Source organism: Gracilinanus agilis, chromosome 3 (genome assembly GCF_016433145.1).
Source record: "Gracilinanus agilis isolate LMUSP501 chromosome 3, AgileGrace, whole genome shotgun sequence".
Lineage (NCBI taxonomy): Eukaryota > Metazoa > Chordata > Mammalia > Didelphimorphia > Didelphidae > Gracilinanus > Gracilinanus agilis.
This window is the reverse complement of record NC_058132.1, coordinates 342,502,349-342,574,437: the sequence shown is the minus strand read 5'-3', so window position 1 is coordinate 342,574,437 and position 72,089 is coordinate 342,502,349. Positions and strand designations below refer to the sequence as shown.

Below are 72,089 nucleotides of genomic sequence, written 5' to 3'. Positions count from 1 at the left end.
GCTGTATTTGCCTGTTAGATTAATTCTCCCTCTCCCTGAAAATCTTATTCCTTCTGTGTTAAACTCCTGACTTCGGCCCTATTATATCCTGAATCTCCTTATTCCAGCCTACCTGTAGCCTAGATTTACTATCTTAATAAATCCCTGATAACCTCCTTTCAAAATTCCCTTGTACCACACACTTTTCCTCAAATTACCCCCATTACAAGTTTCATACTTAAAAAGGAATAGTCCCAGGGGAAAAAAACTAACTCCTATCTTGGGTTTTCAGTGGGAAATTTGGTTATAAAAAGTCCTGCAAGTTTCAGTCTCTCATTGCAATCCCTGACCACGTTAGGATTATAGAAAGTCATAATGAAGTTATGGGATGCTCCTCTGTAAAATTTGTATTAAAGAAAATAAGAGTTAGATTCTACACTCCTGGAAGGATTGATTGCCTCATCCTTTTAGTGCAATGAAGGAAAGTTAGTTTGGAAGTAATCCCAGAATGAAGAAAAAAATAAAAGCAATTTGAAGTTTAAATTTATCTGATAGTTAACCCTTCTTTGACTATGAAAAGAGAAAGCATTGTTACCTTAAAAATTGTATAAGGTGATTTAAAGATGTAACTTCGATACAGTAATATGAGCAGACTATTGCTGTATTTGCTATAATACCAAGAGATGGTTAGTTTTCATTTATAAGCATAAAACTGAAATCTGGCTTGCTCTCCCTATCCCACTGTAGTCCATCCAACATATACTCCTATTCCACCTTTTTCTGGTATTAAAAGGAGGAAATGCCCCGGAAGCCTTGGCATCCTGATTCTTGGCATGGAAGAATGGAGACAATTTCCACCTATTAAGATACTATAGCTATAATCTGACTGTGAGAGGGCTACCAGGCCACATTCTCCACACTGAGGAGATCTTTCTTAATTCACATCAAAAACAGCAAAATGAACCATAGATAAAGCCATGCAGATGAAAGTGGACTATGGGGAAAATGTCATCAGTTCCTTGGAAACAGAGAGCAACAATTGCCCAAATAAATGAGCCCTTCCTTAGTAAGTAATCAAGATAAAATGCATTCCTAAAAACCTTCCATGGATCTTTCCAGGGTCATGGCCTTTCCATAGCCACACTTTTCCATCACTAAGCCATTCCATCACTATGGCCACTCCATTACCAGTGTCATTCCACTGCCTTCCTCCCTCTCTCAATAAAGCTTGATCCCTCACCATGGAAATTGCCCAAGTCTTTGGACAAGACCCCAATTTAGCCTCCTCCTCCATCACTTGTATCACAATTCTGTGGATTTGCTGAACAAAGGACACCCCTTTCCTAACTTCTCTCTTGCACCACTGATCCTGCCAGTCTCTGACCTCATGAAAGCTTGCAAACTATCTCTTGGTTGTTCCATGAACAAGACACTCCATCTCTAAGTTCTGGGCATTTTCTCTGGCTGTCCACCATGCCTGGAACACTCTTCCTTCTTGGTTCTGATTACTGACCTCCCAGACTTCCTTTCAATCCCAACTAAAATCTCATCTTCTATACAGGAAGTCTTCATCAACCTCTCTTAATTCCAGTGTTTTACCTCTTTTAATTACTTCCAACATATTTCTGTACCTAGTTTGCTTTGTGTATATGTATTTGTCTGTTGTTTCCACCATTCATTATAAATTCCCTGAGAGTAGGACTGTCTATGCCTCTTCTGTAGTCCTACAACTTAGAACAATACCTAGGATATAGTACACAATAAATGTTTATTGAATGAATGAATGAATACTCCATAACTCTCATTTCATCTCCCAACAAGTCTATACAATGCCCCCCAGATAATATCATGAAGACCCCAAAGTCTTTTGTCTTTTTCCCATCAGACACACAGCTTGATATGACTCCCACCCAAATGATCTCTCTAACAATCTTAAAGCTGAAGAAATTATCCCAATTTTGCATGCCCCTGGAGGTTACTGAAACTATTAAAGTTGACCACTACCATGTGCTGGAGAATGGGAAAAGGTTGGAAGTAGGGGGGGGAAAGTCTTTTTCTATTACGTTTACAAAATTGTGGCCTACACTTTGATTTTTCAGACACATCTACAGTATTAGCTAGGACTAATACATGTCTCTTTCTTTTCCTTTGTAAAAAACCTTAAATTTTACTTTTTTCAAACAACAAAAGCCTTCCTTCTCCCTCTCACACCTTCAGATATTCCTCACTTTTCTTATCTTTGCAATTCCTTTGAAATCCATCCTGATATGAATCATAAGATCATAGATAAGGAGTAGGAAGGGACTTGTCACCTAGTACAAGCTTTTCATTTTCTACATGAAGCCCAGAGAAATAATGACTTGTCTGAGGCAATACAGGCAATACCAGAGACAGGATCAGAGCTCCTCTCACTCCAAACCCAGGACCTTTAAAAAAAAATTTAAACTCTTTTCTTCTTAGTGAATTCTAAGACAGAAGAGTGGCAAGGGCTAGGCAAATAGGGTTAAATGACACTTATAGGAACATGCAGCTAGGAAATGTCTGAGCCACTAGGAAACCCTACTCTAGACATGGTGCTCTACCCATTGTTCTGTCTAGCTGCCTCTAACTGAACTTTTGCTTCACTTTCATTTATTGTTTTTACTAGCTATGATGGAAGGGATTAAAATCTATCCATGACACTGAGCAGGCCAATTGTGCTCAGGGACTTTCTCTAACTTAACAATGGGCCCTGAGCTGCTTGGGAGGCTACCATACAGTACTGTTGCCTTTCCTTCTTCCCAGGGACTCTGTGAGAAAAGTTTTTTGTAAATCACAGTGAGGCATAAATGTGAGTGAGTGCTGGCTTTAAAGCCAAAAAAGGGAGAAAATATTCAGGGGGAAAGATTCTGTTCTGTGACTAGAAGAACAAAAGGCAATAGGATGTATTTCATGAAGTAGATAGACATTATCCAACTCCCATTTCTTCATGTGCCTCATCATCTAGTCTTGTTTTCTCTTTTCTCTTAAATCAGCAACTTTGGGAGAGTCACTTAATCATTTCCTCAGTAGTTTTTCAGTCAGATCTGACTCTTCATGACTCCATTTGGAGTTTTCTTGGCAAAGATACTGAAGTATTTTGACATTTCCTTCTCTTTTCATTTTACCAATGAGGAAACTGAAGCAAAAAAGTTTAAGTGAACTGCCCAGAATTGCCCACAACTAAGTATGTGAGACCAGATTTGAACTCTGGAAAAAGAGTCTTCATGAAGTTGGGGCTGTGATTCTATCTACTGAGACATTTAGCTGCCCTCCATAATCATTAGGCATTTGTGTTCATTCATTAGGAATAAATGGTGTATTTCTACAACAGTAATTCCATCTTTTAAGACTAGCATTTCAATATTTACCACAAGCTTTCCTTAAACATGCCAATCACAAATTAAGACACACCACTTATTCTATGGGCATTCACACAATTCCAAAAATCTAGAAGGCCCACCATCTTGGGTAGATTTCAAATAAGGATTTCTGGGAGGAAACAGACAAGAATCTTGTATTAGAAAGTCCAGATGGGTTGAGATCTATATCCCTGAGAAGAATGCTCACTTCTTCAAAATATTGAAAATATTTCTCACAAAAATTCAGAGATATATATAGAGTGAGGGATAAAGAGGGGGCTCAGAAAAGAAGTCCAGACTTTTAATTCATTAATAAGAGACAGTGTGGCATGATGAAGCTGTCCTCCAAATTGGGGACACCCTGGTTCAGATGCTACTTCTGACACACACACTGATTGTGGGACTCACAGAAAGTCATACATTACAGTATCCTTGGCTTTAAGACTATAAGTTGAAGGATCCATCTGCATAGGTATAGGGAATTTTCTTATTTGGGAATATGTCAAGCCCTACTTGGCAAATTATTCGTGGGTTAATGACCCAGGATGAGCGAAATGATTCTGGGGTTACAGGAGGATAGAACTTACAGACTAGCAGAATCTCAGAATCTTCTTGCTGACCAGTGACAAAGTTTAATGGTTTGGGGTACATACGTTATAGGGAAAATGACATAGGCTAAGGGATTAGGTAAGCCTTTTGCAGGGACAATGGCTAGCAATGATTTACAAGATGGAGACAATTTAGATTACCTCAGTGGTTCTAAACAGAGTTTTCTATAGGTGATAATTCATTATGTCAATGTGTAACTACCTGGCTAAAATTCTCATAGAATTCCTGAACCAGTGAATTCTTGGCAGGACATTTAGTTTTGGGGGAGGAATTGGATTACGTTCTCATGTTGGGGGCAATTGGAGCTATGTGTCTGACTACCTCTAAACAATGGCTATGATTTTACTGGGGCCTATTCTCACTACTGGGGACTATAGGAATACTCTACAGTAGTGTCAAACTGAAATAGAAGCTGATCCTTATGAGTATACTTGATTTAGAAATCCACAAATTAACATTATCTCTGTTTTATTGTATTTTTATTTATGTTGATAAATATTTCCCAAATATAATTTATTCTGGTTCAAGTTTCAGTCAAGACTGAAACTATCATGGGTGACATGTGGCCAGGGGACATATTTACATGTTTGATACTCTCTGCTACATCATGAATCTATTTCCTACCTTATAAAGATTTCCCCTGAGTAACAGCATCCTCTCCACCAGAGCAGACTGGCAACTTTTCTGCTACTAAGCTAAGAGGTAACCTCCTACATAAAGACTTTCTGATGACCTTTAGTTCAGCAATTTTCAGAATGTGGTCTCTGACATCCAAACAGTTTTCATAATACTAAGATGATTTAATTTCTCATAATATAAAATGTCATAAATTTAACCAACTCAAATCAAAATTTTTGGTGGGGGTAGATCTTCAATAACTTTTAAGATTATAAAAGAGTTCTGAAACCAAAAAGTTTGACAATCACTGCCAAATTGTCTTATACCTATTTACATAAGTAAATGTTGTCTGCTCTGAAAGAATGGGAGCCCCCCAAAATGAGGAATATTCCATTTTTGTCTCAGTTCCCCAAAAGCTTAGCACATGGTAAGTAGAACCTTAATAAATGTATATGGTCTGGAGCATACAGAGGCTGTGTCTTGTGTGAGATTCATATTGCAGAGTGGAATTCTAGCTGCAGAGAGGGGTTCAAGCTACAGCTCAGAATTTCAGAGGGCCCCCTGAGAACTCTGAGAGAGGGGGCAGTTAAAGCAGTTAAGGGAGTTGGGTCCTGGATTTTGAGTAAGCAGGAAAGTCTGCTTGCTGGGTCTTGGGTCCTGGGTGGCTCTTGGGGGCTTGAGGCTTGAATCTGAGCAAAGCCATTTTAGTTCCTAGCTGCCAACCTGCTTTACCTTGATTTCACATTCAACTACATCACAGTTACCTCAGTTTAGTTATTTAGATATAGGAGAAGATTATTCTATCTTATATATTGTATATAAGCATATAGGCTTGGAGAGCAGATCTTTCCCCTTTGGGGGGAGGGGCTGCTTGGACATAACAGTTTGAAGGCTTCCTAGACCTTTTCAATCCTTATTTAATCTTCCTTCCTTCCCTTCCCCACATATCATTAAACCTTTAATCAATTGGGAGTAGTGTTTGGTTATATTTAGGGAAATACTCACAACTTCCTCAAGCTGAGTTCCTCCTGCTTTGTAGGCCAGAGGTAAATCCTATCCTCTGGGCTGGTGAGCTTCAAAGACATCAAGCTTCTCCTATTCCCTCCTATTCAATCTTGTGGGGAAATAGTTTAGAGAAAGTTATCTTTAGGAATTCAGCCTTTCCTTACTTACTGTCCTAGCCCTGTAGTTAACAAGTCTGTCCACCATTATCATATAGTAAATGACTTTCCAACTGCCTAGTGGGAGGGAGGAAGTGAAGGAGCACTCAGCAAGATCCTGCTCCTCTCTTTAGTCAAGCCTGTTTGTGGGTGTGTGGGTGTGTCCTCTTCACAGACAAAAGGATCAGAGAGATTTGATCCTACAGACCTCTGACATCTTACTGCTTCCTTAATACAACACTTGCAAAAAGTCATACAGCCAAAAAGTGTCAGAAGCTAAACTTGATCCCATGTGGCTTTGGCTCTGAAGCCAGAACTCTATGTACATGCTGCCATGTATCTCTGGGAGAGATGGATAGTGCAAGTATCATCATCTGCATTTTACAATGAGCACACTAAGCCTCAGACAGGTTAGAGGTGTCAAAAGAAATTCATAAAGTGCTGGAGCCACAATGTGAGTTTAAGATTCCTGCTTCCAAGTTCAGCACTTCCCCACTATGGACGGTTTCATTTTTAACTATGTGGCCTTCCACAGACATTATGGGGCAGCTGGATGGCTCAGTGGATAGACAGGCAATTCTAGAGATGGTCCTGGGTTCAAATCTGGCCTCAGACATTTCTTAGCTGTGTGATCCTGGGCAAGTCACTTAAGCCTACCTTTTATAGCTCTTCTGCCTTGGAACCAATACATAGTATTGATTCGAAGACAGAAGATAAGGGTTTTACTTTGGAATTAATATGTAGTATTGATTCCAAGATGGAAGGTAAGGGTTTTAAAAAAAAGTCAGCTTTGGCTTTCCCTCCTTCCTGGAATATACTCCTTCCTCATATTTTCCCTTAGAGGAGCCCTCTATTCCTTCAAAATTTAGCTCAAGGACCACCTTTCACATGAAGTCTTTCCAAATCCCCCAACTTCTAATGACCTCTGCTGTTATAAGAAAAGTAAAGTTTGCAAAGGGCAGATGCATAGGCCAGCAGAGTGCAGGATTCTGGAATTCTGTGGAGGAAAGTTGAGTGGTTGCTAAGAGACAGTTGGGTCTTGGGTTGTGGTTTTTCTCTCTGGGGTTTGACCTAAGGAGACTGGCTATTTCCGTGTGGCTTTTTTCCTGCCTTATCTTCCCATCCTACCTGCAGCTCTGTTATCCTGATTTCCTGTGGCTGTTTGACATCTGCTGAGTTCCTGTGCTGATCCTGAGACATCTGGCAGCTAATTGTTAGACCTGGCCTAAATACTTTTGGATCTTGGTCCATCTTTGGACCCTGTCAGACTTACACAGACCCTTTCCTTAAAATCATCAAAGGATGGAAGGGAGGGTTAATGTTAGTTTAGCCTAGTACAGAAATTTGGGTTTAGACAGTAAGGTGAGAATTAGAGTAGGAAAATCCCTCTGAAGAAATATCTACACTCTCTGTAGAGATATTTAGATCTGAGAGGGTTTAGGTAGTTGGCATTAGAGATTAAGTTTATTCAATTCACTTCTAATCTTTCCCTTGTTAATTAAACCAGTTTTTTATTTAACATCTTATTGGTTTGTGTAAGTCATCTCAGTGTCTGGTTCTGCCTGCACTGGGCTTGGTTGGCCTTCCCAAAACAGGTTAATCTTCTGTTACTGGCCCAGAGTAATCATCACAACCCATCCCCTGAACCCACCAAAATTACCCTGGCCAAACTACCTTGTTTTTAACTACTTTGGCTTTATTTAAATGTATTCTCTTTATATTTACTCTAAGTAAAATAGTAGATGCACTTGTCTCCCCTATTTGAACAGAAACTTTTGAAAGAAGGAACTAATTCATCTTTGTCCTTATATATTCCTAGTCCCTAGCACAATGTTCTAGTACATAGTAGGTGCTTAATAAATGTATATTAATTGACTGGTTAATTCAAATGATTGAATGATGGATTCAAAGTCCATCAAGTTACTGATATATGCTAGGAACTATGTTATATACTAAGTCTGAGCCACAGTCCCTGCCCTGGAGGGATTTCCATATAGCTTTACATATGTTGAAATACCAGCTGTGTTTGATTTAAAGAATTTAAATACTAGGCAATAAAAACCATCAAAAATACTGTAGAATAGGGGCAGCTGGGTAGCTCAGTGGAGTGAGAGTCAGGCCTAGAGACAGGAGGTCCTAGGTTCAAACCTGGCCTCAGCCACTTCCTAGCTGTGTGACCTTGGGCAAGTCACTTGACCCCCATTGCCCACCCTTACCAATCTTCCACCTATGAGACAATACACCGAAGTACAAGGGTTTAAAAAAACAAAATTAAAAAAAAATACTGTAGAATAAAGGCCTTGCCTGCATAAACTCATTGAAGATCAACATTTTAGGGGCACATTCAAGGGGATTACGGAGAAGAACACTTAACAGTATTTAAAGTGAACAAGCATAATTGAAAAAAAGTATTTGGAAATTTGAAGATATTATCTTTCAACATGAAGTAGACACTCCCTTTCTGTGTCTCATTGCTGACTTAGAGAAATACTCCCTGGACTAGACCATTCACTCTAAGAATATAGGGTTGTTTCTCTTTGTCCACTTTAAAAACAGGTAGTTTGGAGATATCAAATTACTTTATTAAATGACAATACTTAACATTTAAATTACTGAATTAATACAGGGTAATAGGTGACCATTAAGTCACTGTTACATCCCAGAAAGAGAAGCTTTATTATGGTTTGTCCTTGCACTCCTTAGATGGTAGGAGAGTCTGCCACTCCTTAAAAGCAGGCTCAGGATGAGGACCTTATCATTTCAGTTCCAGCATCTCTTTCTGCAAAGCAACTACCACCAACTACCTCCAAGATGATGGCTGGAGGTCTAAGCGAATCTCGACCTGCAACTGAAGAAATCCAAAATATGGTTGATGCGGTAAGGTGGTACATCTTGGAAAGGAAGGATCTAATTGAAAACAATGGGTTCTGGTCATTTGATGACCTCTCTCTCTCTCTTTCTCTCTCTCTCTCTCTCTCTCTCTCTCTCTCTCTCTCTCATTAGAGTTTTCAAAGATTGTTTTTTTCTAAAAGTTTTTCATTCCCTAGTTTATCCATTATACCTTTCTTTGTAAGCAAAGAACTGGGGAAAAAAATGTTCAGTGACATGAGCACTCAATTAGAAGTCAGACTAACGTAGGTTCAAATCCCACCCTCTTAATCTTACTATCAGCATGACTTTTGTTCATTCCCATAATTCCCTTGAACCTCGGTTTCCTCAAAAGCAAAATGAGAGGACTGGTGTAAATGGTCCCTGATATCCTGTTATCTTTTACATTTCTATATTCATGTACTTTCTTCTCCTCTTTGCAGAAGTGATGGACTATGGGTATGGAATAGTCCCTAGACTGACAGTCATGGTTGGTTGTTTTTTGTTGAACTGCTTTCTCTCTCTCTCTCTTTTTTTTATTTTTAAATCCATATTATGGGGAATGGCTCAATGGGAAGAAAGAGAGGAGAAATAAAATCTGGAAATGAAGATCATTTAAAACAAAAGTCACCAATTTAAAAAGTAAAAAGATATGCTTCTCTGTATACTGAAGGTAACCTATTCAGGATGGCTTTATTTGGCAAGCAGAAGTTTTAAAAAATAGGGCAAGTAGAAAATGAATTTACATAATGTTTCATATACCTTATGAAATTCACTGAAACAGATAATTTTGACTTAGTTCATGGACAAGTTAACTGACAAGATGAGATCTTGTTCATTTCTAACTCATTATCAATCCATTTTGCTCAGTCCTTATCACTCTTCTACCTGGGAACCAATACTCAGTATTGATTCCAAGACAGAAGGTAAGGGTTTGTTTTAAAAAAAAATTTGATTGGCAATGATATATGTAAAACCCAGTGGGATTGTGAGTCAGCTAAGTGGGGGTAGGAGGGCTTGGGAGAGTGGGAAAGAAACATGTAACTATGGGAAAATATTCAAAATAAAAATCTAAATAAATAATAAAAAATTTGATGGGAAAAACGATAGAAGGCAATCTTGAGCTGCACTCAGGAAAAAAGCAGTCTCCTGTTCTTAGGGTTTCCACATTTGTTCTCTAAGTTCAATGATGATTTACCATTTCTCCCACTTTCACTGTCCTGACTGAATTCAAATGCATATGGAAACATTATTATGAGAATTATTGAGTCTTCTTTTTAAAGAAAGCACAGAAGAAAAGAGAAAGAAGGTCAAGAAGCATAGACAATCAGTATAGGTGTGAAAATTGTATGTTAGATTTCTTACATGTTTTGACAAGAAGTCAAGCTGCACATAGTAGAGACCCCCAGTTTCATATACAAACTTCATTTTCTGTTCTACTACATATATGAAAATGCCCACCTTAAGTAGCACTTGTTAAGTTCAGAATTAAAACAATTTTTTTAAATAGACTTTATTACAGCATCAGACAATTTAGCATACAAACTCTAGCTAGATATGGATTGTCATCTGTCCAGGAGCAGTAAAGCTGATGTAGTACTATGTAATAAGGAGGATATCAGATAGATGGGGTGTGCACTGGGAACCCCCCTTAGGCTGAATGGATGTGGACCAAAACTACTCACACCACCCCTCCTTACTGGAAGGACTCTTGGGGGTGTAACTCTCGAGGTGGTTCCCCAAAATGAGTGTGCTGGGGGAGAGAGGATAGAAGGAGATGTTGGGAATTGGATGAGACCCAAATGGCCCCTCTCAATTACCCGGAGCTGCGTTACTTGGGGGCAAGCCTTCCCCCTACCCCAAACTGTCTGCCCACCACTATGGAGTTTGTGTTCCTTTCACACGAGATCCACACGATGCTGCCTCCCACCTTGAAAATACTCTTCCAACTCTGTCTTAAAATAACTCAACAGGTTTATTCAGGGACAAGGTATCCAGGGATAAAAGGAAGGGATTTCAGGGAAGAGGGTGAGGGTAAACTAATATGGTCTATTTCTCAGTCTTTCCCAGGGCTGAGCAGTAACTGGATTTCTCCTGTAGCTTTTTAGTCACAGTTAACTGTCTCAAGCCGCAGTAAAATTCCTCTCCTAAAAGATCACAAATGGCTAGAGAAGGAATATAATATCCAGATCAAGCAAGGCTATTTAGCCCTCTTGGGCTGGCTCCCTCCCACTAGAGTCTCAGGCTCCTCCGTCAACTCAGGTATTTACAATACTGTCTTCTCAGGTGTTCACAGAAGATGTAGATTCAGTTAGATAGGCTATGGCAGCAGATGGTCTGGTAAAATCTCAGATTTTGCCCTTTGAAATGTTCAATGTCCCACAGAGACACAGCCTCCCCCCTCCCAGCCTTTCCCAAAGGTCCAGAGGGCTGAGAGTGACTCTTGCTTTCCTCATCCCAGAATTCTTTCCTCACGACAACTGTTATTTCTCCTGGGTTCCTCAGAATTCCATCAAAGGCTTTTCACAATGCATGCTTGCTTGACTTTTTGCTTAGTTTCACCCAATCTGTTACAATTAGAATGGTGAAAGTGAGAGTTGTCTCTAGGAGAGAAGGTGTGTGAGTCAAACGGGACTGATTCTAATCTCTTTGCAGTCACTAAATCATTAAATCAAGAGATAAAAGGGAGCAGAAAGCACATCTGACTCTGTGCCTTGTATATAGAAATGTTCATCTTATTTGGTGCTTTTAAAGTTCATAATAAAAAGGAAAAGGGAGGAAGAAGTTGGTAGAGGAAAGAATAGTCTTTCCCAGAGCGGCTGGTTGTTTAGTCATCCATCTTTGTTCCATTTTTTTCCTGTTTGGAGAGTTAGTTATGCCCATGCCCTGAATCTTAGGTAACTTCCCTTCCCTACCATCTCCTCCCCAAAAATATCTGAAAGAGAAAAATGAGCACTGACCCCAAAACCATTTCACAGCCAGTGGGAATGGATGCTGAAAGATTGTTCCAGAATCACTAAGATAAGAGTAACCTCTCATCAGGATAGATTCTAAGATATTATCTCCTGAGCCTGCTCTCCTCTGCTTCTCACAATTCTAGAAGGCAAGGTGGGGCAGGAATCTTGTCTCTTTCTCCACATTTCTGTCTGATGAAATCTTTCTCCTTTTTCATGCCTCAACTCAGATTTGCTCTCTAAATTTCAATCATGATTTACCATTTCTCCCATTTTCACTGTCCTGAGTGCCCATCCACTGTGAATTCAAATGCACATGGAAACATTATTATGAGAATTATTGAGTATTCTTTTTAAAGAAAGCATAGAAGAAAAGAGAAAGGCCAAAAAGAAGAGTGGACAATGAGAATAGCTTTGAAAGTTATATGTTAGTTTTGTTACATATTTTGAGAAGAAATCAAGCTGTACATAGTAGAGACTCCCAGTTTCTTCTCCCAGAAATCCTCCCAGATCTCTCCAGCAAAATGATTTCTCCCTCCTTAAATTTCCTTGTAGCACTTAGTCTAGAACTTTTTTCTGTCCTTATCATAGTCTTCCCTGTAGCCTATTTATCTATATACATGAGGCATCCTTCACAGATTATATTAGAAGCTCCTTCATGGTCTAAACACTTTATTCTTTTTTTTAAAACCTTACTTTCCATCTTGGAGTGAATACTGTGTATTGGTTCTCAGGCAGAAAAGTGGCAATGGCTAGGCAATGGGGGTCGAGTGACTTGCCCAGGGTCACATGGCTGAGAAGTGTCTGAGACCAGATTTGAACCCAGGACCTCCCCTCTCTAGGCCTGGCTCTCAATCCACTGAGCTACCCAGCTGCCCCCTAAACACTTTATTAAGTTATTTACTATGTATAAGGCAGAGGAACGGTACTGTTCCCTAAGGTACAACACAATATTTTATATGTATTTTGTAGATGTTTCATAATGTTTGTTGAATTGATTAGCTTTGACAGATGAAGTACTGAAAACACAGAGAAACTAAATTGCTTGCCCAAAATCTCTTGGCCAGTAAATGATGTTGCTGTTAATCATTTTTTAGGCATGTCCAATGCTTCATGACACCATGTGGGGTTTTCTTGGTACACATGCACACACTTCCACAAAATATATACACATATATGTAGATATGTCTAAGTACGTGGGTAAAATGTATACATGCATATGTATTTCTAGATCATCTTAAGGCTTATAAAACAAATATATGTATATATATGTGTGTGTGTGTGTGTGTGTGCAGGTATCAAAACATACACTTGCATGTCCACACCTATATATTTTTTAAAGACAGCCTTAAAGGAACATTTCTGGTGGCCAAAGGGCCAAAGGAGTGTGGCAACTCATCAGCTATCCTGATTTGAGAGGCTAATAGGGGCAGGATGCCAGCTGATTCCGGGTAGAACATGTTCACTTTGGGGTTTGCAGTTATCATCTTTGCTGTCTCAGGAGCTGCCAAAGGTCAGGTGTGTTCCCATGGAGATGATTTCCTTGTAGTTAATCTGATCAAAATATCCTGGTGGGGAAGGAGGTTTCTCAGTCAATAGAGACCTCCTTCTAGATAGACAGGCTTATCCTGTTGCTGAATAAAACACAGACTAATTCTGCACCTAAAATTTGGACACCAAAATAAATCTTTCTTTTCCGGGTTAAATAGAGGGATTATTTCATGTTTTAGTCTCTGTACCAAAATAGAGAAGAGAAGATTCATGGGAGTCATGATAGCTGTCTTCAAGGATTTGGTCCCAGGAGACAAAATCAGTAGCAATGGGTAGAAGTTGAAAAAAAAAGCAAGTTTAAACTTGAAATAATGAAAACCTTTCTAACAAGAAGAGCTATCTAAAAGTGAAATGAGAAAGTGATGAGTTCATAAAACTAGAGTTGGAAGGGACCTCAAAGGCCATTTAGTCCAGCCTCCTTATTTTACAGATGAAGAAATTAAAGTCTAGAATAACTTACACAAGGTCACACTTGTGGTAAGCATCAAAAGCAGGATTGGAATTCAGGTCCTCTGACTCCCAAAATACTATTCTTTACTGACCCTCTGTCCCTTCTTTTTGGAAGACTTCATGGACTAGAGAAGCATAGGATCATAAATTTAAAAGCTGGAAGAGAACTTTGAGTCTAGTTAAACCTCTTTATTATATGAGTAAGGAAACTGAGGTCCACAGAAATGAATGATTTCTGTTCTAGGTCACATAGGTAGTGATAGAGCCGGGATTTGAACCCAGAGTCACTAGACACAAATCTGGTACTCTGTCCTCTGTACCACATTGCCCTTCAATTTGTTAGGTGTGTCATATAGTGGAAGTTGTTTTTCTGATATTCAGAGTACTATGTATAGATTAACCACTAAGGGAGTTTCCAACTAAGATTCTGAGTTTCTATGTTAAGATCCTTAGCAATTCAAAGATTTATAGAGTCCTACCAGAAGCAGTATATTGCAGCCTCTGAGAAAACTGAGAAAACACCAACTCCTCATTATTTCAGTGAATAGTCAATCTATCAGTGAATTATTTGTTTCTTGCTTGGAAGGAATAATTGTTGTTGTCATTGATGCCTTCTTACTTTTGAAATTATTTTTTATGTATTTGGCATTTACTGATTTGGATAAATATTGTACTCCTCCCAGCAGAATGAAAGCTCCTTGGGAGCAGGAGCTAGTTGTATTTTTTGTTTGGTTCGTTTTTATCCTCAGGACCAAGCAGAATGCCTTACATACAGTAGACGATAAAATAGATTTTTAAAACCATTTATTAAATTGTTCAATGAACTGGGGGGGGGGGGAGGTAGGGAAAGGGAGGTTTGATTAAATTTCCCATTGTTATCAATGTTGCTTTGGTCACTGAGTAGAGTAGACCAAACCTGATTTTATTTTCAGGTAATCACTAAAATTCTTTACCTTTCTACTTTTTTTTTAAGGTAAAGTCACAGTTTCAAAAAAAGTCCAATGAAGAATGTACAGAATTTAAAGCTGTCAGTTACAAATCTCAAGTGGTTGCTGGGAGCATGTATTATGTAAAGGTAAGTGTAGAACAAGTCATTTAATTCCAACCTACTCCATTCATTTTATTTCTATTTGGATATCCATAGAAAGTGTTGGTATCATTAATCCCCTTCCATTTGAAGAATTGGAGAAAATAAAGTGTGTCTGCCCCAGAGGAAATACAAAATGATAGCAGAGGAAGCAAGAAAAAGTGAAGAAGGCAGAAAGGAAGAAAGGACTTGGGAAGAGATTCATGTCAACCTGGGGAGATGAGAAAGGGCCAATCTGGAAGGTTTTGTCCTGACATTGAAACTGAGAGATGGCAATCAAAAGGTGGATGAAGTGAGAGGAGGGAGCAAAGAAGCTAGGAAGGGAAGGAGAGGAAAAGAGAATGTAAAAGGCTCTTCCCCACCCGGCACTTTAAGAAGTCAGGCAACTGGAAAGCAGTAAGGCCAAGACAGAATGGATGGAAATGAATTTCTACCTAGGGAAGCTCTCATATTTGGAACTGTAGCACTGAGAATTTATATACTCATGATTTTTCATTAGGGGAATTCTATGTTGTTTTCATGCTTCTTTTAAGAGAATGTTAGTCCATAATATATATTGCTGGTTTGCAAGTAAGCATGGAGTAACTGTCAGGATACAATATCCAAGACTTTTCTGGATAGAAATTATAAGCTAAAAGAGTAAGAAAATCCCCCAAATACTGGGTCATTGATGTCATGCGTGTCTCTGACACAGGATTCTGTGCTATATCCTAAGTCCAACAACTAGATTGTATGTTGCTTGAGAGTAAACAGACTGTCTCATATTCGAGCTATCAGAAATCTGTTCCTTCAGTTGGCTCCATTGTTTTGGATTTTGAGAAATAACTTTTCTACCAAGCTTCATTTCATCTTCCTAAATAAGTATCAGGCCACCGTGGATTTTCCAAACCCTAGACAGGTTTGGGAGCTTTTGTCCAAACTCATGAAGGAAACTCTCCTATCAATGAAGAAAAGCAAGATTCTACAATTTATTGTCTTAAAGAGATTTTCCTGATGTACCAAGAAGTTAAGGGACTTGCGCTCTGTTTTATTCTAACCTGTAAATGAGCCTATTTATGCTTTGAAACAAAAGTCAAAGTCTTCCTAACTCTCAACCTTTCGTTCTATGCATTGTATTTCCTAGCTGCCTCATAAGAACCAAGTACTGGACAAGTAACTAACCTCTCTGAGTCTTATTAGTTTCCTCAACTATAAAATGAGCCAGTTGAATTAAGATCCCTTCTAGCTCTAAATCTGTGACCTTAAGAATGAACGGTAGCATGATATTGGCACCCATCTGAATATTATTGCTCATTGGACATCTGTGAGTCCAATTCCCTTACCTTTAAAAATAAAACTAAATGATCTCTCAGAGAATACTTTTTCCTGTTACAATCTTTTTCAAAGGATGAAGTTGCTCATTTAGGTTAGAATAAAAATATAAAACTTACCCTAGAACCCACATACCTCAATTTCTCAATGACTCCTCAAAAACTCTAGGACTACAAATTGCAAAACATTGTCTATCTGCTTTGATAGGGGAGTTCCCTTAATAGGAGTTTCTTACTTTGACAAAATCAGTTTTTGAAGATCTGAGAAAAAAAATCAGTACTGGCTCTAGTGTTTGTGGTTCCACAGGGGTTTAAAAGTAGAAAACAACAATATTTTTTTTAATGTGAAGACTACATTGATGTAATGAAATGTAATTGTGCTATTAGAAATTATGGGGGGCAGCTGGGTAGCTCAGTGGATTGAGAGCCTGGAGACAGGAGGTCCTAGGTTCAAATCCGGTCTCAGCCACTTCCCAGCTGTGTGACCCTGGGCAAGTCACTTGACCCCCATTGCCTACCCTTACCAATCTTCCACCTATAAGTCAATACACAAAAAAGTTAAGGGTTTAAAAAATTAAAAAAAAAGAAAGAAAGAAATTATGAATACAGACAAGGAACTTCTATGTTCTAATGTAAAGTGAAGTAAGCAGAATTAGAAATATAGACTGTACAGAGTGACTAAAACAGCATAAGTGGGATAAAACAATAAATTGATAAAAAGTAAATGGCATTAATTTATAATGACCAATTAGAAAAACAGAAAGAAATAACCTTTATTATTTATGGATGGGGGAAGAGTTTATGATAAAAAAAAGGGAGATAGAGGATCACAGAAGATAAACTAGTCAATTTTGATTATAATAAATATAAAAGGTTTTATACAAACAAAACCAATGCATTTGAAACTAGAAAGGAAACAATTACAAGAAAAAATATCTTTGTAGTAAGTTTATCTGATAAAGGTATCATTCCAAAGATATTTAAAGAGTTGATTCAAATTCATAAGAATAAGAGCAATTACCCAATTCAAAAATAGTCAAAGGATACAAACTAGAAGTTTTAAAATGAATAAATTTAAGCTATTAGCCAGCTTATGAAAAAGTGCTCCAAATTACTAATCATTAGAGAAATGGAAATTGAAGCAACTCTAAGGTTCCATCTCATACTTATCAGATTGGCAAAAATGACAAAAAATGGAATATGAAATGCTGGAGGAGCTATAGGAAAACAAATACATTCAAATCCTCTTGGTGGAGCTCTGAACTTGTCTTTGGTGGAAATATGCCCCCAAAGTCACTAAACTATGCAGATCTTTTGATGTAGAATGAAGAGTACCAGATCTACACCAATAAAAAAAATCAAAGAAAAAAGAAATGATCCATATGTACGCAAATATTTATTACATCTTTTTTATGATAGCTGAAACCCAGAAATTAAGGGGATATTCAAATGGGGAATGGCTGGACAAATCTCATATAAATGTAATGGAATTATATGAATGAATTAGTGGCCATGACAAAATGCATAGGAAGACCTATATGAACTGAGGCAGTAGAAGTGAGAAAAACCAGAATAATTTCTAGAATAGTAACAGTATGAGGAAAAATAACTGAAAGATTTTAGAATTCTGATCAATAACATGAGTAACTGATTCTAGAGGACCAAAGATGAAGTTATGTATAAATGGATTTGAACAATATGGGATGTTACTATGTTTGACTATCCAATTTTGTTTAGAAAGTTTTCCCTCCTTTCCTTCCTTCCTTCCATCCTTCCTTCCTTTTTTCTTCCTATCTTCTTTCCTTTCTTTTCATCCTCCCTGTCTCCTTCCTTTCTTCCTTTCTTTTTCTTTTTGTTGTTCCATTCAGTGTAGTAGGAGGAAGTAAAAAAAATGCTTAATCATTAGAAAAAAGAAGTTGGAAAAATTATAATGAGGAGACTTGGTTGCAAAGAAGAGATAAGGAAAAGTATCTCCATTTCTTTTTAATAGGGAACTAAGGTTACAGAACAATTCATATAATGTTCTGACTTTTCTGATTTATTGCTTGGTTTTGCTGGACCATTTTTGTCTTCCTCTTTTATTTCTTCTTATAGAAGATGGCTCTGAGGGAAGAAGGGAGGGATCCATTGAGAAAAATGTGGTGATGCAAAAGCAAAGGACATCAATAAAAAAAACAACCTGATTTCAAAATTAAAACAAATAGCCCCAAATATTCTCTAAAGAAGTAATTACAAAAGAAAATGTTTTCTTCTAATTCTATATGGGCTATTATTGCTACCCACAAAACATGTGGCACCAAAAAATAATATTCAGTAACTAAAGATTAGTCACGAAGCAGTTTGAGTCTCTCCTTGCCTCCTGTCCAGAGCAGATTATTACCAACCCATAAAAATCAAGGAGCATGTGAACTGAAATCATTACCTGATCTTTTTAGCCTGGTTATTAAGCAATTTTCTTAGGTCAATGAAAATAACCAGTCATTACTACAAGCATCATAAAATCTCAGAGCTGAAACAGAACACAGAGGTCAACTAATCAAACCTCTACCTAAAACAGGAGTACCCAAACAATTACCCTGAAAGGTGAGACATTCTAGTTTGGAATCTATGTGACTGATTCTCAACTTCTCTTTACTTACAGGTACATACTGGAAACAATAAATATATACATTTGAAAATATTTGAACCTCTCCCTCATACTAATGCTCCACTAGAGCTGATGGACTACCAGTGTGGCAAAACCAAGAATGAAGATATTGCTTACTTTTAAAGGCAAATGCCAGAAGGCATTTGTTTGCTTTCATGTGCATCCTGTGCTTATAAGCACATTTGAAATGAAATAAAAAGTAGATTTTGACATGAATGATGTATTGGTTATGTTATAAATAAAAATTAATCAGGAGGCTTATTACTAGATTTATAAGCCTTTATTAGTAAAGAGAAAGAAAAAGAGAAATAGGGTTCTCAACTTTCTAACTAGGCAAAGTCCAATCCTCCATTGCAGCCAGCTGAGGCCATAGTTTGTAAGAGATCACCAGATAGGATAAGACAGAAAGTAAGCCCAGAAGCAGTAATTCCTTCCGCTATCAGTCCAGAGAGAACATCAGTCCAAGGAGCAAGTTAGTCCGAGTCTGGAAGCAAAAAAAATTCCACTTCTTTTGCTGTTTTTTGAAACCTATAGCCCCTCCCAGCCCCAAATCATAAGCCAATGGCTTTCAAACATCATGCAGCATTATGCCTGTGCTGGGACTGGCTCACTGACCATAAAAACCTTCCTCATAACATGTCCCATCATCCCACATGCTATGTGACTCTGTGACTCTTATTTTGAGTCTTTCCTAGATGGGCCAAGTTAGGGGCTCCTAAATATTTACTTCACATGATTAGTTTAATCAAATGTCCTTTTTTGTCTTCTTTATTTTTTCTTCTTTGTCATAAGGGATGGCTCCCTGGATAAAGAAAGTGGGAAGGCTACATTCAGACTTTAAAAGATTTCATCAATTCTGAAATTATTTGCTTTAAATCCTGTTATATCATCTCAGCCATTCTGTAGCAGATACTGACTTTCCAACAGTTAAAGAGAATTACGTTACACTATAGAACTACCAAGAAAATTCATGTAGCACCCTCTCTGAATTTATACTTGTCACTTTGGGTTGGGCTCCCAAATAAGGGTTGCTAGTGTAGGGGGGGGGAGGGTTTTTTGGTCGAATATATTAAAAGTTGTTCACCAGGGAAAATTTCCCCAATTAAGGAATGACCTCAAGTCAAAATTGACTTTATGGGAATTTATTTACAATTGAGAAGAGGTAGAAGAAATAAGGAAATAGAAATCTAACACAGTAGGTAAATTGCTATGATCCCCTAGGTAGATCTAATTAACCCTCAGTTAGCCAGAGGCCCGGAAGTTCCTTAAGAGAAATTCAAGAAGATTCAGTCTTTAAATTCACCACGTAGAATTCCAAAGAAGATATTGAGGGCAGTCTCACCAAGGTCTCAGCTCTCAGCTAGCACTCCTCCACCAACCAGGAAAGCTAGAAGACTCAGCCAGAAGACTTCCTTCTCTAGAAGACCTTCTTCTCCAGAAGGTCTCTTTCTCCAGAAGTCTTCACCAGCCTTTCACCAGCCTTCTCTCACCAGACTGCCTTCATGGCTTTTATGGTGGTTTCCTGTCCCTGCCCCTTTTCACGGGGGCCAATCACAGCTTCCAAATTGTCTAGTACTGTCCAGGGAGTGGTCTTTGTGGGAACTAGTTTGCACTTTCTGGAGCTATGAATGCTCATTCAAAAGGTTCACACTTTCTGAGGATGTGAACCAGTTTCTGACTTTTTGAGTTAGAAAAAAGAGTGTAACTCTCCAAGTATCTTGTTGGCTTCTCACCTAGCACTAGGTAGGGTGTGAATTCACTAAGTGGTTTTCAAGATTCTCCCACCTAGTTCAAGCTTGTGTTGATTCAAAGTTATTGCCAACCAAAGTGTTAACTCCAACTAGGCAAAGAGAATAAAGGATTCCCTTTTCACAAGTGTGAACTTAAAGATAACCAAGAATTCACTTTTACACTAGTGACAACTCTTTGGGTCAGCATCTCTATCTCAGGAACCACCATTAACCATCAGCTAGCAATTAGACACAATTAGCAAAGACATTTACTCACATGACATGGCAAGAAAAGTTGTCACCCAACACCTCCTCCATACAACTGGAATATATACAATATATATATACAATGTGTATTTACACATTGACTGTGGGAAATGTAGACTCCTATTTAGAATAGGATATATGTGTGGCAAAGTCAACCCACAACTTCTGGTACTACATGACCTTGAAATCTTTTGCTCTCAGGGTGGGTTGCTCAGCAGAATGTCCAGGGTCTTCTCTCCACAGTCTGATTCCCTTGTCGGTTTCCAGGGCTCATGATCCTTGAAGCTTCTTCCACCCTAGAATGGATATCGCCTTATATCCATGTCTATCAAAAGGTAGACCAAAGTGACTGAAGTTGAAATGACAACTATTCTCTGCTGCCTTACTAATGAATAGTATTTACCTGACAGCAATAACACCACCTAGGTAAGTTCAAGGCTGGATATCCCTGTTATTTAGGAATCTCTTGAAACTTTTCCTTGGCTAATGTTTTATCTAAACATTGTCTTTCCCCCAGTACTTGCCACAGTGCTTTCTACTTCTGGCAGGTGCTTACTGAAAGATTCTGGATAGAGGCAACTTCCTCACTTAAGGTTTATGCTCACCTCCTCTGAGAGACAGCTGGAAGCTTCTTATTTCCTTCTAGCTAGGTCTAATGACTCAAGATAAAAATGGAAAAGATGTCAGAGTAGAAGCAGAGAAGCTTGAAACCACCATGAGAATGCTTTCCAACCAATCTTAAAGTAATGCTACAAAATGAATGCAGGAGTGAAAAAACTTTCATGCAGAGAACAACTTGAAAGGATGGAGAAAGAGGCCAGGACAGCCAGCAGGAGGGCACAACAAGTAGTAAATACCAAGTCAATAGCAAGCCCCTTACTCCCCTCAGCCCTCCTCTATAAACCTACCATTCCAGGTTCTGAACCTGGGCACAAGCCAATATCCAGACCCTGAGATCCTATCTAAGTCAAAAGCAGTGTGACCTAATGCATGCCCTGTAAAGTTCCAACAAAATCATCAGTGAGGTCTGGAATTCCAGCTCAGGACAGTCAGAGATCAGGGTAGTCCACAGTATGCCTGACTTGATCAAGCCCAAACTAAGATCAAAAGCCCCTGCCCATTGTGAACTGATCCAGCCATTCTGGCTGGCAATTTGGAATCATGCTCAAAGGGCTATAAAAGAATGCCTGCCCTTTGATCCAGCCATACCATTGCTGGGTTTGTACCCCAAAGAGATCATAGATAAACAGACTTGTACGAAAATATTTATAGCTGCGCTTTTTGTGGTGGCAACAAATTGGAAAAGGAGGGTATGTCCTTCAATTGGGGAATGGCTGAACAAACTGTGGTATATGCGGATGATGGAATACTATTGTGCTAAAAGGAATAATAAACTGGAGGAGTTCCAGGCAAACTGGAGAGACCTCCGGGAACTGATGCAGAGAGAAAGGAGCAGAGCCAGAAGAACTCTATACACAGAGACTGATATACTGTGGTAAAATTGAATGTAATGGACCTCTGTACCAGCAGCAATACAATGACCCAGGACAATTCTGAGGGATTTATGGTAAAGAATGCTACCCACATTCAGAGGAAGGACTGCAGGAGAGGAAACATATAAGAAAAACAACTGCTTGAACGCATGGGTCGGGGTGGACATGATTGAGGGTGTGGACTCGAAACCACACCAATGCAACTACCAACAATTTGGAAATTGGTCTTGATCAAGGACACATGACAAAACTAGTGGAAATGTACATCGGCCATGGGTGGGGGGAGTGCGGGGGGCAAAGGGGAAAGGAGGAGCATGAATCATGTAACCATGTTAAAAATGAATATTAATAAATGTTTGAAAAAAAAAGCCCCTGCCCATGCCTGAAGCTAGAATTTGAGTCAGCAGCCTAAGGGAGTGATTTAGTCAGCAGTGGGAGGTAGCTCATAGAACTCCTAACCCATAGGTCATGATACCACCTTGGAAGAATTGAAACTAGCCCAGAAATAAGGCTCATGGTAGAATCAAGGAAGAAGAGAAGTTTAAGAGAGTGCCCAATCCTCCCTGAGAACAGAGCCTACCTTTAAAATAAAAGTAAAAGTGAATAAAAAGGCTGTGAAAATGAACAAACATTAAAAGCAAAAAACACCTAACCTTTCAAATTTTTTATGGAGACAAAAGGCAAGGCACAGACACAGAAAGGGATAGTGAAAGCAAAGCAAACACACACACACAAAGCTTCAAAGAAAAATATGAACTGGACTCAGATTGTGAAAGGGCTCCAAAATGATTTCAAAAAACAATTGACAGAGGTAGAGGAAAGATGAGGAAGAGAAATGAAAGCAATGCAAGAAGGAATGGGCCAAATGAAAAAGGAGCCTCAAAAGCTGACAGGAGAAAATAGTTCCTTACAAATTAGAATTGGGCAACTAGAAACTAATGAATTCATGAGATACTAAGAAACAATAAAACATATCAAAAGAATGGGAAAACATAAGAAAACGTGAAATATCTCACTGAGAAAACAACTGACCTGGAAAATAGATCCAGGAGAGATGATTTAAGAATTATTAGATCACCTGAGTGTCCTGATCAAATAAAAAAAAAAAAGCTTGGCCATCATAATGCAAGAAATTATCAAAGAAAATTCCCTTCATATTCTTGAACAAGAGAATAAAAAAGAAATTTCAAGAATCTACAACTCACCTCCACAAAAAAAATCCCCAAATGACAACTCTTAGGAATACTATCACTAAATTCAGGAGCACCCCACCCCAAAACCAAGGAGACAATACTGCAAACAGTCACAAAGAAACAATTCAAATACCATGGAGCTTCAAACAGTATTACACAGGATTTAGCTGCTCCACAGTAAAGGATTGGAAGACATTAAATATGATTTTTCAGAAGGCAAAGGATCTAGGTTTACAACCCAGAATCACCTATCCAGCAAAACTGAGTGTATTCTTTAAGGGGGGGGGGGGGAGGTCATTCAATAAAATAGAAGATTTCTAAGCATTCCTGTTGAAAAGGCCAGACCTAAACAGAAAATCTGAAATCCAAACACCAGCCCCAAGAGAAGCCTAAAAAAGTAAATAAAAAAGAGAAAATTTAGGGTACTCAATAAGGCTAAAATGTATGTATTCCTACATGGAAAGAGAATATTTGTAATTTCTTATTTCTATCAGTAAAAGAACAGTTAGAAGGAGAATGTTTAGACAGAAGTCTAGTGGAAGTAAGCTGATTAGGATGTTATGATATGCAAAAAAAGGGGGGGGTGAAAAAGAAGATTGCATTGAGAGAAAAGGCAAGGGAGAGATGGAATAGGGTATATTATCTTACCTAAAGTGTGTGAAAAACTATTACAGTGGAGGGGAGGATGAGTGTGGCAACAGGCAATGCTTAAACCTTACTCACATCATAACTAGCTCAGAAAGGGAATAACAAACATACTTACTGGGGTATAGAATCCTATCTTACCCTATAGAGAAGTAGGAGGGGAATAAGAAAAGGGAAGGGGAGTGGTAGTAGGAGGGAGGGGAAAGTGGTGGGGTGTGATAAAAAGCAAAATACCAGTGAGGATGATAGAATGAAAGGAAAAAGAGGAGGATCAGAAAGAGAAAATAATATGGAGGGGAATACACAGTTGGTAATCAAAACTCAATGTGAATGGGATGAACTCACCAATAAAACAGAAGTGGATAGCAGAGTAGGTGAAAAACCAGAATCCTACAATATGTTGTTAACAAGAAACACATCTGAGCCAGTTAGACACACACAGAATGAAGGTAAGGGGCTGGAGCACAATGTATTGTGCATCATTTAAAGTAAAAAAAAGCAGAAGTAGCAATCATGATCTCATACAAAGCTAGATCAAAAATAGATCCAATTAAAAGAGAACTTGGACAACTACCAAGCTGCTGAAAACTCTGCTGCCTGCTTGTATTTGACAGATAGGTCCAGTACAATTCCAAGATTGCCAAATGCCAGCTAACTCATTGAAACCCAGTTTTTATTAAAAATCCTTTCTAGCTTTGCCCAAACCAATCAAGGTTTGATTTTTCTGGTTCAGCCAAATGAAATAAGTAACTGGAATATACCAGGGTAGTAATAGGATGTTGGTAGGTTCAAGGAATGGTTACTTTGGGCCAATATCAGAAGATACATAGGGTTTGGTAAGGTCAACAGGATATGGATGACAGGATAACAAATGTAGTCCAAGCAGAGTTAATAAACACAGGGATGGTTTGGTTTATTTAAGGTAAGGGAAGGTAGGGAAGGAAATTTGGATAATCTTATCTAATGTATCTAACTAACCCTTCCCAACAAATCTACAGTTGTTCCTCCATGGGAAGCCTTCAGAGAGATTGTAGCTACACTGTCCTTTACCTCTACCTGAAGTCCCAGTCCCTAATATAAATACACTCCACTAACCCAAATCAACCCCTTGGATGGTAAATAGAGGTAATTAGGTTGAAAGCTAAGCAGGAACAGGGCTCAGGGAAAGGTTCTCATTGACAGATGCCTTAGATGATTCAAGCAGCTCTGTTGATGTATCTCTCAGCCAACAGAAAACAGGATAACCACAGGAACAGGTATGATAGGATGTAGCAGAAGGAAAGCTACAGGAGAAAATAGCCAAGCTCACAATGTCCACCCCAGGAGACAAGACAAGACTCGACCTCTAGGCTTAACTGTCTGTTAGAAGACAACCCAATCACTTCTGCAGAATTCCAGAACCTTTCCTGCCTCTGCTCTTTTCAGCAGATCCTGCCCATATGCTCTTTTAACAATATGCTCATTTCCTCTCAGAGCCTGCTCCTTGATTGTATAAAGTCCCCTATTGAGCAAGAAGCACTGACACACGTAGCCATTTTCAATGACACGCAGCCTCATACAGCCACATACAGAGAAGTATGGGGCTGCATGCCAAGGATGAAACATTTGCTGTAGTGTAGTGTAGACACTTTGTGCACTATAGATGACAATTCTACCTATATTAATTAACCCATTTTGGTTTATTAAATAGTTATATATTACAATTATACATTTTTGTTATTTAAACTATAAATATCATGAAATTATGGTTTTTTTCTCAAAATGACACATCACCCGAGTTATGCTCAGTTTTTTGGTGAATTTTGACACAAGCTCAAAAAGTTGCCCATTACTGGTCTAGATGGATGGGAGATGAGAAACATCCACCTAGGGACCTTCCCAGGACCAGCAAAGCACAAAACCCTTGGGCTTTTGAAACCAAGTTTAATTTTATAATTTGAGTAAAGGGAAAGGGTAGGGGGGGCAGCTGGGTAGCTCAGTGGATTGAGAGCCAGGCCTAGAGACAGGAGGTCCTAGGTTCAAATCCGGCCTCAGACACTTCCCAGCTGTGTGACCCTGGGCAAGTCACTTGACCCCCATTGCCTACCCTTACCAATCTTCCACCTATAAGTCAATACACAGAAGTTAAGGGTTTAAAATTTAAAAAAAAAAAAAAGGGAAAGGGTAGGAAGAGTCCTAAAACTACAGATCTAAACTCCACCCAACTTCTATGCACCTCATAAGGGGTTTCTCTTTGTTGCATCTATATGTCCTGCCTATCCACTCCCTGCGCCTACTTAAAACCCCAAATGCTATCCAACTATCTACTAATCTAACTACCTAAATTGTCTTTAAGAAGGGTAAGGATAAGGACCCTAGGGTTGGCTTCCAAGGTAACCCAGAGTCCCAGGTGACAAACGCTTGGGATTACCTTAGGCAAGTAGATTTCTGACTGCTATCTCTGTACTCCGGGGATGAGACTGTCTGCTCCAAGGCAAATTCTCCAACCCAGGAATCCCTAAATCTTTCCACAAGATTAGGTTTTCCAAGGGGAATGCAAGAGCAAAAATCCTCCTTCTAGCTCAGCAGAAAGCCAGAATCAGGAGTGACAGTTATAACCAGTCAAATCCCAAGATCTCCTCTCCTTCCAGAATCTTTCCCCCCTCTGGTGCTTGTATCTAAATTCTCCTCTTAAAGACAATCCATACTTTCCCCTAATCTGTTACTTACCTTCCTATATTATCTAATAAAATGATAACAAAATATAAGGTTTTTTTTGGTCTTTGTTTAAGATGCTATCACTTTATTGTCTTTTATCTGGTCCTTTGGTTTCAGTGATTTCATCAATTGAGCTTGAGGAAAATTCAATGATCAGGAGTCTCCTGATCAACTTTCTCCCACTACACCAGTATTTTTTCCATTCTCACATTACCTTGCATATATGCTGTATTCTTCTAGTAGACTGTAATCTTAAGAGTTAAAGGGTTGATTTGTTTCTTGTCTTGGTATATACCCAGTACATATAAATGCTTAATAAGAATTTATCGAGAGGACAGCTGGGTGGCTCAGTGGATTGAGAGCCAGGCCCAGAAATGGGAGGTCTTGGATTTAAATCTGACTTCCTAACTTTGTAACCCTAGCCAAGTCACTTAACTCTCATTGCCTAGCCCTTACCACACTTCTGCATTGGAACCAATACATATTATTGATTCCAAGATGGAAAGTGAGGGTTTAAAAAAAAAAGGATTCATAGAATTTAATTATCAGGTGTTCTCTCTCCATTTCAGGATTCAACACTAGAGAATCAATGGCCTTTTATGTCTCCTCAAAAGCTCTATCTTTCCTGTAGATCATATAAATTATATCCTTTCTCTATGTTTTCCAAATTTATTTGACTATATCCCTAAACAGCCAAAAAATTTCAGCAATATTCACCAAAGTAGAAGCATTTTCAAATCTGTTTAGGAAGTTGAGACTATGTGTAGAGATCTTGTTTATGAGGAATCCAAAAAGAAGCATGGCCTAGTTCAGGAGCTCTCAGACTGTTTAGTCTTAAGACCCTTTCACACTCTTAAAAACTGTTGAAGTTCTGAAAGTGCTTTTGTTTATGTGGGTTATAGTTATTAATATGATGACTCTAGAGTCAGCCCACCATCCATTAGTACTATCTCCTAGCATGATAGAGTCATGAAGCTATCTACTACAAAGCTTGGTTGCCTTCACTATTATGAATGAAGTGTTCTCAAAAGAAAAAATGAAGGCAACAATGAACAATAATGGGAAGTGTTTCAAATTATACTATTCATAATCATAGTAATAGTCATACAAATTAATACCATTCTCAGGTTCTACCTCTTATCCATCAGTCTGGCAAAGAAGACAATTATATGAGTAGCCATAGAAGAACAAGATTTGTACCACACTTTTAGAAGAGTTGTGAATTGGCCCAAACATTCTGAGAAGCAGAAAATGGAAATGAAAAGCAAGAGGGGAAAGGGGCCAAGGCATGGTATCCATGCAGGAACATGGTTGTGATATTTGGAGAGTGAAGGATGGCTGGTTTGGCCCCTTTTTTCAAAATGGAAGTTCCAGGAGGAACTTACTGATGGAAAAAAGGGGGTCACAGGAATGAAAAAAAGTTGAAGTCTTGTTTCAGGCCAGGAAATGATACATTGCTAGTCTGATCCTCTCAAATTTAGTTCCTAGGACAATGGTTTCACTTGTAGTTCTGCGAAACTATCAAACCAGCAGATGGCATCAGCTTCATTCATCATCCTCCCCACATGCCATCCGTCTACCTCACCTCCCCAGTCAGCTTGAGGTTCTGCTAAGATTCTGGAAGGCTTCCTGCAAATGGTGTCCCACCACCAATTACCTCCCCAAGAGTCCCTAGCCTTTCACCAAAGAGAAGTCTTTCTCTGTAATGGACCCTAGCCTAGCATTGCAAAGGGGATACTAGAGTTTCCTGTCTGCACAAGAAAAACACTTCATCACATTTTTATGACCTATTGGACAAAGGTCAAACCTTTCATGGCTTCCTTCCTTCTTGCATCATGGTTCTTGCTGACCTCTGAATTCAAAGAAATTCTTCCAGGGATGCCATTTTCCTACAACTTCCAGCTTATCACCAAAGCAGGTCTAAACCACCTTTTCCTGATATATACAATGGTGATTTCAAAGACAAAGATTTTTTTTCCTTAGGGCACCCAGACCAGTGTGTCTCCCATGCAAAAGACTACTCTTTATCAGTCCCAAAGTTTAACAAAGCTCTCTAATTCCTTTCCAATTGTTTATCAAATCCTTGAGGTGGCAGAGTGAGATTTACTAACTAGCCAGCATGGAAAAAGTGAGTTTTTCTCTACCATCTGGATCCCTTGTTTTATTGAGGATGCTAGCTAGCTATGTAACATCACTAGTAATAAACTATTTTTTTAAACCCTTATCTTCCATCTTGGAATCAATATTGTGTATTGGTTCCAAGGCAGAAGAGTGCTAAGGGCTAGACAATGGGGGTCAAGTGACTTGCCCAGGGCCACACAGCTAGGAACTATCTGAGGTCAGATTTGAACCCAGGACCTCCCATGTCTGGGCCTGGCTCTTAATCCACTGAGCCACCTAGCTGCCCCCAATAAACTATTTTATTGGAAGAAGGCACAGCCAAGATGGTGGACTATGGAAGAAAGTTGCTAAGCTATATCAAATTCACCTCTAAACAAGTATAAAAAATGTCTCAAAATGAATTCTGGAGTGGCAGAACCAACAAAAAGATAGAATAAAACAATTTTCTAGCTGAAGACTACAAAGAAAAGATCAATTTCACTGAGGAAAAATGGAAATAGAATCCAGCACAGGCAGCATCCCAGCAAGCCAGCAATAGGCTTCCCCAAGGCAAGCAAGTCAGGCATCCCCTACAACTCAGCCCAGGCCCACAAGATAGTCAGGCTGTCTACCTCCCTTAGTCCAAGTCTATAAGGCAGACAGGCCACCCCTGAACACTAGGTAGTCCCCAGCACAAGAAGTTTGATGTAGTGCCCCCTCCACTTCATTGTAAGTTAAATGATTTACAGAAGAAAATAGACAGTAAAACTATTCTAGTGGGACACCTCAATTTTCCTCTCTCAGAGCAAGATAAATTAAACAGAAAAAAAGAAGAAAAATCAAGGAAATGAATAGAATTTTAGAAAAGTTAGGTAAAATAGCTCTTTGGAGAAAAATTAATGAGATTTTTTTCCCCTCAGTGGTATATGACACACAAAAATTGGTCACGTATTAGGGCATAAAAACCTTACAGCCAAATGCAGAGCAGCAGAAATATTAAATATATCCTTTTCTGACCATAACACAATAAAAACTACATTCAATAAAGACAGTGGAAAGATAAATTTAAAATTAATTAGAAACTAAATAATCTAATCATAAAAATGAGAGAGTCAAAGAACAAATCATAGAAACAATCAATTTCATTAAAGAGAATGACAAGAAATTACACCAAAATTTATGAAATAGAGAAAAACCAGTACTTAGGGGAAATTTTATATCTCTAAATGCTTACATTAATAAAATAGAGAAAAGGAAGATCAATGAATTGGGCATATAATTAAAAAACTAGAAAAAGAACAAATTAAAAATACTCATGCCAAATTAAAAATCCTGAAAATCAAAGAAGAGATTAATAAAATTATAAGTAAGAAAACAATGGAATTAATAAGAGTAAGAGCTAGTTTTATGGGAGGGAACCAATAACATAGATAAATCATTGGTTCATTTAATTTTTTTTTAAAGAATGAAGAAAATCAAATTACCAATATCAAAAAATGAAAAGTATGAATTCACCACTAATGAAAAGTAAATTAAAGCAATTATTAGGATTTATTTTGTCCAATTAAATGACTATAAATCTGACAATCTAAGTAAAATGGACAGATATTTATAAAAATATAATTTCCCCAGGTTAACAGGAGAAATCAAATGCTCAACCCCATCTCAGAAAAAGAAATTGAAACAGTGAGTCCCCTAAGAGAAAAATCCCTAGAACCAGATAGATTCACAAGTGAATTCTACTAAACTATTAAAAGGACAATTCCAATACTATATAAACTATTTGGAAAAATAGGCAAAGAAGGATGCCTGACAAATTCTTTTTATGACACAAATATAGTGCTGATACCTTTCAAGGTTTAACAGGTTTCTAATAAAGTTTGTGACATTTATTATTGCTTTGGAATATCAGAATCAATCTGATTAGGCAAGGACCATGCTTGGAAATGACTTTGCAATGTTCCTGACCACAAGAAAAAGTCAGTGAACCTCTGCAGATGACCTCAAGGCACATGTTCTTGAAGTTACATTCTAGTGGTTGACAACATCTTGTTGATGGGCAGAAGTTCCCACTTTGCCCAAATCCAAAAACTCTCTCTCCTTTTCCTTGAAATAGGGTGTTATCTCTTTCTCCTCACAGTTCATGGTATTTGTGACTTCTCTCTCTCTCAATGGAAATAAAAATCTTTGATACAGAGTTTGATACAGCCTGATTGGTTTATTAGAACAATATAAATGTTGTTTGATTTAAAAGTTGACAGTAATGGTGGCAATGATAGGATCAGGATGCCTCTCCTACTCTCCAGCATCTAGCTGAGATATAGCACCTATGGAGAACCAGTCTGGGCTCCTACAGATAGCAGTGAGTGATTTGCCCCTTCTCTGATTTTGATTCTTGAAGCTCCTATTCTTAAAAGAGTAGATTCTTGTTATGACTGAAGAGAGGCTTTTGCCTGTCTCTTCTTGGGAGAGCTCTATGGTTTAATTACTTTGGATTATTCTCTTTCATTATGGGAATTTGGTTAGGAATAAGAAATTGCCAGAGATGTTACTTATGGTAGAAATTACAGAAATAGGAATGAATTTAAGTATAGCTAAAAGTTGGTTTGCAGAGGCTAGCATGACCACATGCTAAGAACTCTAAGACAGGAGATTCTGGAATGTGGGAGGAGAGATTGTGAAGGAGCAACTACAAATTGTGCTCTTCCTATTGTAAAAAGGAATTCTTTGTTTTCTTTGAGTTTACACTTGTGAAAGGGAATCCTTTATTCTCTTTGCCTAGTTGGAGTTAACACTTTGGTTAAAAATAATTTAAGAACCCCTACTTAGTACCTTGCTAGATTGTAAAGACAGGATTACTTTGTCTATCTTTTGATTGAATAAAAAAAAGCTTGAACTAGGTAGAGGAGCTCACAAACCACTTAGAGTACCAGGAATCAGAGAACCCTTTGATGAATATTCACCCCTCCAGAAGGTGAGAACTGTTTCCCACAAACACTGCCCTCTGGGCAGTGCTAGACAATTTGGAAGCTGTAATTGGCCCCTGTGAAAAGGGGAAGAGACAAGAACCCACTATAAAAGACCCTGAATTTCTGGGGCTAGAGAAGGAAGTGGACTCCAAGAAGGAAGTAGGCTTCAATAAGGAGTTGGACTTCAAAAGGGAAGTCAGCTTCAAGAAGAAGGTCAGCTAGGGGGCAGCTGGGTAGCTCAGTGGATTGAGAGCCAGGCCTAGAGACAGGAGGTCCTAGGTTCAAATCCGGCCTCAGACACTTCCCAGCTGTGTGACCCTGGGCAAGTCACTTGACCCCCATTGCCTACCCTTGCCAATCTTCCACCTATAAGTCAATACACAGAAGTTAAGGGTTTAAAATTAAAAAAAAAAAACAACAAAAAGAATAAGGTCAGCTCAAGAAAGAATGTCCACCTCAAGAATCACCTTCAGCTCGAGTCATTGTCCTGGTCTGCCTCTTGGAGGGAACTTGGGTGAGTGGATAACTGGCTTTCCCTTCCTGTCTTCTGGAGAGAGTTTAATTCCTGTTGAAGTTCACAAGTGCTGGCTGAGTCAAGCACTAGAGCTATATATAGTTAGTTAGGCTGTCTTTTCTACCCTTCTGTATTTCTCTGCTTTCATTCTTTCCATCTCTTTTGTAAACAAAAGCTATTAAAGTCATTTCGACTTTGAGCAATAATACTTTGAATCAGTAACCACCACTATTATTTATAATCTTCATATATTTTAGCCAAACCATTGAAATTTAATCCTTACACTTTCTTGGAGCTGAGAGAGGAAGGAGCTGATCCTGTTTCACTAAGCCTGTGGGTGAGAGAAGGGAAACCTATTGATTTCTTTGGGAGTACCTTTCCTCACTGGAAGAAACCATTCTGAAGAAGATCCTACAGACTCTCAACCCTGACAAAGAACATTGTGGTCAACCTCAGACCTGGCCCAGTTGGTTTGAACTCCAACGTTCAGAGTTCATCCTTTTCATTCTGAAACCTGTCACATCCTGATAAACCAACTAGGGAGGATTTATGGTGGCAGGAAGAGTAGAGAGGGCTTTTGGGGGTATTAACCAGAAGCAGGGAGATGTCAGATAACATCAAGACCTCAAAGACTCCATCTCCCTGTAGACTTAGAGGGAAGTAGGAAGTGAGAGAATTAGCGATTAGGGCATCCTCAATCTCTCTACTGTTTATTTACCAATAAGCCTATTAGTTTTTACAACAACTGATTGGAAAACTTAGTTGCAGCTGGCCCAGTGTTGTAAGGCCTCGACTGCCTTACTGCACTAAGGGGAAACTGAGTTATCATCCACACACCTCAGTGAATCCTACTATTTCAATCTACTATTTCACTTGGAGGCTGGGCATACTCATTGGAAAGATCATCATTTAGGGGGTGTCAATAGGTAAGAAATCTTTGTTTCTTTTGGTTTTAGTGATGGATAATAAAAATAATCCTTTTAGTTACTAGCCACAATAAGAGGGAATCTTTTATTAATACAAAAATTTTTAAACATAGTGAGCTATAAATGTAAATTAAGTTCTTGGACAGTGTGCTTTTAAAATTGACTTCAAAATCAAAATTTTAAAACACTAAATTTTCTAATTTGTTTTATGTGTATGTCTATATCTCTGTCTGTTTCTGTGTATAAGTTTATTTCAGCTTTTAGAAAATAACAGTGAAACTTTTTCTAAGATAATAAATCAGGCAATTAGGACTTGGAAGTGTTTACAGTTTCAAGTCTGGAAGATAAAATAAAGAAGTAACTAGAGTGAGTTGTGACTGCCTTGAAAGGTTGAGTTCCTTGGGAGAGCCAGATTTGATCTAAATTTAATTATGTGCTCTTAAAATGGGAGCTAAATGTGATAGATTAAAACTTACTTTGTAACTGTCACTTTGGTGATTGTGAATTAATATAGAACCTGACATATGATAAGCATTGTACATCTACCTTGTTATTTTATTGAATGAATGTTAATGTCTCATGTCCAATAATTCTGTGTGAAGTTTTCATAGTGATTGGTGTAAAATTCATATATGAAGAGTTTTTATGCCATATATGAAGAGTTAATTATGCCATCTCAGGAGAAGTAATCTCAGTTTACTAAATTGCACTATGGATAAAAATAATACCTGGCATGAATTCAATAAGGTTCCCAATTGGATCAAGTGTTTAAACGGTAAATTCATTTAAAATCTAGATGCCTTTGGGTTATTGATTACACAGTTTTTTACCTTTAAATGATGAAGGAATTATGAAAATAATTTTAAACTGTTTATTTGGAAATGTAATAGATAATGCTATTTTTACTGTGGAATTTCTTGAGTTCTTAGGGATCTCTCTCCTGAGAATTCTTGAATGTGTTTAATTGGGCATATTATAAAAGTAAAAATAATATTCAGTGAAGTTTATTTGATACATTATGGTGAAAGCAAGAAGAAAAGATGAAAGAAGTGCTAGATTAGAATATGGAAGAAACAAATCATTAAGGGACTTTTGATCAAAGTCCATTTGAAAGTTAAAGGGCTTTTAACTAAAGTTCATTGGAAGAAATGTGATTAACTCTTACCTGAAGTCAAATAAGGGTTCATGTGATGGTGTACACCTGATGAATCATCTTTAAGGCTTATGCCAAAAGGGACTGATTTTGATACTGTTATAATCCTGTCTCTGCTTTTTACCTTTTATAGCGAATTTCTATCATCAGAGCAAGTGGTTAATAAAAGATATGAGTACTATGAAGATATGTAGCATGTTACTATTTTCTTTATTCTCCCTAAAAGCAGTAGAAATGAATGCAAGGCAAAAAGCGAAACCAGGACAATACCACTACTAGATCTATTTCCCAAAGAGATCAAAAACAAAGGAAAAGGAGCTACTTGTGCAAAAATATTTATAACAGCTCTTTTTGTGATGGCAAAAAAGTAGAAAGTGTTAACTTGAAAATAACACAGAACTACTAAATCAGTCAGCAAAAACTCAAGTCTTTAATGAAGAAAGAGATAGGTCCAATAATCAGCCACTACACAGAGCCAGGTACCGAGATACTACACAGAGTCAGAATCCTAGGGATCTGTGGACAGTATCTCTGGGAGGATCACCACACAAGATGATTCTCCAAAGAGTGACAGAACTTGGTGGTCTTTTATACCCTCTGGGGAACTGGTACAGCAAACATACATTAACAGGCTGTAAGCAGACTTGGAAAAGAGGCTGTAGCCAGCAGCTGGGGTGTCAGGGAGTGGTCTATTACAATGATTACAAAAGGAAAGGGTCAAACCAAGATCTGGGCTTCCTGAGAGAGGACTTTAATACAATGGAAGAAGTTACTGAGTCAAATAAGGGTGCTCAAACTTTGACTCTGCCTACTAGTCCCATCCAAACTGGGGTCACCAAACACTTCAAGGTCTATTGTTCAGGCGGAAAAAGGTGAGTCTAGGACATCCCATGGAGTGAGTTCTCAGGATGCAGAGACAAACTTGAAACTTGCAGAAAACCCAGCTGACACTCCCCACTTGTGAGCAAGGCCAATGCCATTGACCAGGTAAAAAGAACAAAAAGGTGTGTGCTTAAAAAAGTTTGACCCTGATACTAAGGATGGAAAACATGGGGCATAAGTATAGAAAAATGGCATTCTGGGGCACTCCTCAACATTGACATTGAGCAGAGGCATGTACTCTTGCTTCTAGCAAAATTTTAACAATGGGGCAGCTGGGTAGCTGAGTGGATTGAGAGCCAGGCCTAGAGACAGGAGGTCCTAGGTTCAAATCCGGCCTTAGACACTTCCCAGCTGTGTGACCCTGGGCAAGTCACTTGACCCCCATTGCCTACCCTTACCAATCTTCCACCTACCCCAGCTGTGTGACCCTGGGCAAGTCACTTGACTCCCATTGCCCACCCTTACCACTCTTCCACCTATGAGACAATACACCGAAGTACAAGGGTTTAAAAAAAAAATTTTTTTTTTAAATTTTTTAACAAAACAACTACCCCATTTCCCAAAAAGTCTCTCAGTGTAAGTGTTAAAATTAATGGTTTGGCTAAATATATGAAAATTTTAAATCTTTTATTTATAAAAGAGGTAGAAAGAATGAAAGTATAAAAGGGTAGAAAAGACATTAGCCTATCTAACTAAATATTGTTCCAGTTCAGGACTTGTTAACCTTTAGTCAGAATTAAACTATCTCCAGAAGACAGGAAGGGAAAACCAACTATCCACTCACCCAAGACAATAACTGGAGCTGAAGGTGATTCTTGAGGCCTACTTGCTTATAATTCATATAAAGTAAACTATATTATTTGTGTTATAATTATAAAGGCTAATACTATTATAAACGTAAAATGGGGTAGGGGGTATCACACTCACATTCTAAATATAGTAATATAGACGCTCCCCCCACACTGGAATGTAAACTTTTGAAAGAAGGAACTAATTCATCTTTGTCCTTGTACCCCAAGTCCCTAGCATTATATCTGGCACCTAGTAGGTGCTTGATAAATGTCTGTTGATTGACTGACTGATTCACATTATTGAATGATGGATTCCAAAGTCTAACAAGCTGCTGCTATATGCTAGATACAACACTGATTGCTAGAAGAGAGATCCAAAGGTGTGAGCCACAGTTCCTGCCCTGGAGGGATTTCCACATATGTTGAAAGACCAGCTCTGCTTCATTTCAAGCAAATTTAAATACTAGGCAATAAAACCCATCAAAAAGACTGTAGAACACAGGCTTCTTTCCTCCATGACCTCAAATAACATCAACATTTTAAAGGAACAAATTCTCACCCATTCCTTGGGCAAGGGAGTGAGGGATAGGAGCACTTAAGTTTATTAAAAAGCATCCAAGAACAGATATCACTGAAAAAAGTATTTGGAAATTTGGGACTATTATCTTTCAACATAGAGTAGACACTCCCTTTCTGTGTTTAATTGGTGCTTTAGAGAAGTCCTCCCTGGACTGAACCATTTACTCAGAAAATAGAGGAGTTGCTTCTCTTTGTCCCCTAAAAAATGGATTGCTTGGGATATCTAATTATCTTATTATATATCAGTACTTTATATTTATGTTCATGAATTAACACTTAGTAACAGGTGAACAATAAGTCATTGTTACATGCCAGAAAGAGGAGTTTTATTATGGTATGTCCTTGCACTCCTTAGATGGTAGGAGAGTCTGCCACTCTTTAAAAGCAGGCTCAGGATGAGGACCTTATCATTTAAGTTCCAGCATCTTTTTCTGCAAAGCAACTACCATCAACTATTGCCAAGATGATGGCCGGAGGTTTAAGCCCATCTAAACCTGCAACTGAAGAAATCCAAAATATGGTTGATGAGGTAGGTGGAACATCTTGGAAAGGAAAGATCTAATTGAAAACAATGGGTTCTGGTAACTTGATAATCTCTCTCTCTCTGTCAATTGTGTTAATCTTTTCAAAGAACTAGATTTTGAGTTTGTCATCTCTATGATGTTCTCATTCCCTTGTTTATTCATTGCAACATTTTTTGTGGTAACAAAAAACTGGAAACAAAGATGTTCATTGACTTGGGGAATGGCTAAAAAATGTGGTGCATGAATGAAATAGAAAACTAATATACCATAAGAAATGATGAGTATAAAGAATTTAGGGAAGCATGGGAACACTTACAGGAAAAAATGCAAAGTAAGCAGAAACTGAAAAAAGAATATACACAATGGTTATAGCAATGTGAATGTGGAACAGTGATGAGAGCACTCAGAAGTAAAAGTAAAGTAGGTTCAAATCCTACTCTAACTCTTACTATCAACATGACTTTTGGTAATTCCATTAATTCTCTTGGATCTCAGTTTCCTCAAGAGTAAAATGAGGGAATTGGAGCAGATGGTCCCTGATGTCCTTTCAATTTCTAGATTTATGATTCTATGAGGCAAAAAAGAAAAAACAAAAAAAGAAATTGAATATTGTGTAATTGTAATGACCAAGCCTGGCCCCTGAAAAGTGATAGGAGAAGGTACTTTTCTCTTTTCTTTGCAGAAGTGAGGGACTATGCATGTGGAATACTTCCTAGACATGGTTGGTTGATTTTTATTAAACTGATATTTCTTGCTCTCTCTCTCTCTCTCTCTCTCTCTCTCTCTCTCTCTCTCTCTCTCTCTCTCCTTCTCTTTCTCCTCTCCCCCCTCTCTGTAATCTTGATTATGGGGATTGGCTCAATGGGGAGAAAAGAGGGGAGGGATAGATGTAGAAATGAAGAACATATTAAAAGAAAAAGAACGAAATTTAGAAATAAAAATACATGGTTATCTAGGTGCTGATGGTAACCTATTCAGAATGGCTTTATTTGGCAGGCAGAAATTTTAGAAAATGTGAGGAGTTTCACTTATCAGTAGAAAACAAATTTACATAAAGTTTCATATACCTTATAAATCAACTGAAACAGATAACTTTGGCTTAGTTAACTGACAAAATAAGGACTTATTCATTTCTGATTCATTATCAATCCTTTTTGTCATCAATTAATTTTTATTTATTTATTTTTAACCCTTACCTTTTATCTGGGAATCAATACTGTGTGCTGGTTCCATGGCAGAAGAGCAGTACAGGCTAGGCAATGGGGGTTAAGTGACTTGCCTAGGGTCACATAGCTACTAAAGTACTTGAGGTCAGATTTGAACCTAGAACCTCCCATCTCTAGGTCTGGCTCTCAATTCACTGAGCCACCCAGCTTCCCCCCCATCATCACTTAATTTGAATCAATTACAAGCTCTAAGTGTACTTATGATGCCACTTAGAAATTATTGATTTATCAGACTAAAATATACAATCAAAGAAAATAATGGTTTTATGACTAGAAAAGAAATAAATACTAGAGAATGGAACAAGTTTTGTTGCTTCTATTCAGACTTTCTTTATCACTATATAATGTTTAACATTTTAGAACCAGCATCTAGTACCAGCTCTGTTGCTTAATCTATAAAATGGGGAGATTAGAATAAAGATCTCTAAGGGCCCATCCAGTACTTACATATTCTTTAGGTCTATGATTATTGACTAAGTTTTTGAGAAAACTTTTCTGATTTTATTGGATGGAATCTAAAGTAATGGGTAGAAACTAAAGTCTAGGATCACTAACAATTTGATGAACATGGTTTCAAAACCAGTGGAATAAATTTGTTTGTCTTTTTAGGGTCAAAAAGATATTAAACAAAGCCATTTTGCAAAAGAGAAACTAATGGCCTCTGATTAATAAGTCAATGTACAGAAACTTTAGAAGCAAGTAAACAGATTCTGGTGTGATAATTACAATTTTTTTTTCTTTTTTTTTTTTTAAACCCTTGTACTTTGGTGTATTGGCTCCTAGGTGGAAGAGTGGTAAGGGTGGGCAATGGGGGTCAAGTGACTTGCCCAGGGTCACACAGCTGGGAAGTGGCTGAGGCCGGGTTTGAACCTAGGACCTCCTGTCTCTAGGCCTGACTCTCACTCCACTGAGCTACCCAGCTGCCCCCATAATTACAATTTTTTAAACAAAGTGACAAACTCATTGTGCTTCTGTGTTAGTTTTTACCTACAGATAGAAGTTTAGCATAGATATAAGTAGAAGAAAAGAATATAGAAAGGCATTGTTTTCATTTCATTACTTGTGGCTAAATACTGTTAAGATTAAAAATGATAAAGACTGATAGTATAAGAGAAATTAATATTTTAATAGACATGGCTTTGTTGGTAAAATATATATATATATATATGACCGCACTTGACTATCTTAAATTTACCACCAGAGCCCATCCTCTCTCTCTCCTCCATCAGCCAGCCACTCAGGAAAACCAAGAGGCCTTTCTCTAGGCCCTCCTCTGAATTTAAGCTGCCCTATGCGTGGGGACGTTTGACGTCCCCATGCCCCAAAAACCAGAAACCAGAAACCCATTGGAATCATGGGAAATGTAGTCTCACAGTCCCCACGTGTCCATAGGAAATTTGTAACATACTTTTAAATGGCATCTCCCCAATTCCAAACATACATTTCCCCTCGAGATCCAGCAAAAAAAAAAAAAAAAAAAAAAAAAAAAGGTTGGCCCTTTTTCTTCGCTGGATCTGTAAACATAGACAACTTCTAAATTTCAGGAATTTGGGGGATAAAAGAAATAGATGAACAAATGGATAAAACTAGCCGCATTGACAAAAAACCAATTTGGGGGCAGTCCCCTATTGGCATAGTAGTGTACATTCAAAACAAAAGCATTTAACTCATTCAATTCCCCATAGTTCAAATCAACTGCACCCAAAGTTCAATTTTGGTCTCCATGGTCCAGTGAAGGGTCTTTAGGCATCTTTTGGTGTCTTCACCAAACAGGTCCATCGTTGTCTGGATTCTGGGGAGATGGCAAGATCCTTATCCTGAAATTATTCTCAAAAGGATTTAAACTTAACATTATAGATTATAAAACATACAATACCCAAGCAGGGGCTATGGTTGGTCTCTATGAAGGTTCTATATGCTAACTTTCTCCCTGTGTGACTGACTTCCAAGCAAATCACTGAAGCTCTCTGGGACTCAAGTTTCCTTACCTGTAAAATAAGACGGTCAAACTGAGCTCCTTTTTTCATTTTGGTGTCAAGTTTTTCCTGCAGTGGTATAAGGAAATGTGAGCACATCTACTGCGGATGAGCATAGGGGTGCTTTTGGTGCTCCTGCATAGCTGGTATAAATGAGGGGATTTCCTGTGGAATAGGGGGAAAAGCACTAAACTGAAAGGTAGGAGATGGGGGTTTTAAACTCAGCTTGACCACCTTTCTTTGATCTTGAGCTTGAGTTCTTTAATTCTCAGTTACCTCATATGTCACCATGGAATAACTATATGGATGCATCTCCTGAATGGCATGGATACACATGATCTGAGGCCTGGCCTGCTTCTGTGGAGAACCTAGGACCATGTCTACAGGTCAGCTTTAGGTGGGAGCTAACCAGGCCTCTGGCATATCCCAAGGTTGGGAGCTCTTATCTCCCCAACAGAAGTACTGGCCTAAAATTATATCTATCTGCCTCTCATAGATATCTTAGATATTCCTCCAAGTCTACCTGGAGGAAACTGATTTAAAAAAGAAAGGTACTTCCCTGGTCACTCTTTTAAACAAAAAAAAAACATAAACCTTTACCTAAGATACCTAAGATTTCTTAGTATCAATTATACTGCAGAAGAACAGCAAAGGCTAGGCAATTAGGTTAAGTGAGTTGCCCAGGGTCACACAGCTGGGAAGTGTCTGAGGTCATTTTGAACCCACATTCTCCCAACTCCAGACCTGGTACTCTAGCCACTGTGCTACCCAGCTGTCCCTTCCTTATCATTCTTTTTTTCTTTTTTTTTCCTGCTATCCTCTTCCTTTTTATTGGTGAGTTCATCCCACTCACATTCACAGTTATGATTAATGCCTGCATATTCCCCTCCATTTTGACTTCCTCCTTTGATTCTGCCTTTTCTCTTATCCCTCTTACCCTCCCCTCTTTTTTTTTGCTTTTAGTCAATCTCCCCCCTTCTGTTCCCTAATATTACTCCCCTTCCCATCCCCTCCCCTCTTATTTATTCTCTTATTATAGTGCCTTTTAAATGACACCCCCAATCTCTCCCTCCCTTATATTGCTCCCCTCCCCACCAGCCCATTTATAACCCTTCTACTTCTCTGTAGGGCATGATATAATTCTCTGCCCCAATGGCTTCCTGATCATTATTAATGGTAAAGGTAGCCCTTAATTTGCACTCGACAACTTAGTTCTATTTCCCTAAATAAAAGACCATCATTTACCTAGCAAGACAGCAAACAGTAACTGGAAAAGTTTTATAGCTCAGAATACACCAAAAATATACATTAGTGAATGAACTTATCTAGGAGCAAAGATAATGTCCATCTCAAACTGAGGAGACAGACACACAGAGAACGATCTCATCTAAAAGGAAGTTGTCCTCTCGGTGTCTCTAGGAAGACAAGTTAGATATCAGGGACATATTGAGCAGCTGGCTTCCTTTCCATGTCTGCAGCTTCCAAAAAGCTTTCATTCCCTTCCCTGGAGTGTCCTCAGCTTAAGTATTTCCTTCCTTGAAGCATCTCTGGCCCCAGCTCCATCATTAAAGTCCCCACAGAGGTGTGGCACATCACAACTCAGCCTTCCTTTCACTAATGAAGAGTGACTTTTTCATCTACATAAGACATTATGCAAACTGCCCCAAAGTGAATTGGAAACCCAGTTACAGGAAAATAAGAAAGATAATAATTCATGCACTCTGTGGACCTCAGGGCTCTTAGGAGGATCAAATGAGATAATGCCAAGAAAGCATTTTTGCAGCCATAAATGTTGATTCAAATGTAAGCCATTGTGATTATCATTACCATATCCCGAGGACAATGAATGAGAACATGCACCAAAATATTTAGCAGGTAGACCCCAAATACAGACTATTGGCTTTTATTTATGAATCCATTCAGTGCTGGAAGGATGCTTGTGGAGAGGGAACATGGTGAATGGATAGAATTCTCAGTTTAGAATTATAATGTGTGTTTGAATTCTATCTGTGGTACTTTCTAGCTCTGAGAACTTCAACAAGTGACTTTACCCTCTCTAGTCTGTTTCATATCTTTATAATAGGAAAAATAATCTGTGCCTGGCCTCATGCTTTTTTAACATTTTTATCAATGAGGGGACAGCTAAGTGACTCAGTGGATTGAGAGTCAGGCCCAGAGATGGGAGGTCCTGGGTTTAAATCTGCCCTCAGATATTTCCTATCTGTGTGTCCCTGGGCAAGTCACTTAACTCCCATTGCCTAGCCTTTACCACTCTTCTGCCTTAGAACCAAAACATAGTATTGATCCCAAGACAGAAGGGAAGAAGGGAAGGTTTATAAATGTGTGTGTGTGTGCGTGTGTGTGTGTGTGTGTGTGTGTGTGTGTGTGTGTGTGTGTAAACTATATTTTATCATTGCCTTGGAGAGGTGGCAGACTTCTCAAATATACAGATGTCTCAAAGAACTAAACTACATGACAGAGATCTTGACAGGCAAGATCACTGGACTAGGCAAAATAAGACTCAAATGTAATGTCATTCTTGCGTTTTATCACCAGCACCTAGTACACATTAAGCACTTACAATGTTTGTTTATTGATTGACTAATTGATTGAGTTGCTTTTACTCATGCAACAATCTCATAAATACAAGTGGTGAGGATACTACCCTCAAGGAACATATATTCCAAATGAAGTAGAAATGTATTGTAGGAAATGTGATTGAAGGCAATTTTGAGCTGCACCCACAAAAAAAGTAGCCTCTCATTCCCAGAAGTTTTCCCACATTTACTCTCTAAGTTTCAATGATGATTTTTTTCTCCCATCTTCTTCTGGCTGCTTATCCACTATGAACTCAAATGTATGTGGAAGCTTTATTATGAGTATTATAGAGTCATTCTCTTTAAAATGCACAGAAGAGAAAGCCAAAAAAAGCATAGATGAGCAGTATAGCTTTGGAAGTTATATTGTTAAACTTATTACATATTTTAAGAAGAAATCAAACTGTACTTAGTAGAGACCTCCAGTTTAGTGTACAATGTTCTTTTTCTGTTTTACTATGTATATGGAAGTGTTCTTTTTAGTGTTTGTGAAATTCAGAAAAATATATACTTTAAAAATAAGCTTTATTACATTGTCAGAAAACTTAAGAGTCCAAACTATAGCTAGATATGGATTATCATCTGTCCAGGTACCTAGTAAAGCTGATCTAGTAAAAGAATGATAAATAGGAGGGTTTTTCCAGGATAGGAGTTATACAAGACAAAAATTTCCTGATTCTCCTGGTTTTGCAATAATGAAATCATTAAATCAAGAGATAGAAGGGAGCTGAAAGCAGATCTGGATGGTCTATCTCATGTTATGAAGAAAGAAATTTCATCCCAGAGAAGTGAAATGATTTGTCTAACTAAGATCAGTCAGGTGGTAACTGGCTTAGCTGGGATTTGCACTCATGGACTTCTGACTCTCAAGGAAGGGTTCTTTCCACTAAACCAGAATGCCTCTGTTTCTCGAGCCTAGACCTCAACAACTTCTGAAGCTTTGGTACACTACTATGAACTTTACCATTTCTGCCTAGGTCAGGCCTTGGATTTGGTTTCCCTATGAGTTCTGTCAACTTCTGATTAAGTCCCTTGTATCTTCCCTTGGAAGCCATCATCTATGGAGCCTTTGTTCCATGGGCAAATGAAGGCTAGTATGAAAATAGTGTTTTATGAAGATTAATCTGATAAGGGAATGTGGGAACTAGAGGAGGGGAGACTTCTTAGGCAGTTGCTGCACTAGCCCAAGGGTGAGGTAATAAAGGAATGGACTAGACTTATGGAAGACAAAATGGAAAGGAAGAGATGGATGTTAATATGAGGATTTGTCTGATCGGAAAATGGAGAAAGAAGAGTCAGATGATATGGAATGACTAGGAGAATGATGAGAACTGTTGAAAAAATTATATAGTAATGGTGATGATAATTCATACCTTAAGGCTATATAAGATGATATTAACACATACACATAAAGCTTTATTTACATATATGTAAATATATAATAATTTTATTTGATCCTCACAATAACACTTTTTAAAATGCACTATTTTCCCCATTTCATAGAGAAAGAAATTGGAGCTAAAAGAGCTTGAGTGACTCTATCTTAGATTCACAGAATTAAATAAGTATCTGAGGTAGGATTTGAACCCAGGTCTTTCTGACTTCAGGTCTTGAATACTATGTACAATGACAAGTTGCTTTTCAAGGGTTGTAATGGGAGAAGTTGACAGAATTTTTCAATATTTTGAGTTTAAAGTCATCATGAAATTCAAGTACAAACATCCCTAGATGCCACTGTCAGAGATGAATTGCTGGCCTGGTGGACTTTACGTGCAGCCCAATTTAGCAAATATTGTTTTTCTATTATGGTTAGAGCATATCTGAGTGTTTCTAACATCATCGAAGCACTCACAGCTGGAAGAATTGCAGATTCATGACGAAAAAAGAGATCCTTTCACTCACTCAGCATTTCCTAAGTGCAAAGCACTGTGCTAGGTACTGGGAAAGATGCAAAGGTCAATAGGACATAGTACTTACCTTGACAGGAGGTAAAGAGACCTTTGTAGATGAGAAATTGACCTTAAAACATTTTTTTTAATTTTTTTTTTTTAATTTTAAACCCTTAACTTCTGTGTATTGACTCATAGGTGGAAGAGTGGTAAAGGTAGGCAATGGGGGTCAAGTGACTTGCCCAGGGTCACACAGCTGGGCAGTGTCTGAGGCCAGATTTGAACCCAGGACCTCCCTTCTCCAGGCCTGGCTCTCAATCCACTGAACTACCCAGCTGCCCCTTTATAAATAAAACATTTTTAAACACTAATTCTGCATTGAAGGAAATGAAGTACTTACCCACGGGTCCCTGTGACAATTCCAAAATTTGTCTTCATGCCCATATGGAACAGAGTTTAATTATGGGACACTGAAAGACCTTGAATGTTTTAATTCTCCAGTGTGATATACATTTTTAAAAATAACCTTGAATGTTTACTTGGGTTAATTAACAGTTGTCAACACAATATGCCTCTATCATGGAATATGTCCAGTTAGGAAGGGGACTCCCTAAAGATGGCAAGATCTTCCAAATGTTCTTGTTTGTGGATGATATTATATAGATGGAATCAAATTTACAGAGTTTTAGAGATCTACAATCACAGGAAAAAAATCAAGTGGATGATGATCGTCCATACAGACCAGCGCTGGTGAAATATTGGCACACATCCCAAACCCACATTGGAGGAGCTGCTCTGTTCCCCCTCTTCCCAGCACCCAAAGACATTTTCTGTATGCCCCACCCCTCTGTCCAGCCATCCAAAACAAGCACTTCCTCCCTCCGTGCTCTGGGGTAATGCCGGGGGGAGGGGGGTGGGGAGGAGGGGTTGCAGGCAGCTTGAAGTTGCAGTTTGGGCACACAAACTCGAAAACCTTCACCAACACTGGTGTACAAGCAATGATATGTACTTGAATGGACTTGAATGGACAGCCCATAGAGCTGGTTGATCAGTTCATCCATCTCTGAAGGCATTGCAGATGAATGATCAATCAGGTCCAGAGTGAAAGAGGAAGAAGAGAAGGAAAGCAGACTGAATTTTGGAAAATATATAGTCTTTTAATTAGCTCAGTATTTTTCCTGAATCAGAGACCAATTTTTTTTTAACACCAGTATTCTGGTGATGTACCATGGTTATGTATTCTAGAATATAATAATAATATATTGATTTGGTATATGTCATATATTTATACTTAAATATTTATTATATATTACATATAATATAATGATATATTCTGTAATATAATAATATACATAATAATTCCAAAGAATTAAAGTTGAAAGTCACCTAGGAAGCATGCAAAGATACACAGTGGATGTAAATAGGTTATTATACATTGCCAATGAAGAATTATACAAAAGTGACACAAAGGGTGATATCTAAGAGATACCTGACCATGAAAAGGAGACAGGCTGATGTGATCCAAAAAGACTGTGAGATCCATAAAACTTATATGAGACATATAGGCTCTGCTCTTGATATAATTTCATCCTTCTTCCTAGCACACCATCCTACTTATTTTCTGTTGTTTGAAGAGAACCTCCTCCCAGGATCATGCATTTGTGTCTAATCTGTGTCCCTGCGGTCCAAAAGCATGAAGCGTAGAGCAATGACCTAGGCACCTGAGCCAAAAATGAAGGGGAAATTGACCCGGGGTGAAAAGAGGAGGAATAAAAGAGGGGTTCCAGGAAGTAGGCTATCTCTATTCACTTGGGTTCACAGCAAGAGAAAGGTGTCTACAGGGTCCACGGGGACACTGATCACATGGCAGGATAAAATTAGACTTCTTTCTATTTGTCCACCTTCTCTTATTCAAGTAAATATTAATAAACTCTATGGAAATTAAGGACCAGAGTTTAATTTAGTTATTACACTATAGTCTTTTTTATGAGAAGGGGCATATTAGAATCCTCTAGGCTTGGAGTTTCCATGCCCCATTTTTGACAGTAAGAAAGTGGAGGCTATCCCTTGGTCATTTTTCAGCATCTTCTTAACCTCTAATACCTAGAATGGAAAAATAATCATGGTGTCTATTAGAGCTTCAGTATCCAGCATCCTCCCAAAACTACTGACTTCTTCTACATTAAACAGCCCTAGTATAGAAAAACTAGAACTAGGAGCTTCTATACCATGGGACAATGAGAGCTTAATTTAGTATGAATATACCAAAGCCAGAAAGCAGACTTCCTCAGAATTATCAACCTCCTTTCCCTTTCCTGTCATGGTCTGAAGATCATTACCCAAGGCCCAGTGATTCTACATGGTTGTATCTTTGGCCCTCCAGGGACTGAAATGAAGATATATCTTTTCTTCTGAACCCATTTACCCTTTATTTTCTCTGCCCCACTCATGTCCCTGGGTATCTCAAGTCTAACCTTTATTCTGTGTGAGGTAGGTAGTAAAGTACTCCTAAAGTAAAAGCCTACTGTTCTAAGCATTACTGTTTGATCTTTCCCTTATATGAAAGCTTCTAATTTCCAAATAGACAAATTGAACTAGGACAGTCAGTCATGTAGAAAAAGTGAAGGATAACTGATTGATGGTCTATATCCGCTATTGGTATCTAAATAAGGACAAGAAATCTAGAGAAATTGGGTTCTTCACTTGAGGACACCAATAGACAAAAGTCACAGAAAAGTAATGTTTAGATTTTGATCTGCACCTTTGGAGGGAGTGCCCACAAAGAGAAATTCATAAAGTATCAAAGCACAGTTGAATTTATATAAAAGGTTTCAATCTTAATATGTCAACAACCTCTGTCTCTAATGTCATGTGATTTCTATGATTCTGTGATTCTAAGAAACTTAGAGATCTGTTGTTTTCTATTAGCTAGCTCCTTTCCTGGGAATTTTATATAATTAAATACTTAATAGTGAATTGTTGATAATGTAAATGTTGGCATATACTGGATTTTTATAAAGTATCTGAAATTTAGATACAGGAATTTAGAATCCAGCAAGAGAAATAAAACATATGACTGCCAAAGTAACTACAAAATGAAAGTGAGGGGAGGTAGAGACAGAGAGAGATAGAGAGAGAGGAAGGAAGGGGAGAGAAGAGACAGAAAGAAGAAGGAGAAACAGAAAGAAGAGAAGAAAGAAAGAGACAGATGAAGGAAGGAGAGAGAAGAGAGAGAAGAGGGAGGAGAAATAGAAAGGAGGAGAGGAAGAGGGAGACAGAGAGACAAAAAGATAAAGAGAGAGAGAGAATAGCTCAATATATTGAATAGAATTCCAGTTCCCTTGGGGGCGGGGGGGGGGGGGGAGAAGCCTTTATTTGTATTCCCAGAGCTTAACAGGAGGCGAGGTATATAGCAAATGATTAATAAACACCTTGCCTGATTGTATGACTTCAAGTAAGAACACAAAAGAAAAAGATAGGAAAGAATAAAGTAAGTATGATATTTTTTTGCTTCCCATTCTCCAATGAGAACAGACACTCCCATGGTTCCTCAGGAAGGCTGTCCTCACTTAATTGCTCTGACTAATGAGTAGTTAAATGTGATGAGGCAAATATTCATTTGACTTTCAACATGATTGAGGCTAGTGTAGTTGCAGCCAAATCCTGTGGGTTTAGTCTAGATCAGACCAGCATGAGAAGACTCATTCATTCTATAGTAGCCTTGGGATATTTGAACCAGTCATAAGTCACTGAGTCCTGAAGACTTTTGCTAGGCTAAAATGAGCAATTACTCCTTTGAAGCAGATTTCAACCCTTCTAAGCCATATAATTTTTGTGAATTTCTGTGTAAAAAAAATAAATCACCTAATGGCCACCTTCCTCAATATAATGACTATAGCTATACTGGTCCCTCTCTCCTGTGGATCACAGACTTTAGGATTCTAGATTCAGAGCTTTAAAAAAACCAATCCAAGCCTTTCATTTTACAGCTTAGGAAATTAAGTCTCAGCAAGCTAAAATCACATGCTCAAAGTCACACAGATTGTAATGACCAAACCCTTGATTCTAACCCAATTCTTGGAAGGAGAACTAGATTCCGAATCCATCTCTCCTTCAGCTGCATTGTACTTCCTCTGCATTCACAACGGTCTTGGAAGATGAGTATCAGGCTCTATACTTAGGCTCACCTCAATGAGTATAAACACCTCAGTGTTTAAGGAAGGCCTGGAATCCCTTCTATCTCCCTGGGGTCTTTAGAAAAAGAGTATAAATATGAAAAATAATAAAGGCTGGTATAAATATATATTAGTATTTTAATTAAAGCCATGCTAATAGATAAAGTTATTAGACCACGTGCTTGTAAGCATTCAAACTTGCCGCCTCCATTTTGTTACCTCTTGTCTCTCCCCGAGCCTGCTAGCCAAGAGTCCACTCCCTCCTAACCCAGGAGATTATAAACTCTTCTCTGCGTGGAGAAGTAGGCCTCCCCACACCCAAAGAACCGGAACCGGAAACCCATTGGACCACGGGAAATGTAGTTTGATAATTTCCCCGTGTCCAGAAAATACATATATATATACTTATAGAATGGCATCTCCCAAATTTCACTTTTACAAGAGACAGCCTATGATGAGCTTCTCTATCCACCTTCTGGTGATATGAACACAATCACGTTCTTAAGCCATCATAAGCATGTGACTAAAAATATCTTCATGAGACCAAAGCAGGAATAGTGAGAAACCCAATCAACCAGTTGATTTTCATTCATTGATGCAGTGAATAACCTCTAGAGACAGAGGACAAGGGTTCAAATCCTGCCTCTAACATTTACTACATGTGTACTTCTCTATGGGCTTCAGTTTTCTCATCTATAAAATAAAGGAGTTGAACTAAGGTCCTTAAAGTTCCCCTCCATCTCTAGATCCATGAACCTGCAATCTGATGACCTACCCTGTGCTAAGTACACTGGGAAATAGACGTCCAAAATGAAATGCCTTCCTTCATGGAGCTTTCAATTTGATAAAGGAGACAACAAAACTACAATACAGTACAGCTGGTTTTTGCTCTACATTTCTCTTTGATCTATTTTGACTGAATTTTTCCACAGAATTTACTGGTAGTTTTTCTTGTTCTTGTTTACTCAATTGACTGAATCAACCAATTAGCATTATATGGATAGTGAGTGGGTTCTCAAAGGCTCTGACAGCAGAGCAGTGGCTCAGGCAGATTCTACCAAGCTAGAAAGACTTTGTTTTGTTTTGTTTTTTTAAACCCTTGTACTTCTGTGTATTGTCTCATAGGTGGAAGATTGGTAAGGGTGGGCAATGGGGGTCAAGTGACTTGCCCAGGGTCACACAGCTGGGAAGTGGCTGAGGCCAGGTTTGAACCTAGGACCTCCTGTCTCTAGGCCTGACTCTCACTCCACTGAGCTACCCAGCTGCCCCCAAGCTAGAAAGACTTTGAATGGGGCTCAAGCAGCAAAATATATCTCCTCTCCCAGGAACAGGTTCACTAAATATGGAAAAGTTTGTCATTAGAAATGGCCATTCTAGGTGATAACTTCTTTAGGCATAGGCATCAAAATAGAAAGGCAGTGTGAAAGATACTTCAGAAACTATATGCCAGGGGGCAGCTGGGTGGCTCAGTGAATTGAGAGCCAGGTCTTGAGATAGGAGGTCCAGGGTTCAAATATGACCTCAGACCTTTCCTACCTATAAGACCTTGAGCAAGTCATTTGATCCCCAGTGCCTAGTCTTTACTGCTCTTCTGCCTTGGGACCAATATATGCAGAATTGGTTCTAAGATGGAAGGTAAGGGTATATATATTAAAAAAAAAGTTCGTGGAGAAAAATTAGACCTTCCCTTTCATCTCTTTTCTAGTCTAATGCAAGAGATTGTGATCAATAAATGTTCATTGGATGAATAAGACTTCTCTAAAAGAGTGATTAATAAAAATAAGTCACAATGGAATAAAAAATTATAAGGTAGAAGGTAAGGGTTTAAAAGAAACTATTTACAAATTTTATCCAAGAAATATGACTACATTTCTGGTATATTACAATATAAATATACAAGTTCTATTAGTAGATATGCTAAGTTCAAGACCAATAATGAAGAATCCTATTTTATTAATAATGATACTCATTGAATTTAAATTTCAAAAAAGATTGCTACCAGTTGAGACACTTGGAAGGTATGTGAATTAACTAAAGTTTACAAAACAATTTGGAAATGGAGAATTACGAAGTGAAGCAATACACTGGTTTTTATTATTAATAGCATTTGTTCCTGGTACCCTGTCATTTCTTCATTAGCATCTATAGCATATCCCTTTAATATGAAGTCAACTCTATTGAACACTGAGTGAAGCAGACTATGGGTAGCCATCAGCTAAATAGGATCAAGACAAAGAATCAAAATAAATAGATTTCAGCTAAATAGTCTCTTCATTTTCTTTAACAGAAGAGTTCAGAGGGTTAAAATTCAGCAAATTTCAAGTACTAAATGACCCTGAATAGCATTCCTGATAAACACAGTGTGGTATAGGAGAAAGTGTGCTGACTCTGGAGTTAGGATATCTGGGTTCAAATCCTACCTCTGACACTTACTACCTATGACTTTAGTAAAGTTCTTTAACCAACTCTCTTGGGCTTCAGTGTCCCTGCCTAAAAAATGAGGGGGCTGGAATAGATGGCCACTGTTGGAGGTTTCTTCTAGCTCTAGACCTATGATCCTATAACCCATAAAGAGTAGCATGAGCACTTCAACATCATGCAAATATTTGCCACCTGGCAGCAGGGACCCACCCTAGACTTTAACACCCCTGTAACTACTGCTCCACCCTTGAGATCTCAAACAAGGTCTTTCCCATTTCAGATCAGATCAGTTCTGTATTTATCACCTCACCCACTCCCCTATACCTGCTGAACCTGCTTTGTACCAACAATGGGACCTCCAAACTTGACTGCTCCCACTTCATTAGCTTACTATTGACTACCTTTGGCTCCCCACCCACTCTGGGCTCCACGATCAGTCACATTTTCTTTTAAACCACTGATTCCCAAAGTGGGAGCCACCGCCCCCTGGTGGGTGCTACAGTGATCCAGGAGAGTCGGTGATGGCCACAGGTGCATTTGGGGGTGGTGAAAGGGCGCGGTTGGCCAAAAAAGTTTGGGAACCACTGTTTTAAATTTTTACCTTCCATCTTTGAATTAATACCATGTATTTGTTCTAAGGCAGGAGAGCTGTAAGGAGTAGGCAATGGAGATTACGTGTCTTGTCCAGGGTCACACAGGTAGAAAGTGTCTGAGGCCAGATTTAAACCTAGAACCTCAGGTTTTCTCAGTACAGATACTGGAGTGGTTTGCCATTTCTTTCCCCAGCTTATTTTACAGATAAAAACACTGAGGCAAACAGGGTTAAGTGAGTTGCCCCAATTCACACAACTAGGAAGTGGCAGAGGCTGGTTTTGAACTCAGGAAGAAACATTTTCCTGACTCCAGGCCCTGTACTCTATTCACTATGCCATCTAGCTGCCCAATCAGTCACTTTTTTTAAACCCTTACCTTCCATTTTGGAGTCAATACTATGTATTGGATCCAAGGCAGAAGAGTGGTAAGGGTAGGCAATGGGGGTCAAGTGACTTGCCCAGGGTCACACAGCTGGGAAGTGTCTGAGGTCAAATTTGAACCTAGAACCTCCCATCTCTAGGACTGGCTCTCAATCCACTGAGCTACCCAGCTGCCCCCTGCCAATCAGTCACTTTTAATTGCCTTCAGTATCCTAAACTGCCATGATCTTCTCCCATTTTAATCCTCATTTCAGGATTAGTCTCAATGTCCATTTTGTTCTTCTCTTTGAATTCTGTGTGTTATTAGACCAAATAATAACCCCCCTCTTAAAAAATGATATTTTTCCATTACTTTTATTTTCCATAAACTCTTTTCCTCAAGGAAGCATTCCTTATAAAGAAGAATAAAAAAAGAAAAACATTTCAAAAAAAATCTAATCATCACATTCACCAAGCCCAAGGATTTTCACCATTCTGTACCCATAAGCTTCCACCTCTGCAAAGGTGGAATCAAAATTCTCTCTCCCTTGGAGTCTATATCATTGTTTTCATCTGGTTCTCCTATCTTTATAAACAATCTTTCTCTTTTTTTCTTCTTCCTCTGCCTTCTGCCCCTTAATTTTCAATATCTTTCTCTTCTCTCCTGGATCAATTCATTCTCTGGATGTCACCTCCTAAACAGAGGACTTCTTATCCTGGAGTAATCTCTGTTGTGAGGTCCAGTGTCCTGAGTGGTGACTCCCTAGCCTGGAACACCATTTCATGAGAAATCCCACCCATATTCAGTTCACTCTAGGCTCCATTCATTTTTTTATACTTCTCTCCTACTCTCTATCCATCTTGTACCCCAATGGTGACCTCTGCCTCTCCTTCCACTTCCACTTGTTAACATCCTTTTGTGTGTTGTCTCTCCTCTCTTGAGTGAAAGCTATCTGTCTCATTTGCTTATATTTGCATCACCCAGAACTTTGTACAATAACTAGAACATAGCAAATGCTTAAAAAATGCTTTCTCTATTCCTCTGTACTCACTTCCCTTCCCATCACTCCATTACTCCTAAGCTGACTGACTTCCAAATTCCAAATCTAGTTCTTTCCCCACAATCAAACTGAGATCCCTCAATTCTAGCTACCTATGAGCCATTTCCACTTAGACATGCTGCTGCCTGCTCAAACTCACCACGACCAAAAGTAAACTCAGAAGACTCCTGTAAACTAGCCCCTTTCTCATCTTCTCTGACTGTCGGCGGCACCGACAGTTCTTCCAATCACTTAGGTCCAAAACCTTAGACTCTTCTTTGATTCATCCTTCTCTTTTTTTATGGCCTATATCCAACTCACGAAGGAGTAGGAAAATTTTCCCTCAATGTCTTGTATATCTATCCATTCCTCCCTAGTCATATAGTCTGATCTCTTTTAGGTCTTCACCACCTCACTCTGGGATTACTTCACCAGCTGGCCTGTCAAGACTCACAGCTCTCCCCTATTAAATCTATGCTGTATGTGAACCTTCCTTAAATACTTCTACAAAACATCCCATCATTCTTCTAAAAAAAAAAGTTCCCCTCTTTTCTATTGAATCAAGTCTAAACTCCCCTGCCTGACTTTCCAGGCTCTCCTTGAGTCACTCTCTACTTACAACAACAATAAATTATTAATCACTTGTTACCTACAGACCATTATGCTAAGTAGTGAGGGAGAAGCCAGTTTCGATAAGATAGAGTCTCTGCCCTCCCAGAGAAGAAGCCTATTGTAGTGGAAAGAGCAATTAGAATTAAGGGACATATGTTCCAATCCCACCTCTGCCAATATGTGAAACTGGGCAAGTTTTTAAACCTTTCTGGGCCTGTTTGCTCACATATAAAATGAAGAGGGTCAAGCTAGATAATTTCTAAGATTTCTTCTAGCTCTAAATCTGTGTTTTATGATCGATTCTATCTAGTCATGAGAATGTATGTCTATTTCTGTCTCGTTTTTTTTGGTTGTTTGTTTTTGTCCTCCCACCCAACCCAAACCAGAATTCCTTCTCCTGTCTTCTCCCTGCTCCCCGATGAAATCCTGGCCCATCCATCAAGATCTCACAGAGCAATAATTACACTCTAGGTTGCTGCAGAGGCTAGAGGGCGATTGTGAAGGCAAGTGTGACTGGGTAAAGAGAATCCCCTCTTCAAGGAAAAAGAAGAGCTCTAGTGGCAATTTAGTCAGACCTCAGTCAGTTGTCTACCCAGAATGTTACCAGACTTAAGTCAGGACCCTAGGTTTCAGGCAGGTTAATGCCACATTCCATAAGAATCCCAGAAAAACAGTACTCAATAATGGATTGTATGGTGGGGAAATATGGCAGCTTATAGGATACTTTGTCCAGAATGTTCAAACGGGGTGTCTCACAGGCACCTCAAACTCAGTATGTCTAAAACTCAATTCATTTTCTGTTTCCCCAAACTCTTTTATCTTCCAGACTTCCCTATTTCTCTCTCCTTTTTTTTTTTAAAAGCCCTTACCTTCCAACTTAGAATCAATGCTAAGTATTGGCTCCAAGACAGAAGAGCAGTAAGGTCTAGGCAATTGGGGTTAAATGACTTGCCCAGGGTCACTCAGCTGGGACTTGTCTGAGGTCACATTTGAACCCAGGACCTGCTGTCCCTAAGCCTGGCTCTCTATCCCCTGAGACACTCAGCTGCCATCCCACCCACCATTTCTCTTAAAGGCACCACCATCTTTCAGTCTCCCAGGCTTGAAACCTTAGCAATACCCTCATCTCTCCATTCTCCCTCTTCCCAGTTATTAATCACTTGCGAAATCTTGCTGTTTCTATCTCCATAAATCCTTCACATTCCTACCCTTTCTTCCAGCTCATATAGCTACTGCCTAGGTTCATATTTACTCATCACCTCTTTTCTAGATTATTGCAATAGCTTCCTAATTGGTCTTCCTATCTGAAGCCTCTCACCACTCTAATCTATCCTTCATACTACTGCCAAAATAATTTTCTTTATGTGCAGGTTTGACGATGCCATTCCTTATTTAATTTTAAAGCCTCCCTATTGCCTCTAGGATAAAAATTTTAAATCCTCTGTTTAGTTTGTTTTGTTAACCCATGTCATCTGATTGATTTGATTGATTTAACCCAGACCATCTAAGAATTAATGTTTAGTATTAGTTCCCAGGAAGAAGAGTAGTGAGGGCTAGGTAACTAGGGCTAAGTGACTTGCCCAAGTCACAAAGCTAAGAAGTGTCTGAGGTCATATTTGAACCTAGGACTTCTCATCTCTACACCTGGCTCTCAATCCACTGAGCCACCTAGCTGTCTTGTATGCAGTCACACTGTGTTTCTATTTTGATCATTGCCAAGGCTAAAGAAGTTATCACCTAGGATTGATATTTCTGATGAGGAGCCTAGCTCTCTATCCACTGCTTAGGTTTTTAAAAACCTTTGCAGCCTAATTCCAACCTATTTTTCCAGCTTCATTCATTATCATTCAGTACTCTGCCATCCAGGCAAACTGGTTTTTTCTCTGTTCCTCATACACTCTTCCATCTCTTGTCTTTGCACTGGCTTTACTCATGCCTAGAATGCACTCCCTCTTTAGCTGTACTACATAGAATCCCTCCCTTATTTCAATTAAAGTATCACCTTCTACAGGAAGCCATCCTAACTCCCTCAAATGCTAATACCCTCTCCTTCCTAAACTACCTTGTATTTCATCTCTTCCCTCTTCCATTAGGCTATGCTTAATCTGCATATGGATGGTTTCATTCACTACATTTGCATCCTTAACACCTAGCATAGTGCCTGGCATATTAAAGGCACTTAATCAATACTCATTGATTAAGAATACAAATATCTACACGTGCACATAAATGTGTAAGGATATCTATGTGATTTCAAAATCTATACAGTGATTTCATTAGTGTGAGAAAGTCCTAGAGTGAAAATTCCTTCCATCAATGCAGATCAGAAACTCATGTATAACTTAGTCTTAAAAATTTATGGGAGGGGGGGCAGCTGGGTAGCTCAGTGGATTGAGAGCCAGGCCTAGAGACGGGAGGTCCTAGGTTCAAATCTGATCTCAGACACTTCCCAGCTGTGTGGCCCTGAGCAAGTCACTTGACCCCCATTGCCTAAAAAAAAAAAAAAAAAAATTATGGGAGGGGGATAGGAAGGTGACTCAGTGGATAGAGTGCCAGGCTTAGAAACGGGAGGTCCTAGGTTCAGATCTGGCCTCAGACACTTCCTAGCTCTGTGACCCTGGGTGAGTCACTTAACTCCAATTGCCTAGCCCTTGCTATGATTCTGTCTTAGAACCAAAACTCAGTATCAATTTTAAGATGGAAGGTGAGCATTTAAAAAAAAAAGTATAGTTAGAAATATTTGAATCTCTCAAAATACATTCCTTTCTGTATTACCCAGAATGCTTTTCCCTTTGTGTATGTTTGGGTCTTCACATAATTGTTTATAAGTTCTGAGGCTCCTCCCTCTCGCTGTCTTCTTCCTGGTTTAGGTGAGCTCCTTCTAGTTTTAATAATAAACTTTATAAATATTAAAGTTGGTGATATTGGATATCAATTTTAAAATCTATATTATTACCTATATTATATAATTATATATAATATATACCTATATAATATATAATATTATATATACATAATATAATATATAATATATATACCTATATTATATGATTATATATAATATTACCTATATTAATTTACCTATTTTGGTTTATTAAATACAGTTCTATATTACAATTATATATTTTTGTTATTTAAACTATAAATATCACGATATTATGTTGTTGTTTTTTCCTCAAAGTGACACACCACCCGAGTTATGCTCGGTTTTTTGGCGAATTTTGACACACCAAACTCAAAAGGTTGCCCATGACTGATCTACACTGTTTCTTACATCTGTGTATGTATCTCTGCATAAGAGTGTCAATGAATCTGTGTGTGTCTTCAAAGGCAGCTGAAGGTCCATTACAACAGCATCCTTCCCAGCAAATCCATTAGCTATTGTTTATTGTTTATTACTGTTTTATGCTTGTTTATTACTGTTTTATCAGTCCAAAACAAAGTCTGAGATGAACATTGATGTGTTATTTCCCTACTTAAGTATCTATTTCCTCATGTATAAATGAAGGAGTTAGATATGATGATTTCTAAGCCTGCTTCTGGCTCCAACATTCTGGGACTCCATTATTAGCTCTAGTTGGAGAAGGTCAGAAGTCTTTTAAATTATCTAGCTCAACTCTCTCATTTCATAAATGTGGAAACGGAGGCCCAAAGAAGTGAATCAGACAAGTACACATTCATCAAATGCCTTCTATGTGCCAGGCACTGTACTCAGTCCTCTGAATTCAGAGATAAAAGCAAAATAATTCCTGCTTTTAAGGAGTTGACATTCTAATGAGAAAGACAGCAATACATATATAGGCATATTCAAAATATGTTGTTCAGAGGGTTTTTTTCAGCTGTGTCTGACTCTTCATGACTCTCTGGAGTTTTCTTGTCAAAGATACTGGAGTGGTTTACCATTTTCTTCTCCAGCTCATTTTCCAGATGAGGAAACCAAGGCAAACAGGGTTAACTGTCTTGGCCAGGGTCACACAGCTAATAAGAGTCTGAGGCTAGATTTGAATTGAGGAAGATGAGTCTTCCTGACTCCAAGGCCCAGCACTCCATCCACTGTGCCATACAAAACATAGATAAAGGAAATACAAGGTAATCTTGGAAAGAAAGGCACCAGGAGCTACAGGCATCAGAAAAAGGACTTAACATTCAAGCTAAGTTGTGAAGGAAACCAGGGAGTCCAAAAGGAAGAGATGTAGAATATTTCAGGATGTGTAATGACTTACCCAGGGTCAAACGTTGGCAATTGCTCAACAAACATTTATTAAACACTGACTATATGCCAGGATCCTATTGAGCTCTGGGAATATAAAGACAAAAGTGAAACATTCTCTGCTCTCATGGAGTTTACATTCCCTTAGCAAGGACAAACTACTCATAAATAAAGTTATACAAATATACAGTCAGTTGGGATGGGGGGGAGATGCACTAGCAGCTGAGGGGTTCAGGCAAAGCTTCATATAGAAGCTTCCAGGAAAACAATTTTGAAAGGGAGTCATGATCTTAAACAACAAACAAATTGGTTTTCTGTTTTCCAGTCCAATATTCTTTCCATTTCATGTCATCTTATACCCTCTGCTCTAGTAGTTAAACTGACTTATCAAACTGAAAATTACAATTAGAACATTTCTGGAAAAGATTCAACCCTGTAAATGTACAGGGAGTCTTGAGTGTCACGAATCGGATTGGTCTTATTGTGGATTTGTGTGTGGAAATTTCTATGTGTAAATCACTATGGATATATTTACTCTGTATCTATTTATATGTGTACACACCCAGGTAATAAATGTATGAACATGTGGTTATCTGATGCAACTTTGTGCTAGAGACTTCTTCCTGATGTGGACTCAAGGCTTGGATACATTTTGGATACTTCTTTGGTTTGTTGGCATTTTGCCCTAACCCAGATGACCTGGAAACTTCAGTATGTACTATTTCTCAGGGAGAGGCAGAAGCTCTCTCTCTAGCTCTCTCTCTCTCTCTCTCTCTCTCTCTCTCTCTCTCTCTCTCTCTCTCTCTCTCCTTTCTCTTCCTGTTTCTCTCTCCCTCCCTCCCCTGTCTCTTTCTGTCTTTCTCCCTCTCTCTCTCCCTCTCTTCTTTCTCTTCCTGTTTCTTTCTCCTTCCCTCTCTCCCCTCCCTCCTTCTCTGCCTCCCACCCTCTCTCTCTACCTCCCTCTTCTCTCTCCTTCTTTCTTTTGTTCTCTTCTTTCTCTTCCTGTTTCTCTCTCCTTCCCTCTCTCCCCTCCCTCCTTCTCTGCCTCTCTTCCCCTCTCTACCTCCCTCTTCTCTCTCTCTCTCCTTTTCTCTTCCCGTTTTTCTCTCCCTTCTCTCCCCCCTTCTCTTTCTCTTTGTCTCTCTCCCTCCCTCCCTCCCTTCTCCCACCTCCAATTTTTATCTGAGCCATTTTTTCTGGCTTCTTCTCTGTCCTTCCTTCCAAAGCCACATTACATTCTTTCAAATGCCACCACCACCCCTATTGACAGAGTCAAAAGACAGAAAAAAGAAGCCTTCTGAGGAAGAAATCCAAACGATCAGGAGTCAGATGAAAAAAATGCTCAGAATCACAAATAATCAGAAAAATGCAAATGAAAGCATTCTGAATTTTCACCTCACACCTGTCAGGCACAGTTGACCGGAACAAAGGAAAGTGGCAAATTCTGGAAAGGTCGTGGGGAAAAAAATCTTTTTTAATATGCCATATTTAGAGGAAGAAGTGAGCTGTGGGGAAAGCAGATTCACATTTATGTATGTAATCTTCTTTTGCTCCTTACAGAGAAAAACGCTCATCTTATTTTGTTAAGGTGCTTGTTAAGGTCAGAATAAAAAGGGAAAGGAAAAAAGAAAAAAACAAGGGGGAGAGGAAAGAGCAAAGAATGGTCTTTCCCAGCAGTCAGTTAGCTAGTCATCATATTTTGTACCTTTTTCCTGTTTGGGGAGTTAGTTACACCCTTTCCCTGAGCCGTGGGTTACTCCTCCTTTATTATAGAATGGGGGTGACTATAGGTTCTCCAAAACTATGCCAGTGGGATGTAAGCTTTAACAGAACCTACCTAGCTGGAAAGGTCTGGTGACCAACTGTATGTCTGGTGACCAAGGAGCAGCCCACGTTAGTTATGAAAGGTCCATTATCAGAAGAACGATACCAGGTGTGTGTGTGTTGGCCACGGCAACTCATAAAGACCATCTGCGGCATAGCTGGCATCTCCGTAGGCAGAGGCTATACCCACACTGACGAAGTCATGTAAGCTGGAAGCACAGTCTCCTAACTTCCTCTCTGTGATTCTAAGCCCCTGGGTCTGCCTTTCTGCAGGAAATGACTGACAGCAATGACTCCTGGACTATCCAAGAGAGTCTGTGCTTGTATAAGAGCACAGATTAGGGGGAGAAGTGAGTCGTTAGGACGATTTATCACTGGTTGCAGAGGGGAGGTGTAGGGTGAGAGAGGCAGTGCGGGGGCACAGAGCTGAGGTCCACAGACCTTAAGTCTGATGACACACTGTACTGTAGTGTATGAAGGATGCTGGGGGAAATGTCCTCTTGTTATTTCTCCAACTCTTGCTTGCTTAGAAATTTTTTTAACTTAATCTTTTGTAATGAATGAATATCTATTTTCTCTCTTCCCCCTAAAAATCTTTATTGAAAACAAAATAAAACCCTGGCAACCAATATGCATAGTGTTGAAAGAAAAATCTTCCTTAGGACTTCACCCTGAAGAAATCAGACAGAAAAAAATGTAGCAAAAGTTTATTATTGGGGGGACAGGGGGGCTCAGTGCATTGAGAGTCAGACCCAGAGATGGGAGATCCTGGGTTCAAATGTGATCTCAGACACTTCCTAGCTGTGTGACCCTGGGCAAGTCACTTTACCCCCATTGCCTAGCCTTTACTGCTCTTCTGCCTTGGAACTAAAACATACTATTGATTCTAAGATGGAAGGGAAGAGTTTAGAAAAAAAGTTTATTATTACATTAAAGGTATACTATGCATAGCCTAGGCTCAGGCTGCTGTAACCTTTTTTTTTTTTTTTAAAACTCTTACAGTCTTTATATCTTTATATCAGCCGTGTGTAATAAGAATTTTGAACCCCAGTACTTTCTCTCCCAGCATCCCACTTTCGTTCTCATATTACATCCTTATGTTTTAAGGGCATAATTAGGAAACACAACTTAGGAAAGAAATTATTTATTATTAAACAGCTACTATGTGCCAGGCATAGTGCTAAGTGCTTTACAGACATGATCTCATTTGATCAACAAGCCTGGGAGGAAGGTGTTATTATAATTCCTATTTTGTAACTGAAGAAACTGAGGCAAAAAGAGATTAATTGACTTACTCAGGGTCACAGAGCTAATAAGTGTCTGAGGTCAGATTTGACTCAGGTCCTCTGGACTAAAGACTCAGTGCTCTACCTATTGTGTCAGTTCTGTGAGCTGGACAGCACTGGATCAGGAATGCTTTGTGGGAGATAACCTTGGTGGGGAGGGTTTTCTCCTTCCCACCTCCATCTCCAATACTGTGGACCAGATCAAAGATGGATACAGCTAGTCCCTCAAGGGAGAAAGCATGAAGGAGTATTATTCATCCCCCTACCCCAGGAGAAAAGAGTACTACCTATGGACTCAAGAAAGGAGCAGACCTTGAGCCATCAGTCTAGGAGCCTGCCCAGCAGAGACAATGCATCCAAGGAGATGATGGTCTGTAGAGATCTAGGGAGAGAAACGACTTCAGGTCAGGTTGTACCATGGAGTTACACATGGAGTACCAGTTGTGAGTTACCCTTGACCACAATGGTATTGGGGTACACCTATAGGATGAATGTGGAAAAGATAATTTATTTGATTATAAAAAACAAACAACTCTCAGTTACTCCCAGTCACCTCTAGGATAGAATACAACTCCTTAGCCTAAAACCATGGCAATCTGATTGCAACCTACCTTTCCCGCTTTCTGAAAGAAGCCTCTACAGGCTTCCTGGATCTTAGTGCCTTCCCCCTGAGAATATTTCCAGTTTATCCCTCTCAATATCATTTGTACCTAGTTTACATGTTGTTTCCCCATTACAGAGAGCTCCTTGAGAGAAGGGGCTGGTTTTTGCCTTTCTTTGTAACCACCACACTTAACCCAGTGCCTGATACATAACAGGAAATTAATTAATGCTAATTAACTGAACTGAAAGTCCAACTTTATTTCACATGACTCCCTTTCCTGCCTAGAGGAACAACCAGCTTATTCCCTAAACTTAACATCTTTAAACTCCCTAAACGCCAATATCTTCCATCTTCTGCTTACAGAAATTTGTACAAACTGTCCCTCCACCCCCATGGCTAGAATGAATTCCCTCTTCAACTCTGCCTCCCAGAATTCTAATATTTTTCAGGGCTTAGTTCAGATACTCTCTTCTTCCCTCAGTTGTTAGTATTCTCTCACTTTTCAAATTAACTTCTTTTTATGTATTAGTGTGCCTGGTGTATCCCCAAGTAGAACATAAACTCCTGGAGAGTTACTTTTGTTTTTCTGGACTATAGTAAGTAGATGCTGTTAACTAGGAAAAACACAGAACCACTAAAATGGTCAGAAAAACAAATCTTTAATTAGGTAAGAGACAAGTTCTTAATATTCAGCCACCACATAGTCAAGGGCTTAAAAAAATCACAGAGTCAAGAGCTCTGGGACTCTGGGAACAGTGTCTCTGAGAGAATGTACTGCCAAAGATGATTCTCCAAAGAGTAACAAAACTTGGGGGTCTTATATACCTTTTGGGGGAACAAAGGACAGGGAAGGAAGACTGATTAGTTCTATATTGGATACAAGGAAAGGAGCTCAGGGCTTGACTGCCAGGAAGAGGCTGATGCTTTGCACTAGCTGCAAAAGATGTTTCCAAGAACACAAATCATATAACGATGGAAAAACATCCTAAATTAATTAATTAATTATTTTTTTCCAGCCAGGGGCTGGACTACCCATAAACTTTTAAAATTATGCAAGGATATCTAAGGCTGGATTGACTACTACTCTTATCTAAACTGGGATTATTAAGTACCTCAAAGTCTATTGTTCAATTCATACGTAGGGTCAGTCAGGTCACTCAGGTCAGTCAGTTCTCCCAGAGCAATTTCCTAAAGGACAAGGGGCAAACTTGGTTTTCCAGAAATAGAGTTGACAATACTTTAAAAATCTTTTTTAAACTTAAATCTCTTACTTGTTCATCTCTCTTTTGATTTTTTTCCTCCTTCTTTCTGTGTTTCTGTTCACCTCTTTTTCCCGTTCTCTGTTCCTATCCATTTTCATGGTGGAAAACAAATTACTTCTCTCTGTGACTCAGTTTTTTTGTAAAATGGGAATGTAGTACTCATGTTACCCCTCTTCATAACATTGCTGTGAAGGACACATTTTTAAATAGCAAAGTTTTGTATGAATTTGAGTTATTATAATTTTAATTCTTGAGTGTTTTGATCTTTGGAGAACTAAGTAAAGTAATTCCAAAGCTATTTTGTCCCGTAGAGATGACTCAGGGCCACAAAAAGCTTGTAACTCATTATCTGAGGTTTGGGTCCTGATTCATATACTTACGGTGTGAATCTGAGGAGGAAACATCTTCTAGCCAGAAAAAAAAAAAAAAGTAAATTTAGATTCAAAGAAATGGAAACATCAAATACCCAATTTTCCTTATTTGGGAGGCTGAGAATGGTGATAGGACACTAGATGATTTGAGAAAGAATGTATTAACCTTGGGGTTTACAATTGCTATCCTTGCTGTCTCAGGAATTGCCAAAGGTCAGATTTGTTCCAATGGGGTGTTTTCTCTGTAGTTAATACCATGGGAATATTCTGGTGGGACAGGAGGTTTCTAAGATGGTAGAGACCTCCTCCTAAATAGACAGGTTTAGCCTGCTGTTGAATAAAATACAGTCCGAGAATATCTTTCTATACAACACCATAGTTCCATTTCTTTGACCTCTAAGGACACTAGATAGATAGATATGCATATATATGTGTGTGTGTTGGTGGTGGAGGGGGTATAAACTTCAAAATAGGTGTGTATGTGTATCTCTCTTTGTTCTGAACATTGCTACCAAACTGGCAGCTGTCCATCAGCTGATGCTAATTAAATGTTTTATTTTCTAGTCATGCCTCTTGATTTATTGAATTCTTAAGTTGATGTCAAATGAGTTAATGTAAATAAAATGTTTTGCAAATTGATAGAAGTGCACCTGAAATTTGGGTAACAAAATAAGTCTTTTTCTTCTCCAGGTTAAACAGAGGGATTATTTTATGTTTTAATCTGTGTATTCCCAGTACCTAGAGCATATTAGGTATTTAATAAATGCTTGTTGATTGCTTGATTAGCATGGAGAAGATTCATGGGAGTCATGATAGCAGTCTTCAGAGACTTGAAAGGATAGGGGAGGATGATGTTCGGTTCCAGGAAGCAGAGCCAGTAGCAATGGGTAGAAGTTGAAAAGAAGCAAATTTAAGCTTGAAATAAAGAAAACCTTTTTTAATAAGTAGAGCTATCTAAAAGTGAAATGAGAAAGTCATGAAGTCATAAATCTAGAGTTGGAAAAGGGACCTCAGAGGCTATTCAGTCCAACCTCTTCATTTTACAAGAGGAAACTTAGGCCCTCTGTGACTTATACAATGTCACATATGTAGTATCAGAGACAGGATTGGAACTCAGGTGCTCTAACTCCAGAGGCAGTATTCTTTACTGTGCCATTGTCTCTCCTCATTGGAAGTCTTCAAACAAAGGCTGGATAAGCATAGGATCACAGACTTTATTTTTTTTTTAATTTTATTTTTTAGAAAAAAATTTTTTCCATGGTTACATGATTCATCTTCTTACTCTCTCCCCCAACACACACACACACCCGTAGCTGACACACATTTTCACTGGTTTCGTCATGTGTCATCGAGGATCACAGACTTTAAAGTTGGAAGAGAGTTTCAAGGTCTAGTCAGACCTCTTTATTTTATAGGGAAGGAAACTGAAGCCCCAGAAATGGATGATTTGTTTAAGGTCACACAAGATACAACCATGATTTGAACCCAAGGCCACTGGACACAAATCCAGCACTTTGTCCACTGTACCACACTGCCCTTCAACTTCTTAAAGGTGTCATATATTAGAGGTTATTCATAGGACTAGGTATAAATTAGCCACTATCCAACAAATAGGCAGCTAAGTGGGACAGTGAGGGTTCTAGGCCTGGAGTCAGAAAGACTCATCTTCATAAATTCAACTCTGGCCTCAGACACTAACCAGACTCTGGGCAAATCACTTAACCCTGTTAGCCTCAGTTTCCCCATCTGTAAAATGAGCTGGAAAAGGAAATGGCAAACTACTCCACTATCTTTGCTGAGAAAAAAAATCCAAATGGGGTCACAAAGAGTAAGACGCAACTGGAAAATTACTGAACTTGTGAATACCTTCCAACAAGATTCTATATTAGGCTACTTAGCAACTCAGATTTATAGAATCCTTATCAGAAGATGGGCATTACATTCTCAGAGGGAATACTTGCCTCCCATTACTTGAGTGGTCAATCAATCATTTAGTTCTAGATTCGAGGAAATCATTGCTGTTGTCATTGATACTTTCTTCCTTTTGAAATGATCTTTTATATATTTGGCATTTATTAATTTTGGTAAATATTGTATTCCTCAGTAGAATGTGCTTGTGACACAGAGTAGGCAACACAATGGATTTTTAAAAATCATTTATTAACTATTTAATGAATTATGCGGGGAGGGGAGTTTGACTAAGTGAGTAGACCAGATCTAATTTTACTTTCAGTTAATCGCTAAATTTTTACCTTCCTCTCTTTATCTCAAGGTAAAGCCACAATATGAAGAAAAGTCCAATGAAGAATGCGAGAAATTTGAAGCTATATGTTTCAAATCTCAAATGGTTGCTGGGGTCATTTACTTTGTAAAGGTAAGTGTTTTAACAAATCATTTAGCTCTAACGTACTCCATTCATTTTTATTTCTATTTGGATATCCATAGAAAGTATTGAAACCATCTGTCTGCTTTCCATTTGAATAACTAGAGAAAATAAAGTGTGTCTGCCCCAGAGGAAATACAAAGTGATAGCAGGGTAACCAAGAAAAAGTGAAGAAGGCAGAAAGAAGGAAAGGACTTTGGGAAGAGATTCATGTCAACCTGGGGAGAGGAGAACTAACATAGAAGGTTTTGCCCTCGTATTGAACCTGAGAGATGGCAACCAAACATTGGATGATGAAGTGAAATGGAAGGAGAGAAGGAGAGGAAAAAAGAATAATACTCTCCCTATCCCCCTTATTTTGTGTAGCCAGGCAACTAGAGAGCAGTAAAGCTGAGGTGGGATTTATGGAGTTTCTCATGTTTACAACTGTGACTCTGGAGAATTTACATATTTAGAATTCAAATTCAAGACAGTAGATTCTGTTATTAAAAGTTAGTTGTTTGGGTATTCAAAAAATCAAGTGCTTAACAACCTAGAATTGGGGACCAGATTCTGGTACAGCTGCTAACCAGTTACTTGGGGATCTTGAACAAGGGAAAGAAAGGGTATTGGGGTGAGGGGACAGGTGAAAATAAGCATTTAATTAGGAGTTAGTATGTGCTACACTATGCTAAGCTCTTTATAAATGTTATCTTATTTGATCCTCACAACAAACTGATGAGGTAGGTGCTATGTCCTCATTTTACAGTTAAAAAAACAGAGGCAGACAAGAAATGTCTTGAGGCTACAATTGAAATCAAGTCTTCCTAACTCCAGGCCTATCATTCTATCCATTGCACCTCCTTGCTCCGTCACAAGTAACAAGTTCTGGACAAGTAACTAACCTTACTGGGCCTTAATTTCCTCAACTACAAAATGAGTAGATTAGACAAAAGCCACTTCCAGCGCTAAATTGTGATCTTAAAATCTAACAGTAGAATGATATTGGTGCCTACCTGAATATTATTATTCATTGAATCTGTGTGGGTCCAGTTTCCTTAGCTTTAAAAATAAAACTAAATGACTTCTGAGATAATTTTTTTGTTTCAAAGCATGAAAAGGCTCACTTATAGGCCAAAATAAAACTATAAAACTCATTTCAGAGTCTAAGTCTATACTTCTCAGTGTGTCAGGAAAATCTCCAAGTCAATAAATTGCAGATCCTTGTTTATCTGCATTGATGTAAGAGTTTCCTTAAAAGGAGTTTCTTACTTTGACAAAATCAGTTTTAGAACAATTGCAAAAAAAAAAAAAAAAAAAAAAAGAGTTCCAGCTCTACTATTTTGTGGTTCTATAGGGGTTTAAAATTTGAAGCAACAAGGGGGCAGCTGGGTAGCTCAGTGGAGTGAGAGTCAGGCCTAGAGACAGGAGGTCCTAGGTTCAAACCCGGCCTCAGCCACTTCCCAGCTGTGTGACCCTGGGCAAGTCACTTGACCCCCGTTGCCCACCCTTACCACTCTTCCACCTATGAGACAATACACCGAAGTACAAGGGTTTAAAAAAAAAAAAAATTTGAAGCAACAAAATTTTTTTAATGAGAACATCTAAATAAATTGCGACATTGATTTAACGTAATGGTGCTGTGAGAAATAATGAATACAGTGTAGGAACATTTCTTTGTATTGATGCAAACTAAAGTAAGCAGAATCAAGAGAACTATATACTGTACAGAATGACTAAGACAACATAATGGGAAAGAAACAACAATTTGATCAAAAATGAATGCCAGGAATTTATAATGATCAATTATAAAAAGTAGGAAAGAAACTATCTTTGTGATCTATGGATTGGGGAGGAATTCATGATCAAACAAGGGAGAGAGAAGATCACAAAAGATAAATTGGACGGTTTTGATTATATAAAATGTAAGGGGTTTTGTATGAATAAAATCAATGCACTTAAAATTAGAAAGGGAACAATTACCCAGAAAAAAATAATCCTTACATCAAGTTTCTGTGGTCTCATTTCCAAGATATTTAAGGAGTTGATTCAAATTTATAAGAACAAGAGCAATTCCCCACTTGATAAATGGTCAAAGGAGATACCGGAAGTCCTCAAAGGAAGAAACCCAAGCTATTGTCTCCTACCCAGAATAGAATATTTCCAGTGTTTGAAATTCAAGGAGCATGAGAACTGAAATTGTTACCTGATCTTTTTAGCCTGGTTGCTAAGCAATTTTCTTATGACTATGAAAATAATCAGCCATTTCCCGGTATCATAAAATCTCAGAGTTAAAATGGACCTCGGAGGTCATCTAATCAAACTCCTCCATAAAACAAGAATGCCTTAGAGGTGAGACATTCTGGATTGGAATCCAAATAACTGATTCTCAACTTCTCTTTACTTGCAGGTAGCTATTGGGAACGATCAGTATGTACATTTGAAAATATTCAAACCTCTCCCTCAAAAGAATGAGTCCATGAAACTACTGGACTACCAGACTGGCAAAACTGAGGAGGATGAACTGACTTACTTTTAGAGGCGCAGTCCAGAAGGCATTTGGTTGCTTTCATGAGCATCCTGTATCAATAAGTGCAATTGGAATGAAATATGGATCTTTTAAAAGTAGATTTTGACTTGGATGATTGGTTAGTTTTAATCAACTTTTTTCTTTCTTTATTCTTTGTTCTAAGGGATGACTTACCAGATAAAAGGAGTAGAAAGGATATATTCAGTAGTGAAGTGATTTAAAAACAAAAGTTATCAATTAAAATTTTAAAACTGATTCTGAAATTATTTGCTTTAAATCATTTCACATCTGAGCTTATTCCATAGCAGATACTGGCTTTCCATAGAGAATTAGGTTTGACAGAGACTCCCGTGATAGGTGAAAATCTGCAAAGTAGCGATGTATTTATTTCATTATTTATATATATTTTAAGGCTTTATAAACCCTTCCCACTCTCCTATAAACCTTTTCCACCCTCTTATAAATACTTCATATGCTCTTAAACACTTTCTGAATGTATGGGCACAATGCAGGAGAGTAAATAGACTGATGCTACAGTCACTGAGCCAGTCACACTCAGGATACAGAACACAGCACTGTGGTTGGTCTCCTTTTATTCCATCAGCCATGTACAATCTCACAGTTGGCAAACCTGCACAAGAGGTAGTGGCGTACTGCATTTCCATTGTTACAATACGGTATTCATCTGCAAAATCCCACTATGTAATGAAAACTCCACAAAACAGAATTAGACATATATATATTTTTAAATCCTCAATACAATGAAGCTGCAATAAGTGAACTGCGATATAGCAAGGGACAACTGTAAAATTTTAAGTATTTATTAGTAAAGTGAGAAAAAGATAAATTTACTTTAATCTAATTTAAGTAGGATCAGGTCCCAGATTCAGCCTGTGCAGTGCCCCTCCATGCCATCTCTTGCCAGATTGCATGTAAGACAAAAGCCACCAGGACTGCTCAGAAAAGGAGTCAGACCAGGGAGAGGGAAGGGAGCAAAGAGAGCAACTGAACTTCCTGGGCTGGCTTTTCGTACCTAAGTTCCTCCCCTGAATCCTTCTACTGGCTAATGGCCTTCATGTGTCATGCCTCCTGATCTCCATGGGGCTATGACATCCTCACATCAGGACTCTCATCATGAATCCTTCTGGGACTGGACTGGGTTGAAGATCCCTCAGATATTTAATTCACACAGTTGGCTGATTATTTTTTATAGTACTAAGAAAACTGCTTGGTAACCAGGTTAAAAAAAAATCAAGGAACAATTTCTGTTCTTGAATTTTAAAGACTGGGAATGCTCTTTTCTGGATAAGAGAAAAGAAGTGATCCAAACTGCTTTATTACCAATTTTCAGGATATCTAGTCTTCTCACCATAGTCTGACTCTCTTCACCATTTCTAGAGCTCATGATCCTTGAATCCTTTCTTCCACCCTAGAGTAGCTGTCCCCTTATATCTGTGACTATCTAAAAGCAGATTAAGGTGGCTGAGGTTGAAATGACAGCTATTCTCTGTACTAATGAATGGTATTTTCCTGTCAGCAATAGTACCACCTAGATGATTTCAATGCATTTCCTCATCATAAAAAAGTTGGATACCCCTGTCCTTTAGGAATTTCCTTTTAAGTTGTTCCTTAGCTAATATCTTATTTAAACATTGTCTTTCCCCCAATACTTGCCATAGTCCTTTCTACTTTCTCAGCTGGTGCTCAAAGATTCTTGATAGACCCACCTTAAGAGAAAGAACTGTTAAGAGTCAGACACAGATCAAAGCACACTATCTTCCACATAAGTTTATTTATGGTTTTATTTTGAGGTTTTGATTTGATATGAGTATTCTCTTATAACAACGACCAATATAGAAGTATGTTTTGCATGATAATACATGTATAACCCAGATCAAATTTCTTACCATCTCCAAGAGGTGGGGAGGGAAGGGAAGAAAGGAAACATTTTGGATCCATAAAAAACATGTGGAAAATTGTTATTACATGTACTGGGAAAACAAAATATCTTTGAATTTTTTTAAAAGGCTCCCCCACCCCAAATTCTTGATAGAAGCAATTTCCTCACATAGGGTTGTGCTCACCTACTCTGGGAAAAAGCTGGAAGCTTTATTGCCCCCCAATCTAGTATAGTGACTCAAGAGTAAATGGACAAGATGCACATTTTTTTTAGTTTTCTTCTGTCCATTTTTCACTAAACGAAGTTGTGTTTTTTTGTTTTTTGTTTTTTATAAAACCCTTACCTTCCATCAAGGCAGAAGAGTGGTAAGGGTAGGCAATGGGGGTCAAGTGACTTGCCCGGGGTCACACAGCTGGGAAGTGTCTGAGGCCAGATTTGAACCTAGGACCTCCCATCTCTAGGCCTGGCTCTCAATCCACTGAGCCACCGAGTTGCCCCCACTAAGAGAAGTTTTGAACACTTAGGGTATCTATTATAGCACTACCACCTTGACATTGTGTCCTTCCTGTATCCACACATCTCCAAATGACATTTCAATATCCCAGATCTACTCTGAGCTGTCTAGCTGGTGTTCCCAGTTTCTTCTCCTGGTGCTTCTTCTTTCTGCTGTTCCCTTTAGATTTTCACCAGGGGAGGGCTTTGGCCTTTTATTTTCCTTAATATGTTAGGTTCACCTAGAAAGATTAGGAAGCATTCTCTTACTATGGTAACATTTCCCTCCTACGCTCTATATTCATTTGTCTGCTACATGGCTGCATTAGTAAGAACCAGGTAAAGTCTTAGCTACCTCAGTAGGATGCCCAGGAAATAAGCTTTTGAAGGGTTGCCTAGGGGGACCCACCTCAAATTTAAGGTAATCTGTGGATCCACACTCCTAGAATTATATCTCATGAGGCCCCACCAGTGCTTTTGCCTTTAACAGTCAATCATATGACACAATTAGCTCAAAGAAAAAGTATTTACTGAGATGGCATTGTATGGCCCACAGTTATAAAATATCCCCCCACAAAACCCTACATCATCGGAAAGAGTGGGCACACGATTAGAGAGCATACAAAGTCAAAGAGATTCATACTTGTGTGATTAGAAAATCTTGAACCCTTGGACTTCATCTCCCAGAATCCTTTTCCCTTTGTCCACATAGCATCCTTATGTATTGTACATAAAAGTTTGCTGTAACCCTGCCCTCACTCTCTTCTCTTGCAACCACTGCTGGGTTAGCTCCCTCTTTACTCTAGCTTTTTATTTTCCTTCACTTCAAGTTATTATTAATAAATCTTATAAAATATAATACTTGGAGATATTGTATATTAACTTTTTAAGTTTACATACTTCTATTACCTTGGGGCCTGATATCCTTTTCCTTCTCTTAATGTCTTCATAATGGACACAATATTTCTTCTGGGTATGCTCATTTCCTCTCAGAGCCTGCTCCTTGATTGTGTAAAGTCCCCTATGGGACAAGAAGCTCCACTATCAGACACTATGATCATTGGAGAAGAGAAAATGCCTCCCCTCTCTCTTCAAAAGAATAGTCACTTATTCTCTTTCAAGCTGAGTGGTTCTTCCATGGCTCTCTCAGAGATCAAACTCTTCAGAGATATCTCCTGCATTGGCTTTTGCCAGGAGAGTGTCTTACTTTTTTAATGGCCACCAAGGGTTTGAGAATCCTTCTGTCAGCCAATGGCCCAATAATGCCATCAAGCTTAACCAAA

The 72,089-nt window shown here is 38.6% G+C and overlaps 2 protein-coding genes across 2 annotated transcripts; both read left to right on the top strand.

The window, feature by feature from the left end:
• Positions 1-8,556: 8,556 nt before the first annotated feature.
• Positions 8,557-18,758, top strand: LOC123239464 (cystatin-A1-like). The gene is made up of 3 exons (XM_044666740.1): positions 8,557-8,623; positions 14,543-14,644; positions 18,608-18,758. Exons 1-3 carry the CDS (start codon positions 8,558-8,560, stop codon positions 18,734-18,736), a joined length of 297 nt encoding a protein of 98 aa, XP_044522675.1. The 5' UTR covers position 8,557; the 3' UTR covers positions 18,737-18,758.
• An 18,257-nt stretch (positions 18,759-37,015) lies between these two features.
• CSTA (cystatin A) lies at positions 37,016-68,423 on the top strand. Its single transcript, XM_044666739.1, has 3 exons — positions 37,016-37,081; positions 65,795-65,896; positions 68,295-68,423. Exons 1-3 carry the CDS (start codon positions 37,016-37,018, stop codon positions 68,421-68,423), a joined length of 297 nt encoding a protein of 98 aa, XP_044522674.1.
• The last annotated feature ends 3,666 nt before the right edge of the window (positions 68,424-72,089 follow it).

Coding starts and splice junctions, on each gene's coding strand:
- LOC123239464 (XM_044666740.1), top strand. CDS start 8,558: ATGATGGCTGGAGGTCTAAGCGAATCTCGACCTGCAACTGAAGAAATC. Junction 8,624..14,542: donor TCCAAAATATGGTTGATGCG/GTAAGGTGGTAC, acceptor TTTTTTTTTAAG/GTAAAGTCACAGTTTCAAAA. Junction 14,645..18,607: donor GGAGCATGTATTATGTAAAG/GTAAGTGTAGAA, acceptor CTTTACTTACAG/GTACATACTGGAAACAATAA.
- CSTA (XM_044666739.1), top strand. CDS start 37,016: ATGATGGCCGGAGGTTTAAGCCCATCTAAACCTGCAACTGAAGAAATC. Junction 37,082..65,794: donor TCCAAAATATGGTTGATGAG/GTAGGTGGAACA, acceptor CTTTATCTCAAG/GTAAAGCCACAATATGAAGA. Junction 65,897..68,294: donor GGGTCATTTACTTTGTAAAG/GTAAGTGTTTTA, acceptor CTTTACTTGCAG/GTAGCTATTGGGAACGATCA.